The following is a 57,225-nucleotide window of genomic DNA, read 5'->3' as shown; positions in this document are numbered from 1 at the left end:
GAGGTCGAGATGTGGTGAGTTTGTCTATTTTTTATTATTATTACTTGAATAATGAAAATGCTCTAATAATGATTTAAGTGATGAATGCACAACTATGTGATTATATCAAATACCACTGACTATACACTTTGGATAGATTTATGCTTTATTATGTATCAATAAAATTGATTTGTTAAAAAAATACAAAAAAGTATCACCAACCTACACAATGGGAGGAAATATTTGGAAACTAAAAATCCAATAATGGTTTAATATCCAGAATATATAAAGAAGACCTTCAACTCAACAACAAAAAAGACAAACAACCCAATTTAAAAATGGGCAAAAGACTTGAACAGGTATTTTTCCAAAGATATGCAAATCACCAGAAAACACATGAAAAGATACTCAACGTCATCAGCCATTAGGGAAATGCAAATCAAAACCACAGTGAGATACAATTTCACACCAACTAGAATGGCTACTAGTAGAAAAAAGAAACAAAAGAAAAAATTACAACTATTGGAGAGGATGCAGAGAAATAAGAACACCTATTCATTGTTGGTGACCATAATGAACAGCAGACTCCAAGCAGTAATCAAAATTACTGACTCAAAGGGACCTTTGGTATTGGAAAGTAGCTGATGGGGTACCTCGAAGTAAAACAGAAGGGGAGTCTACTAAATTCTTACTAGTTCTGTATAGGTAGAAGAGTTCCAGGTCAAGTGAACAAAAGTCTAACCTGAGTTACAATAACAGAGAGTCATGGCCCCTTCATCAATCCTAAACTTCAGACTGTTTACAGACTCAGAGCCCCTTGAAAGAAGGGAAGGCTGGGTTCCCTTGAGGAAGGACCTCGTTACACTGTCAAAAACATTCTTCCCAGGCTTCCACAGAGACCCATGGCCTTTTACCAGTGTAACTGTTCATTGGGGAAAAGGAAATGATCAGATATTTCAGGGGTTATTAGAAACTGGCTCAGAAGTGACATTAATTCCAGGAGACACAAAACATCATCGTGGCCCACCAGAGTAGGGGCTTATGGAGGTCAATTGATCATTAAAAAAAAATTTATTTATTTATCTCCCCTTCCTTCCCCCCAGCCCCCAGTTGTCTGCTCTCTCTGTCCATTCACTGTGTGTTCTTCTGTGACCGCTTTTATCCTTACCAGCGGCACATGGAATGTGTGTTTCTTTTTTTTTATTGCATCATCTTGTTGTGTCAGCTCTGGGTGTGTGCGGCGCCATTCTTGGGCAGGCTGCACTTTCTTTTGCACTGGGCCGCTCTCCTTACGGGGCACACTCTTTGTGCATGGGGCTCCCCCACACGGGGATACCCGTGTGGCATGGCACTCCTTGTGCACATCAGCACTGCGCATGGGCCAGCTCCACATGGGTCAAGGAGGCCTGGGGTTTGAACCGTGGACCTCCCACGTGGTAGGCGGATGCCCTATCCATTTGGCCAAGTCCGCTTCCTCTAATTGATCATTGAAGTTTCGGCTCAGATCCACTTCACAGTAGGTCCAGTAGGTCCAGTAGGTCCCTGGACCCATTTTGTACTTATTTCCCCAGTTCTGGAATGCATAATTGGAATAGATATACTCACTCAGCTACTTGCAGAGTACCCACAATGGACCCCTGACTTGTGGAGTGAGGGTTATTACTGTAGGAATGGCTACGTGGAAGCCACCAGAATTGCCTCTACCTAGCAAAATAGTATATCAAAAGCAGTGCCACATTCCTGGAGGATGACAGAGATCAGGGACTTGAAGGATGCACAGGTGGTGATTTCTACCACATCCGCATTCAACTCTCCTATTTGTTTCTGCAGAAAACAGATGGATCTTGGAGGATAATAGAATAGCGTATTATCGTAAATTTAATCAGATGGTAACTGCAATTGCAGCTGGTGTCCCACATGTTGTATCTTTGCTTGAGAAAATCAACACATCCCCTGGTACCTGGTATGCAGCATACTCATCTGGCAAATGTTTTTTTTCTGTTCCTAGTTAGAAAAGACCTCCAGAAACAGTTTGCTTCCAGCTGGCAAGGTCAGCAATACACCTTCACTGTCCTACCTCTGGGCTTATCAACTCTCCAGCCCTATATCCACAGGGTGGCTGATTGTCCCTCCCTTGTACAAGTCATCACGCTGGTCCATTTTTCTGATGATGTCATACTGACTAGACCTAATAAGCAAAAAGTAGCAATTACTCTAGACTTACTGGCAAGGCACTTGCATGTCAGAGGATGCTAGATCAATCCCACATAATTTAGGGGTCTTCCATCAGTGAAATTTGCAGGAGTCTAGTGGTATGGGTCATGTCAAGATATCCCTTCTAACATGAAGAGATCTGGCCCCTCCTACAACCAATAAGGAGGCACCAATGCCTTGTTGGCCTCTTTGGATTTTGGAGACAACACACTTCTCATTTGTGTGTGCTACTCCAGCTCACTTACCAAGTGACCTCGAAAGATGCTAGCTTTGAGTGGGGACCAGAATAAGAGGGTCTGCAACAGGTACAGCCTGCTGTGCAAGCCGCTCAGCCACTTGGCCTTACGATCCTGCAAATCAAGTGGTGTTGAAGTTTCAGTGGCAAACAGAGATGCTGTCTGGAGCCTCTGGCAGGCCCCTATAGGAGAACCACAATGTAGAACTTAAGAATTTTGGTGCAAAACCCTCCCATCCTCTGCAGATAACCTACTCACCTTTTGAGAAGCGCTTTTGGCCTGCTCCTGGACCTCAGTAGAGACTCAACACTTAACCATGGGCCACCAAGTTACCATGAGACTGGAATTACTGGAACCTGGCCAACGAGACAGACTGCGACAGAATACTCAAAGTTTTTCCTCTCTTTGTCCCAACACATTTTCTCCCAGAGTTGTACCATGGGAAAAGGGAAGTAGGACATATAAAGACACTGGTCCTTAACTTTCATTCTTTTTCCCGCTGTTGCCTAGAGGAGTTGGAGAACTTTAAGGAAAATCAGAAATTTCTTCCCCATTTATGTGACATCAATTGCTAACCACATAAAACCAATTCTGGGTTGGTTTTGGTGAAATTATATTTCATGGTAAAGGAAGAAATAGACTAAGGTTCTAGGCTAGAGGCTAATGACTGTTCTTGTGTGTGTGCTCTTCTCTATCACATCGTAATTTAGGTCAGCCTTGCCTGTGGCACTTGAGCACAGACTTCAGTGAGGCCAAGCACTTACGGCAAGTCACAGCAGGAGGAACTTTTCTTGACAGCCTGTATCTACTATAACGTATTTATGAACATAACGTAGAATCAAGTATTCCTAGCATTTTATGGAATCCATCTACACGTGCTTACTACACCCTTTAATTGCTTCCACAACACCCTAATTCAACTCAAATGGCTCGCTCTCTGGGGACAACAGACTCAAAGATTCCTGGGGGCACCTGCACCATTATTGGTGCATCCTTAGTTATTAACAAAATTCTTTCTTGGAATGACTAAACGGCCTCCCTTAAGCATTTACTCCTGAATCTTATTTCCGTTCTCCAATGCCACAGAAAAGTAACCTCTTTTCGATGGATCAGCTCTCCAAATATTGTAGCCACGTATGTTCACATGAATCTCTGCTTTTCCAAGGCCATCATCACTACATACCGTCAACTGTCCCTCACTTCACATGGTTTAGCCATATTACTTCCGACCCCTATTTCATATAGGTTTCTCAATTTTACTCAACGAAAGGGGGCACCAGACAAGTACTCAGAACAGCCCTCGCTGAGGAAAAGAGATTCTAGTCCAAATTGTGGGCAGAGTCGCTTAAATTCACAGGAAGATGAAAGCTAAAACTTTAAAAAAAGCGGAAATGAGCTTTCAGAGAAGCAAAACGCTACAAGAATTTATCTTGTCAGGGCTCCTAGCCTCGCCTCCGTTCGCCGAGTAGAAACTGAAGTGTCGTCGTAAAAGTCACTAACGTACGCGACAGTCTAAGTTCCCCACGGCTCTTCACGTCCGGCTATCCCTCCGCTGTCCCACTCTCTACCGGCCATTGGAATCTCCCACTTTCCAGCCCGGACAGACTAAAACGTAAACCTGAGCCAATTGCAAGTGAGCGTGGCAGGTCACAACAAACACCACCTCCGCCTTGAGGAGCGGTAGCGACAACACCACCGCCTTCTTAGGGGCGGGGCTGCGTCTGACTTCCGCCCCAGGGTCCGAAGCAGATTCTGCGCATGCGCACATGAAGGGACGGCAAACGCCGCTTCCGGCGAGTTTCTGCACACGACGCTCTACGGCGTGGAGACGGAACTTAGCAGGGTCAAGGTGCGTATGGTTCAGGCGGTTAAGGGCCGCGGACACGGTCCATCGTCCCTGCCTGCTTTCCAGATAGAACGGTAATGGCTGTGGGAGCATTCATGCGTATTCTCCTTCTGCTGTTTCCTCCTGGTGCCCTGAAACCTTGAGTTCTGAGACTGAGCGGGCGCTGGAGAAACCTTGTTTCCATGGTAACTGACATACTTGGGTCTGCGAATTTGCCAAGGCAGAGTATTTTGTAACGAGTTCTTTAAAATACACAGTGGGCCGGATTCATCTTCAGGTGTTATTTCAAACCTGTATTTAACCTCAGAATTTGATGATTAAGAGTTTATTCTGGCTGTAATATGGAGTAGCAACTTTGGAGGTAGGATGACTAGTTAAAAAGTTGCAGTAATTTAGACAAAGTTTGAAGGTAGCCTGGGCCAGGGTGTTGATGTAGGATTGGAGAGAAGGAAGACTGCAGAAATATTTGGAGGTAGCATCAGACGACTGATTGAGTGGATATGAGCAATAAAGGAGCGGAGCCCAAAGCATCTTTAGGATCGAGTCCAAATTCAGATTGGCCTGTGGTTCTGTTCGTTTCCTACGTCAGTTCTGCCTGACGACCCCTCTCACACACCGTACAGCCCAAACTCATCGTGCCCAGTAGTGTGATGTTCTCTCTTTGTCCTGGAATATTGTTCTCACCTTTCTTGTGACTTTGGGCAGGTTGCGTAACTTCACTATGCCCCTCGGTTTTTCCAACATCAGAATGAAGGAAAATAATAGTATTTACCTCAGGATTGCTGTGAGGATTAAATTAGACAATTTATGTGCCCGGCATATATTAAGATCCCAATAAATATTAGCTACTACCGCTACTACTTATTGTGTTTGTCATATTGTGTTATTTTTCGTTTTTCTGTTTCTTCTTATAGATGGGAGTTTGTTTTTAATTAAAAGGACAGTTTCTTGGTTATCTTTGTATTGTTTGGCTAATAGTTGTTGAGTCTTTTTTCTTTTTTTAAATGCATTTGGCTGTTGGTGACATATCTAAATTTTACTTTAAAGGAACTATGAAGTACAACAAATTTCGCTGACCAAATTACACTTATTAGATCAGAAGATGACTGTTTTCTCTACAACTCAAAGCTTATGGATTGACATTTAAGATGTACAGAAAGTAACTGATATTCTCAGTTTGGAGTAGGTATGAGTGATTTCATAGAAGAATTAACAAGGCCTATGCCAGAGGATGATGGGGTGGAGATGTCTGTGCTCTCTGGTACAGGAATGTATTTTCCTTGGCTCCGAAAAGAAGCAGAAACTGCGGGTAAGTAAAAGAACATATAACCATATTAATTTTAATGCAAGGTGGTAAGATTCAATATGGGTACAAAACGAGTAACCTGGTTGGGAAGAACTTCGGTTTTCAATATCAGAAATATGTGATTTATGTTTTAGACAGTAAGGAGAAGACAAATCACTAAAAAAAAAGTAGATTTTTTTCTTTTAGAATTCTTTATTTTTTTCTTTTAGAATTCATTATTTGTTGATGTTGGCTAAATATTGGTGATGTGCAGATTAAGAAGATAGGGACTCCGGTATTGAGGCGCGCATACCCAAGTGTTATTCAAGAAGCTCCCCTTGAATTGCATTGGAATGATTTTGAATAAATTGGTTTTATAACGGGTTTCAAAAAAGAGTATTTTCCCCATTTTCATCTCATGTAAATATGAGCAAGTTTTTCTGTGGGATAACTTCCCTATTGACAGAACAAAAGAACGAACTAGTTATCTCTGCCTGCTGGCATGCTGGATGATTGTAGCCCCGGGAACACGTATGAAGCAGCACTTTTCTTATTGCCCTCAGTATGTCGTTCATAGCCTAGCCGTCTTTTCCCTTGATTGAGATTCCTTAGCTCCCATTTTTTTCTCTTAATCTAAATACCATCTCATTGAATTATCTCAGTAAATTAATCCTCACAGTAGATCTACATGCCAGGCCTTTTTTGAGGAAACTGAATTTCAGGGAAGTTAAACCATTGTGGTAACAGTAGTCAAACACAGGTCAGTATCAAAGCTTGTGCTTTTAACCGCTGAGCTATATAAAAACTGAGATAAAAACATATATGTGAAGTGCCTAGCACAGAGCTTATGCATAGTGTTGAAAAAATACTAGATTCTTTCTTCTCTTCTCATTTTATTTTTTCTAGGTTAATGCATATGACTTAAGCCAAATTTGAATGCATGGTACTTCAGAGGGAGTGCTCCCTTATCCCTTATGGGGAAGTAGGAATCTAAAGTTTGGGGTTAGGTGATGCAACTCGATTCCTGCTAGTTAAGGCATGCCTGGGTGTGTTTCTGTCACCAGGGTTCTATAGAGAGCTTGAATCAGTCTGTAAGCAAGAATTTCCATGCTTAGAAATTGGTGTTATATCTTATGGATAGACTGTGTAACCCAGAATATCTGCAGTGAGAAAATAGTAAATAATATTGACACTGTCCTGGTAATTAACCATAATAGGAAAACAAAATTGCCTAAGAATTACTTATTTTTTATGCTAGTTGATAGTTTTTGGCATTCTGAAGGATGTGCCCCCTAGAATGAAAACTTTTTAAGGGAGGGATGAGTCTGGAATAAAGGTACACAAAAAAGTATTTGTTGATAGACTAGCAACTTTCTTGATTTTTTCAGGACTTGTTTTTTTTTTCCCTTTCATATAATAAACTATTTTTAAAGAGGTTTTAGATTACAGAAAAGTTACATCGAAAGTATAAGGGATTCCCATATACCCCATCCCTCCCCCCCCCATCTTCCCCTATTAATAACATTTTACAATAGTATGGTACATTTGTTACAGTTAATGAATAAATATTGAAGCATTGCTCCTAACCAAGGTCTGTATTACATTGTGGTTTGCACTTAATTCCAGTGCACTAAAAATGCCCTATGTTCTGCCTATTATTCCCTCCCCTTCCCCTCAGAGTCTCTGGTAATCACTATCTTCATATCACTGCTACATGTTCTTCCACTATTACAATAATAACAATTTTACTTTGTCCATGGTTGCATTCCCACCTTATGTTTGGTTCATTCCTCAGCCTTGAGGATTTTATGATGGTGATGCCCACTCTGCTTCAGATTGACAAGGGGCTTTTATCTTTGGGGTAGATGGAAGGACCTGTCCTGCTTGCAGTTGTAGATACTCTTTTGAGATGGGGGTTTTGAGATGGGGTTGTCCATCATCATTTGGTCTTGGGTGAGTCCAGTGACCTGCAAGGAAGGCACTGGCTGTTACTCTGCTCAGGTTCAGGCCTCAACCCACATATGAACAGCCTGATGTTTTACGTCTGGGACATGTATTTAATGGGCATTGTGCTAATTACAGGCTCAGATAAAGGGAGGAAGAACCGTGTAGGGAAATGATAAATGAGCCTAACTCTCTTACATTGGGGAAATAGGTTGACTCATTGCAAGTAAGGGTTACCAATCGGGTGCTGATTCCAAGGGGTTGTGTGCCTTGCCTTTAGGGTCTGGATGTCTCTAGAGTCTTCAGGTGTGCCCCGAGAGCACCTCTGTTTGAGGCTTTGTTTGCTGTGGCTGTTAGTGAGACAAACAGGCAGAAGTGTAACCTCTGGAATGACCTCCCGACTCATTTTGAAATCTCTTAGCCTTAAAAACTGTTTTGTGTTTGATGATTCCCCCGTGTGGTCAGGGTTTTTTCCAAATGCATCACTGGTTGGTGCTTGGTATTAATCCCTTAGACCAGGGGCTCTTAACCTTTTTTGTTCCCACAGACCCCTTTGCCAGTCAGGTGAAACCCTTACTCAGTCCACACATGGACCCCTTCCTAAGTCCACACTCTACTGTGTATTATTAAGTAAATATATCCTACTCCCACAAGAATGTTTTTTTAAAATTTCAGTTCAAGCTCATGGACCCCTTGTTAAGAACCCCTGCCATAGAGCGCACATTTGAGTAATAAGGTGGTTTACAGGAGGTAACTCTTAGGCAGTAGTTATCATTAGGCCAAGTTTCTGTTTTACAAGAACAGGGTTAAAAAAAATTAAAAAAAAAAAGAAAAAAGTGTTCATAAGTACAAGCATTAATACTGAGGGCTTGGCATGTTAGTCTTTTATTTTGCACTGCCTGTGTACTCAAGATAGTTTTTTCAGTTCTTGAATGATTGGTTCTTTACTATAAGTCATTCCATGTCAAAATTTATTTTCCTTGATAAATATTCTTCTTAAAGTTATCAGCAACAAAATTATCATTTGGCTTACAAAAGAAATGAGAGGGGAGATTTTCCTGAGGTAACTAGGCTAAGCTGGGAGGACAGGGAGGAACTTTTCCAAGTATTTGGATATACTTGTCTAAAGTAGATTTTCGTTCTGAGCTGTGAAAGCTTAATGGGAAGATGGGAGCTCTTCCTGAGAACAGTTCTTTACCTGAGTAAAGGATGTTTTAGGGAAGAGCTGTTTTGTTGGTTTCCAGGGTTAGCTGCCTGGTGCTGCTGCTGTTCTTAGGTGGCTCAGGTGTAGTTCTTGTTAAATGCAGATTGAGTCAGTAGGTGTGGTGTGGGGCCCAGTGTTTTATAGTTCTAATAAGCTCCTGGGTGTGATACTAACGCCTTTGGTTTCTAGTACCACAGTGAAGAGTAAGGCGCAAGATCCCCAGGTGATTTGTATGCACATTACAGTTTGAGAAGCCCTCATCTGCAGTAGTTGTCAGACTTGTTTTGCATATATATAAGCATTCATCTGCAGTAGTTTTCAGACTCTTTGCATATATATATATGATTTTTTAAAAAATTAGGTACTCTCTTACAGAGGTTGACGGTATCATCTAAAAATCTTGTCTGTTAAAATAAAATTGTTTCTGTTTTAAGTGTATTCAGTGGAATCTAAATAGCATAGAATGTGATTCATTATCTATTTTTAAAAAATTTATGAAAAAACCCTTGATAGAAATTCTTTTTTAAAGATTAATTAATTTATTTATTTCTCTCCACTCCCCCCCACCCCTGTTGTCTGTTCTCTGTGTCTATTTGCTGCGTAGTTGTCTTTGTCCGCTTCTGTTGTTGTCAGCGGCACAGTAATCTCTGTTCCTTTTTGTTGCGTCATCTTGCTGCGTCATCTTGCTGTGTCAGCTCTCCGCGTGGCCGGCGCCATTCCTGGGCAGGCTGCACCTTCCCTCGCACTGGGCGGCTCTCCCCACGGAACGCACCCCCTGCATGTGGGGCTCCCCCTATGCGGGGGACACCCTGCGTGGCATGGCACTACCTGCGCGTATCAGCACTGCGCATGGGCCAGCCCCACACGGGTCAGGGAGGCCCGGGGTTTGAACCGCAGACCTCCCATGTGGTAGACGGACACCCCAACCATTGGGCCAAGTCTGCTTCCCTGATAGAAATTTTATATAGTTCCTTCTCCTTAAACTAGTACTTCCATTTACTTCAATTATTATTTATCATTCTATTATGTATCTTATACCAAAAATTTGTATCTATACTTATTTAATGATATAACCTATAATTATATAATTTATTAATATACGATTAGATAATAACCATTATTTATATTAATATTCTATGCTTATAAGGCTTTAAATCTTAAAAATTTCTTCTGGATTGAGACACCATTGTAATTAAAAGTTGTACACTGCTGACCAAAATAACATGTATTATAATTTTTGCTCCATTTTACGCTTGAAAATTAAATTTTATTGTTTTTTCCAATCTCAATAAGGTAAACAGCATTATCCCTTTTTTTCCAATTATTTTGTGACTCTTTGTGGGTATTATTTATTTCTAGAATGAGAAAGGATTTAGCATCAATTCTATTATGTTTTGTTTAAATTGGTGTAAATTCTAAGAAACCTTAGTTACGTAAATAAGATGGAAATGGATGGAGTTTAGTAATAACAGTATAGCAGTTCTTTGAACTCCTAAATTAGTCATGAAAAATTACATCGTCGTCTATTATAAAAAATTATTATGTCCTTTTACAATTTTGATAGGCAAAGAATTGGAAATCACCTTTTTCTGGAAAAGGATGCATTAGTGTCATTCCCTTTCTCAACATGTACACTTGCATTTTCACCCTAAGGTAATGCATAGTAATTTTGATTATGAAGACTGACACATTTTCTCGGAGATCTGTTTTAGCAAAGAGTTTGTAAGGAAGTTGAAGCTCTGCAGATGGATTACTTTAAAACTGTCTTTGCAAGGTACTCATGGGTCTCAGTTGGCTCTCAAGTGTGGGAGTTCTCCAGTTGGAAACTGCTGACCTAGAGGGGTCTCGTGATTAGGAGAGAAGGTAGCAGGATGCAACTGGCCACTCATTTGATGGCGCTGTAACCCTTGGGGTTTTTAAAACATTGGTAAGTGCTAAAGACCATGCTTGTCTGGCATGATCCTAATGTCCATTCTGAGTATCTGGAACTAAGCTTTTGGAGGCCTCTTGGTGAGATTCTCTCCATATTGTTTAGTGCAAGGAAAAAAGGGTGATTGAATCAGATTTGAAGGATCTGGTGACTGGTAATCCAAGAGCATCAAATTAGACCTCTCCAAAGTGGAAACTTTTGCCATTTGCTAGAAATAACTAATAATAGTATAGTCAGGTTTGTTTCAGATAACCCTGGCATTGATCCTGGGGCTGGGTTGGGTCCAGCTTGTTAAAACTTATTCCTGGTAAGTAGTAAGTGCTGCATTCAGCTCACAATAGGTTGGCTCGAAGGGAAGGCAATGCAGAACTTCATGAAATGAAGGGACAGAGAGAGAAAGACATGAGAGAGGAGAGAAAGCTGGGACCAGGGGCTCGCAGCTTCTGGAACTGAGAGCCTCAACCCTAGTTTCCACCTCATATTTATTGGAAACTACCAAGCAGCTGTTTGCTTTCTGAACTGTAACATCATGTACAACTGCAGCAGCCACAACCCTAGAACAGGTGCAACATTTACAATAAGGCACCATCTACAATAGAACAGGTGAAACTCTTTTTCCCACAAGTAAGTATTTGAATAGTCATTGGGGGACCACTGTGTGGAAAGAATCTCTTCTCTTTCATCTTTATAGTGACTGGAGGCAAAAAGGAGAAGGATTTTGCTCAGACAACAAATGCTTGTTTAGGATTCATCCAAGAAGCTCTGCTGAAACACCAGTGGGAGCAAGCTGCAGAATACATGCACAGTTATTTGCAGACCTTGGAAGATTCAGATACCAGCAAAAGGCAGGCGGCGCCTGAGGTAAGCGGAGCGTCTGTGCTGGAGGAGACTACAGATTCCTGGGGTTCTGCCTCTTGAGCTCCACCCAGAGTAGCTGGTTTCTACAGGCTGTCAAAAAGCTATTGAATTTTTCTAAAAGATATTGAAGTAGCTCTAGGAAAGTTTGTATCAGGATTTTTCTTTTGAACACTTCTTTTTACTTATTACCATTTATAAGGAGATTTAAAATAGTTTGAACTCTGAATTCTCCAGCATTCATTCATTGTAGTTCTTCCTGCTTTCCCCCATGGCATTATATTTCTCTCTGTAGAATGTTTTTCCTCACCATGTGTTATTTCTTCTTAAAATTATCCTTTCACCCCACTTGCCCTACCAAGTAGGCCACATTTTTCTGTTCCCCGTTTCAGCAAAGCTCCTTTGAATGAGTTCTGTATCCTTGTTCTCTCCAAGCCCTCTCATATCAGCGCTTTCCTGCCCATTGCTTTGTCAAGTCAACAGTGAATGCCATATTCTGAAGGCAGTAGCCAGTCCTCAGTGCTCCTCTCGCTTGGTCTGTGGGCACTATTTAACAGAGTAGATTCCACCCTCCTGTGAAGTAAACAGTGTTTCAGTTCCAGAACACTGCATTCTCTCCTAGTTTTCTCTCCTCCCTACCATTCCTCAGTCCTTTTCTGATTACTTCTCCTTTGTCTCTTGATTTAGGAGTGCCTGAGGGACAATACTTAGTGGTCTTCTTAATCTTTACGGGAGGATTTCTTTCCATTTCATAGCCTGAAATGTAGTCTGTGTGCTGATGACTCTCAAATGTTTATCTCCAGCCCTGACTCATTTCTTCAGTTTCAGATTCCTGTCTGTACACAACATGGCCATTTGGATATATAATAGCCATATTATGCTAATGTATCTAAAACGGAACTTCAAACCATGCCGTCAAACCTAACCTTCCTCATCTCAGATGATTTTTACTTTATTTAGGGTCTAGAGCCAAAAACTTTCAAGTCATTCGTCTGTCTCTGATACTCCATATCCAAATCATCAGGAAATTTTATTGGCTGCACCATTAAAATACACCTATGGTCTGACTCCTTCTCTCCTTTTCCACTGTTGCACCTTGGTCCAGGTCGCTGTCATCTCACCTAAATGGCTGTTGCCCTCCTTATCCCCCAGTCTATTTATAGTATAGCAGCTAGGGTAAGCATTTTTTAAAAACATTGAGATATAATTAAACTATAAATTTAATGCATTTAAAATGTATACTCAAGATTTTTTTGTTTTTAAAAAATTTTTTTTGTTTTTTTTTTTTAGTATATTGATAGAGTAGCGTGAACGCCGTTGTTCTCCAACAGTGGCTGATCACCACAATTTTAGAGCATTTTCATCCCCCCAATTCCACATAAATGGAATCATCAATATATGTTCTTTTGCGACTAGCTTCTTTAACTTAGCGTCATGTTTTCAAGGCTTTTGCATCTTATGGCATATATCAGTGCTGCATTCCTTTCATTGCTGAATAATATCCTATTTTATGCCTATACCACATTTTGGCTATCTATCAGTTGATAGACTTTGGATTGTTTCCACCTTTTCCCTTTTAGGAATAGTGTTGCTATGAACATTCACGTACAAGATTTTGTGTGGATGGATGTTTTCAGTTTTCTTAGGTATACAACTAGGAGCAGAAGTGCTGGATCAAACCATAGTAATTCTATGTTTAACATTTTAAGGAATTGCTGGACTGTTTTCCAGAGTGACTATATCTTTTTCCATTCCCACCAGCAATGTTTGAGGATTCCAGTTTCTCCTCATACAATCTCTCCACATTCTCTTGCCAACATTTGTTATTATCTTTTTTATTATAACTATCCTAGTATGTGTGGTTTTGATTTGCATTGTCGTAATGACTAATGTGATACATAAAATGTCAGTTCATTTCACTCCTTTTCTGAAAACACACTGTACTGCGTTCCCATTTCACTCAGAGTAAAGGCCAAAGACTTTTTGATTGCCTACAGGGTCCTACATGATCTGCTCACTTCCTTTCCTCATTTGCTCTCTCCCATGTCATATTACGTCCTTTGGTTTATTCTGCTCCAGCCTCCTTGCTGTTACTTGGACAGGCCAGGGCTACTCCTATCTGATTGTTTTTGTCCTAGGTATCTTCTTTACTTGGGAAGATCTTTCTTCAGATGTTGCTGTGGCTCCCCTCCTTCAAGTTACCTTTCCGATGAGGCCTACCATACTACTCTATTTAAAATTGCAACTGCACACATTCCCCCTCTGCTTTCCAACAGTGTTCCTGATTGCCTTATCCCAGATAACTGGGGTTCTCCCTCTTTTTTTCTTTCTTTTCTTTCTTTCACATGTATCACTTTCTAATACGTAATTTGCATATTATGTTTCTTTATTATTGTCTGTCTCTTCATTATTGTCTGGCATATATTGTTAAATGTGTTCAGTAAGATGGATTGTGTGCTGTATTAATATGTAGCAGTAAAATTGATTTGATTTAAAAAACGTTCAGTAAAATATAGTTCATCTTCAAACTTCACATGAGTATCTTTAACAACTTTTGTTAATACAGTAATCATCGCATTGATTAGATTCCTAATAGAGCCACACACACACGAAAAAAACCTGAAAGAAAATATTTAACCACTAATTGAAAATTTAGTTTATGGACTAAAGTTACTTACATCTGTGAAACACTGGATAGGTTACAGGCTCTTTTGGCCAGAAATTGTCTTGTAAAATGAAGGAATTGGATCAGTGGTGTTCAGACACTTGACTCTACTACAATCATGGAGGATTTTTGCTGAAAATGCAGTTTCCTCTCCTCTACCCCAGTCCTGTTGAATCAGAGTCTGAAGTCCTAGAGTATTTTTCAAAAGTGTTTCCATAATTATATACAGCTAGGTTTGAGAACAACTCTGGCAGGTAATCTCCAAGTTTTCCTGAACCTCCACAATACTACAGTTTCGTATTCTACAAGTGAAATCTTGATCTTTTTCTGAGTTTGGAATATAGTCATTTTGATTATACCCAATAACCAATATGTATGTTTATAGAAATAATTGGCTTATATTTTATTTACATTTGCTTTAAAGTTAATATTATTGAAATACTTTAAGTAAGGGTGAAAGAAAAATAGAGATTTGCTCCTATGAGAAAGAAGAACTCTGCGAATTTTGTCACCCCAAGTTTTGGTGATTTTGCGAGAAAACAATTTTTTAAAAAATCTCTCCATAGCTGATGAAAATTCTTAGATTGGAGTTTCAAATATGGATATACTTTATTGACAATAATTGTAGCTCTTAAAGGGATCTAAGGAAAAATCTAATACTTTGTCCTCATTTTACATATAATAAAGATGAGGCTGAGAGCTATAAAGAGCCAGTATTATCAGATTCCAGGTTTTCTCACTTTATCTTATACTGATTAAGTTACTATTTTCAGTGTTTCTTTTTTTAAATGTTTTTATTTAAAATTTTTTTTTTTGTCTCAATGTGTTTCTTAAATGCCTATCTTCTTTACCACTACTAACTTAGAAATGGTACTGTTATGGTTATCTAATATTCTAATGTTAAGAGAATGGAGTGAAAAGATTTTATTGTATAAGATTTAATATTAGTTTCCCTGGGTGAAAGTACAGTAAAGTGTTCATAGTACTGATTTCTAGGAAAAGGAATGTTTTTTCTTAATGTTGTAATTCAGAATGAAAATTTAAAAGTGGCTCTCTTGGGCAGAAACCAGTTAAGGCAAGGATTTTACATTTTGGTGGTAATTTCTGCTTTGACAGATTATTTGGAAGCTAGGAAGTGAAATTCTGTATTATCATCCCAAAAGCAATGTTGAGACTTTCAGTACCTTCGCTGACCGGATGAAAAATATTGGTGTCATGAATTATTTAAAGGTGAGAATGTAGGCTTTGTGAATTTACCTTTGCAATGTTAATGTTTTTTAATTGCTTTTTTCAGTGATAAGGTAGTAATAATGTACAAAAAATATAGTAAGAAAGGATAAGTTACCTGGATGAATTAAAAAAACTGAAAGAGAGTAGTGTTTGTGAGATTCATTTACTTCTCGGTTTGCAGTTACCTACCATATTGATCTGACTGAACATACCTTCTCTTTGTAGACTGGCTCCCAAAACCAGTCTTCCAAAGAGTGTAGCTGTGCTTCTTTATGATGTCGGGCCAAATTCTATCAAGTTTGCTTCAATCATTTGAGTTTTCTGGTAATTGGTGCTTTTTGGAAAAAAAGAGCTAAATATGCTGAGACTATGGATACATGAAAACACTTTAATGTTTCTAATGTTTCGGTGGAATCTTCTCTCCAAATTCATGTATTCTTTATTTAATCAAGGTCTTACCTAAAAGAACTGAGAAGTTTCCGAAGTGTTGTTATATCTCTCTCTCTCTGGCATATTTTTGACTAAAAGGGGAACTTTTTTTTTTTTCAATAAAATTGGGTAAATGCTTTGTTTTTAATTTTGAAAAATTTTACCCAACTTAGGATTCTTTTTAGATCTTATTAATTAATTCAGGAAAATTCTTTTGAGTGTTTGCAGTGTGCCAGGTGCTGATCTCTTTCTCTGGTACTGTGAGCAGAAATTAAATGGAGGCAGCGTATGGTTCAATTTACGGAGGAACTTTCTAACTGAAAAATTGGAAAAAATAACGGCCTTCCTTGGTGTGTTATGTTCCCCATCCCTTCATTCAGGAAGAACCAGAATAGCCATTTGTTTGGGAAGGGGGAGTGAAGTTTTAAGTAAATTATTGGTTAGGTCTCTGCAGGTTCATAAAATCTAGTCCCCTGAAGTAAAGAAAGAAATCAGAGGGCAATTAATCTCTTTTCTTGCTGTACAGTCCGAGGGCAGCAATTAAGATAGGCAATAAAATATTTTTTGTTGTTAATCATTTTAAAAACACTTATTCCTATTTTTCCATACAATATACTTCTATAGAGTATCAAAAGTTCAGTCGGCAGCTGCAACTTCTATCAACAAGATTGCCCTCTAGGGACCAGCTGCAAGTTTAGGGGCCCAGGCTCCTTACACTTGTGACCAACTGCTACAAATTTGAGTATTCCTGCCACTCCCTTGGGTTCGGTAATTCATTAGAAGGACTCAAGACTTCGCTGAAAGCACTGTGTTTTCAAGTATAGTATTGTTATAGTAAAAAAGGATAAAATGAGAAGTCAAAATAAAAGATGCATAGAGTGAGGTCCGGGAGGGTCTCAAACTCAGGCTTCCATGGAGTCAGATTGTGTTACCCTCCTGGCACAGATGTATTTTCTCAATCTTGGAAGGCCCTGATGGCTTCAAGTGTCCACATTTCTATGGGATCTCATTATGTAGGCATGACTTGCAGCCCGCCTTCCCCCTCAGAGGTTGAAGCCCCACCCCTCATCACCCGGCTGACCGTCCCCAACCCTAAGACTACCAGCGCCACTGCCCCTTCAGGTCATCTCCTTAGCATATGGACTATCAGCTGTGGTCCTGGGCCCACCGTGAATAACCGAAGATACTGCCGGGGAAATTCCAAAGATTAACAGTTTCCTCTCCTAGGAATTGAGGACAAAGACTGGCCACGTTTTTCATGATTAGTTTCATGATTAGATTTCATTATACCGAAGTACTAAACACGGTTCTTGTTATACAGGGAGATAGACCAGTAAATGCAATAAAGTGCTATGGATACCGTAGTAGAAATGTAAAGTATAGTGAGAAAACAAAGGAGAAAATGGTCAGCCCTCTGGAATTGGAGAGGGCTGGGATTGAATGGGTAGGGGAATCAGGAAAAGAAAGGAAGACCTGAAATGAGTGAAAAAGAAATTGTGTTCCCTAGACAGACTAGGAGGAAGGGTAGTCTGGCATGACAAGAGGTAATAGAGACTGATAGCTCTGTATGCAGCGTGTTAGTTATCCCCAGAATCACTTGGGTAAAAGCCAGGAGAAGGTAGGCTGGGCCTGTGGGCCTCACTGAGGAGCTTTGATTTATTCTGTAGGCAGTGGGACCCACTGCAGGATTGTACACGGTTAAGTAACATGGTGATTTCTTTGGCAGCCATGTAGAAGATGGATTGTAGAGGGGGAGGATTGGAGACACCAGTTGAGAAATTACTGCAAGAGGTCGAGACGGTGGCCTTGAGCTGAATGATCTAGCTCTAACCACGTGCTGCACTGTACATCTGATTATTCTCCTCCTCAGTGTTCTCCCCACTTGTATAATTGTTCTTACTGCATCTCCTGTGTCTGGGATATCCTTTCCTTTCCATAGGAACTGGTGGTGTTCTTGAACACCCCTTCTTAAGGCAATTTCTCTGAAATTATGTAACGTATAAAATAGTTAGGATAATCGATTTTCTGCTATTACCAAACTAGCTATTATCTCATTTAATTCTCATAGTACCCTTCTGAAGGATTAGTAATAAGTGTTCATGGAACAGGTGAGACTCAAAAAAGAGTAGCAGCTTGCCCAGATTCCCTAGATTTTAAATGGCATATGAGCCCGGACTCTGTCTCCACAGCCCCTGCTCTTTTCATTATGTCACACTGTCTTTTGTTTGTAAATTTATAGAATTTAACTCTCATTTAAATAGTTTGAATTGTTTTGTGTGTCTTTCCTTCCTGGCTAGATGAAAACTTGGATGACAGGGGCCATGTTGCTATCAGGTCTTAGCTATTAAGGTCTTAGCTCAGCATGTATTATCTATTCAGCATTCAGTAAATATTTAGAGCATTTTGAGTAATGGTTGTCTAATGAGCTTTATTTCAGAGGACTTTTTCTTAATATTATTGTGCAGGTCTCCCTACAACATGCATTATATCTTCTGCATCATGGAATGCTTGAGGATGCAAACAGAAATCTAAGCCAGGCAGAGACCTGGAGATATGGTGAAAAGTCCTCTTCCCAGGAAATACTAATCAACCTTATCCAGGCATATAAAGGCCTTTTGCAATATTATACTTGGTCTAAAAAGAAGATGGAATTGTCTAAGCTTGGTGAGTAAACTTTTTCTTATGGTGATAAAACTAAATCATAGACGCAGAAGGAATTTTATAAAGTAATTTAGCAATCTTCCTACTTCCAAACCTAATTTTATTCAGGTATTACAGAGTACAGACATTTCTATTCATGTATGATTCTAAAATTCTTGACATTTCTTTATAGTATTTCTGATATATCAAATCTTTCAGTTATAAATTAGATAATATGTTCATAATCATTTTGTATTCATTGGTTTTTTTAAAAAAAGATTTTATTTTATTCATTTATTTCTCCCCATCCCCTCTTTGTTTGCACTTGCTGTGTCTGTTTGTTTGTTTGTTGTGTGCTGTCTTCTTTTATTTTCTTTTAGGAGGCACTGAGAAATGAACTGGGACCTCTCATGTGGGAGGGAGGCATCTAATCGCTTGAGCCACTTCTGCTCCCTGCTTCGTTGTGTCTCATGTTTTCCTCCTTGTGTCTTTTGCTGGTGTGTCAGTTCACTGTGCCAGCCTGTCATGTCAGCTCGCTGTCTTTTTTTATCTTCTTTAGGAGGCACCAGAAACTGAACCCTGGACTTCCCATGTGGTAGGCGTGAGCTCAATCATTGGAACCACATCTGCTCCCCTCATTGCTTTTTTTTTTAGCTTGAATTCCCAAAAGGTTCAAATTTTCTTCATTAGACATTATTGCATATGATGTATATATTTTCTTGTGTCCTAAAACAAGAATAGGGCAAGTTAAAGTCACTTTCTTTTTTTTTTTAAAGGTTTATTTTTTATTTATTTCCCCTTCCCCGCTCCCCCCCCGCCCAGTTGTGTGCTCTCTGTGTCAATTCGCCATGTGTTCTTCTGTGTCTGCTTGTATTCTTGTCAGCCCTACCCAGATGTTGCATCATCCTGCTGTGTCAGCTCTCTGTGTATGTGGCACCATTACTGGGCAGGCTGCACTTTTTTGCGCTGGGTGGCTCTCCTTATGGGGTGCACTCTTTGTGCATGGGGCTCCCCTATGCGGGGACACCCCTGTGTGGCACAGCACTCCTTGCGTGCATCAACACTGGGCGTGGGCCAGCTCCACACAGGTCAGGAGGCCCTGGGTTTGAACCTTGGACCTGCCATGGGGTAGGCGGACGCCCTATCCTTTGCGCCAAATCTGCTTCCTACACTCTTACACTTTTAACCTAATGTATTAGCTGTATGCTCTGCTTGTATCACTTTTTTCTTCTTTTCTTGCCTTTTAATTATTATAAGTTGTTTCATGTGTATTTTAGTCAGTCTCTTGATTTAAATCCTGCTGTAATGCCTGGTATGGTATTTCTATAAAAAAGGATTACTGGGAAGCTGATGTGGCTCAAGTGATAGAGCTTCCCCCTGCTATATGGGAGGACCTGGGTTGGATCCCTGGGGCCTCCTGGTGAAAAAGAAGAGAAAGAGTGTCCGTGTGGCAAGCTAGTGCCTGCATGAGTTGCCCTCATGGTGAGCCAGTGCTCGCACGAGTGCCCGCAAGTGAGTCACACAGCAAGATGATGCATCAAAAAGAGACAAAGGGAGAGTCAAGGTGAAGTGCAGCAGAAACCAGGAACTGAGGTGGTGCAATTGACAGGGAACCTCTCTCCACCAGAGGTCTCCAGGATCGAATCCTGGTGAATCCTAGAGGAGAGAAAAAAAGAAGAGAAGACAACACAGACAGCAAAAACAGCAGGGCAGGAGGAGGGGAAGTGGGGAAATAAATAAATAAATCCAAAAAAAAATACTGATGATTAGGGTGAGTTGTAAGGTCAATGGTTACTTTTATTTTATAAATTGTGGGTAGAACTCAAATATATGATGATTAAAAGAAAAAAAATAATAAATTCAGTTCATCAAAATTAAAAGCTTTTGTGTATGAAAGGACACTATCAAGGAAGTGAAAAGACAACCTACAGAATGGGAGAAAATATTTGAAAATCATGTATCAGATAAGGGTTTAATATCTGATATAAGGGCTTTATAATGCAACAAAAATCGTAAACAGTCCAATTTAAAAATGGGCAGAGGACTTGCACAGACTTTTTTCTAAAGAGGATATACAAATGGCCCATAAGCAAGATGCTCACCCTTAGAAACCATTAGGGAAATGCAAATGAAAACAACAACAACCAGCAAAACCCCACAAAGGGATACCACTTCATACCTGCTTGGGTAGCTATTATTTAAAAAAAAAGAAAATAAGTATTGGAGAGGGTGTGGAGAAATTGGAACTCTATTACATTGTTGGTGGGGATGTAAAATGGTATAGCCTCTGAGGAAGACAATATGGCAATTCCTCAAAAAGTTGTAAAATTCAATTCCGGGAAGATGGTGGGGTAGGGAGCTCCAGGACTCAGTTTTCCCACAAAAACAACTATGAAACAGGCAGGAAGTGTCTGGAACCACTATTTTGAAACTCCAGAGGCCAGAAGAACTCTGTACAGCACCCAGGGAAGAGTGAAAGAAAGAAGCTGAAAAATTATGATAAAGAACAGTATATTGCTCTTTGAGTGGCAGCTATCCCCCCTCTCACAGCAGACAGCCATGGGGTCCAGCCCCTGCCTACCTCGCCGGTGACAGAAAGGGACATAGAAATCCTTTCCCCCAAGAAGATGAATAATATTCCATTGTATGGATGTACCACTTTTTACTTATCCATTCATCAGTTCGTGGACATTTGGGTTGTATCCACTTTTTAGCTGTAATGAATGATGCAGCTTTGAACATTTGTGAGCAAGCTTTTGTGGACATACATTTATATTTCTCTTGGGTGTATACCACTCTCGAGTAAAATTGCTGGGTCGTATGGTAACTTTGTGTCTAACCTTTTGAAATATTCCATATAGTTTTCCAAAGCAGCTGCATTTGAAACTATTTTACATTCCTAGCAGGGGGTGTAAGAGTTCTAGTTTGTCCACATCCTTGCCAACAGTAATTATCTGTCTTTTTGATAATAGCCATGCTAGTGGGTGTGAAGTAGTGTCTCCTTGTACTTTTTGATTTGTATTTTCCTAATGTCTAACGATGTTGAGCATCTTTGTGTGTGCTTATTGGCCATTGCATATTTTCTTTGGATTGGCTTTGTGACTCTTCTTTGGAGAAATGTCTCTAATATCTTTGCCTCTTTTTTAGTTGGGTTGTCTTTTTCTTTTGAGTTGTAAGAGTTCTTTGTATATTTTAGGTACAATTCCCTTATATATACAGTTTGCAGATATTTTCTTCCGTTATGTGGCTTGTTTTTTCACTTTTCCTGATGGTGTTATTTTAAGTTTTGATGAAGTCCAGTTTGTTTTTTCCTTTGGTTGCTTGTGCTACTGATGTTTTAGCTAAGAAATCATTGCCAAATCCAGGGTCATGAATATTCACCCCTGTTCCATTTAATTTTTTATGTGGTGTGAGTTCTGTGTGGGGAAGCGAGCTTGGAGTTTGGCAGTGGGTCATTGCTCAGGTGTTTAGACTCATTGTTCTTTAATGAGATTTATTTATTTATTTAACTTAATTTTTATTATTTATTTATTTTTCTTCCCCTCCCCCCTCCCCTCCCTACTGTTTTTGCTGTCTGTGTCCATTCGCTGTGTGATCTTCTGTATCTGTCTCTCTTTTGTTTTCTCTTCTTGTCTTCTCCAGGATTCACTGGGATTCAATCCTGGGGACTCTGATGAGGAAAGAGGTTCCCTGTTGGCTGCGCCACCTCAGTTCCTGGTCTCTGCTGCGCTTCACCTCGACTCTCCCCTTCTTCTCTATTGTTGCGTCATCATCTCGCTGCGTGACTCACTTGTGCCGGCACTTGGCTTGCTGCACGGGCACTTGGCTTGCTGTGTGGGCACTTGGCTCACTACACGGGCACTGACTCACCATGTGGGCACACGGCTCGCCATGTGGGCACTCATGCGGGCACTCGGTTCGCCACACTGGCAGTCGCGCGGGCACTCAGCTGGCCACTTGGCTCACCACGTGGGCACTTGGCTTGCTGTGTGGGCACACACATGGGCCCTCGGCTCTCCATGTGGCCACTGGCTCGCCACGCAGGCTCCCTTTCTCTTCTTTTTCATCAGGAGGCCCCAGAGATTGAACCTGGGTCCTTCCATATAGTAGGTGGAGGCCTTATCATTAGAGCCACATCCGCTTTCCCTTAATGAGTAGATTTTCTTGAATAGGTATTTCATTTGCTGTATGCTTTTAGGACATTTTCCATGACTTTAAGTTGTTCTGTTTTGTTTTTAATAATCTCCACCAATTTTTGTTGTTTCATTGTGGAGTGGCTACTTAAGAGCTCCTTATGCTACCTTATTAGAAGTAGAACTTCTCATTTTGGTTTTAATTAAAATTTTTCAGGTGACTAATGAAATTGAGCACATCTCTTATGTTTTTAGGCATTTGAATTTCCTTTTCATTGAAGTCCTCATTCTTTTCTTTTGCCTATTTATTAGTTGCCTGTCTGTTGATTTATAAGAGTTATTTGTAAATTCAGGATATTAGTCATTTTAGCTGTTTTATATATATATAAAACATATCTTTTCTGATCTGTGGCTTGTACTTACTGTATGTATCTGTGTTACCTGTTATGGTAGCCACTATCTACATATGGCTATTTAAAATAAAATTAACTAAAATAAAATAAGAAATGTAATTACTCTTGTAGTAGCTACATTTCACGTGCTCAGTAGTTATGCACCACAAATGATTGTAGTATTGGACAATTTATGTATAACACTGTTGGACTTCTTTATAATACCTTTTGATGAATAGAATTTCCTAACTTTAATGTAGTCCAGTGTATCTTACTTTATGTTCAGTTTCCTACACTAAGGTCACAAAGATGTCATCTCATTACCATTTGAAGACTTTCCCATTTAGATCCTTAATTCACCTGGAATTTTTAATAATGTGATATAGAGGCCTTGTTTTGAAAATTTTGAAAATCTATATTTCTTAGAATATATTCTGCATTTGTGGGATTAAGTGTTCTTTTATATGTTTTTAGAACAATTTTGTTAATCATGTAGAAATCTGATATTCTCTTCATTACTGATTTGTTTGACTGCTTCTTCTCTCTGTTCAGGAATAGGTAGTGCTAAGTTTTCCTTCCCTGGTCGTCATTGTCCATTTCGCTTGGGTCGTTCTGTTAATTTTTTTTCTTAATGTGGCTTCGTAAAGGTGTATCATTCAGTTTGTATAAATTTAAAATTTTTATTCTTCCTGATGAAGTAAATCTGATCAGTATGAAGTGATTCCTTTATTAATGCATTTTGCCTTGAAGGCTACTTTTTATCTATTTTTTTTGGTTATTTCATACATGATGCATCATTCTCATCCTTTTTTAGTTTCAGTCTTTTCTGAATCTTTGTGTTTTTGATGCATCTTCTGTAAATAGCATAAAATTGGAAGTTTGAAAAAAATCCAATCTGAAAATTTTGTCTAAGTATTTATTCTATTTACATTTGATACATGTGAACTTAATTTCTGCATTTTAGTTTGTGCTTTTTATACTTGTGCCTATTCTGGATTTCTTTCTCTCTCCTTTCTTGCCGCCTTTTATATATATATATATATATATATATATATATATATACAATCATTTCTTTCCTTCTACTAATTTAGAAGATATCACCTCTCTTTGTATTTTTATTTCTTTCCCCACCCCCACCCCCACCTGCATTGTCTGATTTTTCTGTGTCCATTTGCTGTGTGTTCTTCTGTGTCTGCTTGTATTCTCATTAGGCAACTCTGGAAACTGATCCTGGGACCTTCCAGAGTGGGAGAGAGCTGATCATTCTCTTCCTCTGCCTGAACTCCCTGCTCTGCTGCGTCTCTTACTCTCTCTCCTCTGTGTCTCTTTTTGTTGCATCATCTTGCTGCTCCAGCTGTCCGCGTGGGCCAGCACTCCTGCGCAGGGCATCCCTCCTGCGCGGGGCAGCACTCCTGTGCAGGGCAGCACTCCTGTGTGGGTCAGTACTCCACGCAGGCCAGCACTCTGTGTGGGTCAGCTCGCCACACGGGCCAGCTTGCCTTCAGCAGGAGAGGCTCTGGTCATCGAACCCCGGACCGCCTGTATGGTAGACGGGAACCCAATTGCTTGAGCCACATCTTCTTCCCTCTTGCTGTGTTTTCGTGGTTACTCAGGTGCTCAACCACTTGAGCTACATCTGCTCCCTTACTTCTCAAAGATGTTACATTACCCTTTCCTCCTCCTCTTGAACTGTTTATAAATACCCTCACTCTCTAACTTCTTCCCTGCTAACATTGTTGTGTATTTTAATTTTGTATTCTATTCTAAATTTATTTTATCCCAACTTTCTATTGTTAAAATTATACTGGAAAATTTAAGATCTCAGAAATTACTATTGTGTTTTTATGCTCAGTGCTCATGTAGATTTACCAGTTTGTTTATTTATTTATTTTTAAAGATTTATTTATTTCTCTCCCCTTTCCCCTGGTTATCTCTTCTCTGTGTCTATTTGCTGTGTCGTCTTTGTCCGCGGCATGGGAATCTGTGCTTCTTTTCATTGCATCATCTTGTTGTGTCAGCTCTCCATGTGTACAGCACCATTCCTGGGCAGGCTGCACTTTCTCTTGGGCTATGTGGCTCTCTTTACAGGGCGCACTTCTTGCGTGTGGGGCTCCCCTATGCGGGGGACACGCCTGCATGGCATGGCACTCCCTTCGCGCATCAGCACCGCACATGGGCCAGCCCCACATGGGTCAAGGAGGCCCGGGGTTTGAACCGCGGACCTCCCATGTGGTAGATGGATGCCCTAACCACTGGGCCAAGTCCGCCACCTACCAGTTTATTTTTCTCTTTAACTTTGACCTTTCATCTAGAGTGTCATTTCTTTGTTTGAAGTATATTGCTAAGAATTTCCTTAAGTGGAAAGTGGAAGTGCTTAAAAAATGGTGAGACTCTGGATAAAAAGAACCAATAAAATATATATATATAAAGAGAGAGCGAGAGCGCATTAAAATAAAGTGGGACGTTTTATACCTTCATGCTACCTCCACATCTCTAAGGTCAGTAGTAACATAAAGGACTGTTGCTTTGTCATAATGCCTTAGTATAATACATCCCATCAGTAGATCTCTCAGTGACTCCTCCAGACACCTGCTTATACAAGGGAAACATCTACTACTACTTTCCTTCCCACGTCCTTTCTGGGTTCATCGTTCTGCAAAATCACTCCTTGCTTTTGCTTGACCAACTGCCACAGCTCCACCCAATTCAGTTCCCAGATCCGCTGTAACTTTTTGTGCCCACCTACCTGTTTGGTTGAGCCTGTGCTTCTGTCATGTTTCCCCATGTGACCCTGGTGAGGCCTGCCACTCCTCTCTCTCGTAGGACCTGTATGTACTAATAAACTTTTTTTCCATACATCTCCAGTGTCACTTTATCATTGCTGCACCTATCTGTCTAAAGAGGCTTACAGAATATGTATATATAGGGGGAGATTTATCTTGAGAAATTGGGTCACGCAGTATGAGGACTGGTAAGTCTGAACTTTGTAGAGCAGGCAGGCAGGCTTGAAACTCTGAGGCAAGAGTTAATGGTGCAATCTTGAGGCAGAATTTCTTTATCAGGGAACCCTCAGTTTTGACTTTAAGGCCTCCCAAATGATTGAATGACAGCCACCCATGTTATCTGAAATAATTCCCTTTACTGAAAGTTGACGGAGATATTGAGCACATCTACAAAATACCTTCATAGCAACACCTAGATTAAGCAGTTGGTTGAATGATCGAGTACCATAGCCTAACCCAGTTGACACACAAAATTTAACCATCATAGAGGCCTATCAAAAGGACACAAGACCCAACATGAAGGGAGTCCTCAATGGACAAACATGGTACAATTTGAGCCACATAAACTAAAAATCACAGTTACGGATTATTTAGAGTAAAATAAATATCTGATTTCATACTGATACAAATTAATAATTGAATAAATAATGGAGGAAAACTTCCTTAAAGAAGCAGACCAATTGATAAATGTAGAAGGAATGACGAATGTAGAAAATTGACACCTGACAAATGCCACGGTAGTAATTGTTGTGTGTGAGAATCAATGGATGCTAAAACTGGTGGGCAAAAGTATTATGAGAAACAGGATATTTGCATAGTCTCAAAGTGTGGCCTCACAAGATACTTAAAATTTTAGTGGAAATATTAGTAACTTTACAATGGAGTAATCTGGCAGACATTATTTTAACCAAGTGATCAAAAACACACCCCCACGAATAAGACTTACCAACATCATGCACCTCTTGACGTTATTCACCAGAAAGGTATTCACTTCTGTGGTATACTTGTCAAAAATGCATAACCTGGAAGGAGTGCTCCACGCCATGAAGTCCGGTGCCCATCTGCCACGGGAGGCACAAGCCGCCTCGGGAGCTGTTCCGCAGCTGGAGTTGGAAGCTCCACTTCCCCAAAATGGGGGAGGAAGAGACAGTTGGGCACCAACTTCAGCTACTGATGAGTAAGCTAACTGGGCTAGAGTATAATCCTGAGAGCAGCTAAAGTTTGAGCCTGTCCAAGTCAGAAAGAGGCCAGGAATGCCATCTGAACTCTGCGTCTGGCACGAGGGGAAGCGGGGTGGACTGAGAATCCCAGTGCTGGTGGGGACCGGCTTCTTTCCATCCAGATCAGATTGCAGGTCTAACCTAGGCCCCGCCTCTGGGAGGGAGGAAGCTGGGGAACCTGTGCTAGCCTCTCTGGGAAATTACCAGACCTACTTTGGCAGCACAAGCTGCCTCAGAAGCTATTCTGTGGCTGGAAGTTCCATTTCCCAAAAACGGGAGGAGGAGACAGTTGTCCACTGATTTTGGCTACTGATTAGTAGACCCAGCTGACTGAGTTCTAGCCCTAGGAAGAGCTAGGGTGTGACTCTGTCCAAGTCAGAAAGAGGCTGGTAGCTGCCATTTTGACTCTGCCCCCAGCATGAGGGAAAGCTGGGTTGACTGAAAATCACAGTGACTGTAGGGACTGATTTCTTTCACCCAGATCAGCCTGCAGCCCTAGACTAGGCTTCAGCCCCACCTCTGGCAGGGAGGAGGCTGGTGGGCCCTACACCAGCCTATCCAGGTAACTGTAGGTACCTTGGGCTGGCATAGACTGAAAATCAGAAGTCTACCAGGGCAACTGTGGTCATCTTGGACCTAGACTGCATAGATTGCTGCCCACACCTGCAGCTCCATCCCTGTCCCACACGGGAGAAAGGTACGTGAAGCTTCATCAGTCACTCTGGGCTACTGTACTACAGTCTAGGCCTGCACGACTTGGATTATTCCACACAGCTGTGACTCTGACCCTACCCCTGGCAAAGGAGAAAGTTGGTAGAAGCTTCATTGGTCCCTGTGGCAATGAGGGCAGCTTGAGCCTCCAAGCTTATAGCACCAACTACATCCTTGGTTCCTGCTACACAACCAGCAAGAGAAAGGGCAGGAAGCCATAAACTAAAGAGAAAAACTGGACCCAGAATAAATACTCTAGTAAGCCAGATGCCAAGACACCACCATAAATTACCATCCACATCAAGAAGCAGGAAGATATGGCCCAGTTAAATGAACAAGAAAAACCTCCGGAGGACATGAAGGAGTTGAGACAACTAATCATAGATGTCCAAACAAATCTTAATAAATTCAATGAGATGGCTAAAGAGATTAAGGTTATTAAGAAGACCCAACGTCATCTTAGCACAAAGAAGAATTTGAAAGCATACATAGAAAAGTAGCAGATCTTATGGGAATGAAAGGCACACAATGCATGAAATAAACATTAGAATCATAATAGCAGATTTGAGAAGGCAGAGAAAGGATTGGTGAGCTTGAAGAAATGACCTCTGAAAATGAACATACAAAAGAACAGATGAAGAAAAGAATGGAAAAAATTGAACAAAGTCTCAGGGAACTTAAAGACCGCAAAAGATGTGCAAACATACGTGTTACGGTTGTCCCAGAAGGAGAAGAGATGGGAAAAGGGGCAGAAGGAATATTTAAAGAAATAATGGTAGAAAATTTCCCAATGCTATTGAGGGACATAGATATCAGTGTCCAAGAAGCATAACGTACTCCCATCCAAAAAAATCCAAATAGACCAACTCCGAGACACATACTCATCAGAATGTTAAATGCCAAAGACAGAATTCCAAGAGCAGCAAGAGAAAAGCAATGTGTAACATATAAGGGATACCCAATAAGATTAAGTGCTGATTTCTCACCAGAAATCATGGAGGCAAGAAGACAGTCGTATGATATATTTAAGATACTACAAGAGAAAAACTTCCAGCCAAGAATCTTATGTCTGGCAAGACTGTCTTTCAGAAATGAAGGGAAGATTAGAATATTCACAGATAAACAGAAACCAAGAGAATTTCTAACCAAGAGACCAGATTTTCAGGCAATGCTAAAGGGTGTGCTAGAGCCTGAAAAGAAAAGACGGGAGAGAAAGTCCTGGAAGAGAGTCTGGAAATGAAGATTACATTAATATAAGTAGCCAAAAGTATCAAAAGCATGGGGAAAATAAAATAGATAAAACTCAAATAGGAATAAACTTAACCAACAATGTAAAGCACTTGTATTTAGAAAACGGCAACTCAAAAGAGATTTTAAAAAGTCCTAAATAACTGGAAGAACATTCCATGCTCATGGATTAGAAGAGTAAATATCATAAAGCTGTCAGTTCTACTCAAATTGATATGCAGATTCAATGCAATCCTGATAAAAATTCCATCAACATTTTTTTTTGAAAATTGAAAACATGATTATCAAATTTATTTGATAGGATAAGGGGTCCTGAATAGCCAGGAACATCTTAAAAAGGAAAAGCAAACTCTCATCTCCAGACTTTAAATCATATGACCTAGCTATGGTGGTAAAATCAGCATGGTACTGGCATAAATACAGACACACCAATGGAACCAAACTGATGGTTCAGAAACAGACCCTCACATGTATTGTCAAGTGATTTTTAACTAGCCTCTCAAACCCACAAGTCAGCAGACTGGTTCATTCAACAAATGGTACTGAAAGAACTGGCTCTCATAGCCAAAAGAAGGAAAGAGGACCCCTATCTCATACCATCCAAAAATTAACTCAAAATGGATCAAAAACCTAAAGATAAAAGCAAGAACCATGAAGCTTCTGGAAGAAAGTATAGGAAAATACCTTCAAACCCTGGTGATAGGTGGTGGATTTTTAAAGGACATAAGAGGAGGACTGAGATGGACTACTGATGTTTAATGTATGTAGAAGTTTTAATTAGGCTTAATATAAAAGTGTGGAAATATATGAGTGGATGGTAAAAAATAGTAACAGCTAGTTTATAAATGGGGATGTGGCTGAAAATGGTCATCTAGGGATATAAATGCCAATGGCAGAATGCTAGAGAATAATCTAGGAACTGAATAGCGTAGTAAAGCAAGAGGTGCATGAGAATTGTGGTTGATAGTACAGATGCAAGAGTGTTCTTTCTGTGCTAGAGCAAATGTACATCACTCGGTGGGAATGTGGAGAAGCATGGGAAAAATACAACTGGAGTGACCTATGGACTGTGGTTAGCAGTAATAATGTAATATGCTTGCTTCTATGCCAAAGATGTACTGTGTTGATAATGCGGCAGTTTGGAGAATGTTTGCTAAATGTACACTATGGATGTGGTAACAATCAGATGATATTCTTTTGTGTGTAACAAATGTTCCACCAGAGTGTGGTGTGTTGATAGATGGATGTTGTTTGGGAATTCTGCACATGTGCATGATTGTTTTATGAGTTTATAACTTCTATCATAAAAAATATATTTAATAAATATTAATAGGGTGGGTTGGAGGAAAATACACCAAATATAAAATAAGGACTATAATTAGTAAAATTTTGACTGTGTTCTTTCATAAAATGTAACAAACATCTCACTAAAATGCAAGGTGTTGATGGAGGGTTGATTTATGGGACCCCTGTATGATGTTATGCATGTTTGTTTTGTAAGTCCACAACTTTTGCTATACATTTATTTACGTATGTTCTATATAAATGATATATAGATAATAATAATAATAGGGAGGGTTGGGGGAAATACTTTGGTTAGTAGTAATATTTTTACAATGCTCTTTAATCATTAGTTTAAAATGTTTAACAACAATGCAAGGTATTGGTGGTAGGGTGCATTATGAGAGTCCTGTATGATGGTATGTATGTTTTGTAAGTTCACAACTATTACTATACTTTTTTTGTTTATGTATGTTTATATGTCAGTGATATACTTCAATATATTAAAAAAGAAAGAGTAAAGAAAACAAAAAAAAATGCATAACCTGAATTAATCATGAGGCAACATCAGACAAACCCAAACTGAGAGACATTCTACATAATAACTATAATTAGTCGTCGTCAGAAGTGTCAAGGTCATAAAAGACAAATGACCTTGAAGCTGTTCCTGATTGGAGGAGACTTAAGGAGACATGTCAACTAAGTGCAGTATGGAATCCTGGACCAGAAAAAGGACTTTATTGAGAGAATTAATGAAATCTGACTAAGATCTATAGATTGATTAATAGCTTATCAGTTTAATTTGCTGGTTTTAACAGTTATACTGTGTTTCTGTAAGTTAACATTTGGGAATATTGGTGAAGGATATATGGGAACCCTGTGCAATTTTTGCTGTCTTTCTGAAGATCTGAATCTATTTAAAAAAAAAAAAATTAAAAGGTTCCTTAATGGTAGATATACTGGTTACAAACTCTTCTTCTTTGTCTAAAAATGTCTTTATTTTATCTCCATTTTTGAAGAATACTTTCCCTAGGTACAGAACTCAATGTTTTCCCTACCTATTTATCTCCCTGCCTAGTTTTCCGCCTTCTTACTTTCTATTCACCTACTCTCTTACCTACCTTTTGTCCTGTCTTTCTTGATTCTTTTCTTGACTCTCTGTGCTCCACCCCCTCCCCACCCCCGCACAGAAAAGGAATCCTAATGTCTTTGGCTCTCATTGCTGCTGTTGGGAAGCTATTTGTCTTTCCTGCTGTTGCTCCTTTCAAGTTAATCTTTTTTGTCTGGCTGTTTTTGATATTGTCTCTGTATTTAGTTTTCTGCAGTTTTATTTTGGCATATCTAAGGGGGGCTTTTAAAAATTTTCCTTAAACCTTGAGATTTATTGGATTTTTAAAAACTCTATAAGTTGGTATCTTGTATCCATTCAAAAATATTCTTAGCTCTTATGTTTTCAAATATCTTTCTGCTGGCTTTTCTTGCTCTCTAATTACATGTATATCAAACCCTCTTGAAGCCTCAGTGTCTTTTGACCTGCTTTTAGTATTTTCCATCTTTTTGCACCTCCTTCCTGCATTCCATAGAGTTAAAAAATTTTTTTCCATTCTAAGTCAAGTTTTATAGTTTCTATTTCTGCTGACATTTTTGTATTTGTTTCTTTTAATAGTTTATAAATAGTTAATAACTTCTGAAGTTTTGTGGTTCTATTTCTGTTTCATCTCTGCTAGGTCTCTCATACATGGCATCTTATTTTCTTATAAACATAGTCTACGTGTATACTAATCATTTATCTTAAGACTTATTTGTAGAAAGAATTGGAGGCCTAGAAAGACAATATCTTTCTCCAGATAGTATTTGCATTAGCTTATACTCAGCACTGGGGGGTGCTACTAGTCTGGGACCACAGTAATTCAATTTTGACACTCAGGGTTCTCTGGATCACCCAGATGCTATGACTTCTTAGGACTTTCTGGGTGCTTGTTTTTTCCTAGATTTTGGCCTGGTGAATTTTCATTATTTTCTTAGCTCTTCTGGCACTATTTTCCTGAATGGGGGTTTGGTTCAAATTTCTTAGACTGCTGTTATCTGAAGCAGAAGTTCTCAAGATTGAATGAGTTCCAAAAATCTTTTATCTTTGGGCAGATGTGGATGATTATGCTTACAGCACAGCAACCAAGAATATGGTCGAGCACAGTTGGAAGACATCTATACATTTTAATTCATTGATTCAAATTCCTGGTGTTTGGGACCCCTTTGTGAAGAGTTATGTAGAGGTGAGTAGACGTTGCATAAATTTTACTGGTTTCATTTTGTCTTACTCCTATTCCTAATCTTTTTTGAATAGAAGGAAGCAAATGGAGAAATTATAATAAAAAAGAATTTGGCATCTTCTTTTGGTCTGCATAATTTCTGTTTAAAATTCCCAGTATACTGCATTTATTTTCACCACTGGATAACCTGCTGTAGACAAATTTTATAAAGTAAACTCATATATATGGAGAGCAGGTATAGCTCAGTAGTTTGAGTGCCTGCTTCCCACACAAAAGGTCCCAGATGTGATCCCCAGTATCTCCTAAAAACAGAAATGAAAAAACCAACTCTCATATGGGGAACAGGGGTAGTTCAGTGGTTGAGCACCTGCCTCCCATATATGAGGTCCTGGGTTCATTCCCTGATACTGCCTAAAAAATAAATTACCAAATAGTTGTGAATATTAACTCTATTACTGTTGTAGGCTTGAAAGAAAAGCAGAAAGATTTTTAATAATTTAGTGGATTTATAGGAGGAAGAGGATAGAAGTTGGAAATTAGTATACACAATGATGGAATGAAGAGTAGTGGCTTTTAGAAAGTTCTTAAGAATGTCTTTTCATCCCAAAGTCCTTGTAAGGAGAGAGGGCCTTAGCACTGGGTACTAGAAATAAAAATGGAAAACAATTTGCTGGGTGAATATTTTCTGAGTGCTAAAGTGGTAAGTGAGCTGTGAGAAGATAGTTTCTGAAATCAAATGCCGGTGAATCTGGGAGTTCCTTTACAAGAATGGGAGTGAAATGACAGGAAATATAATTCCCAAGTACCCCTTCTGTGGCTGAAGTGAGGCTGGGCACTGACGGTAGTTGCACTGTGTGGCCTGTCTCCGTCATTAGCACACCCTGCCTTGAGGACTTTATTTCTTATAGGAACAGTTTTTAATGTTGAAGTTGCTGCATTTTTCAGTAACAAAATATCATCAAAAAAGGAATCATGGAGGCCTTTGTTGTAAAGATTTTCTGTTTTCTATAGAGGTTCTAGCACATATGCTGGTGAAAGCAAAAGCTTGTATCACTGTTTTCCCTATACAGGACTGTTTGTCAATTTTGTAAAGTTTCAAACCCATCAGTAAAGTTAAGGTTTATATTAATATTACCTTTTGAATTACCTACCATCTTACAGAATTTAGCTAAGTTGTTATGACTTATTTTATGTAGATGCTGGAATTTTATGGGGATCATGATGGAGCCAGAGAGATACTCACCAATTATGCATATGATGAAAAATTCCCATCAAATCCGAATGCCCATATCTACTTATACAACTTTCTAAAGAGAGAGAAGGCACCAGAAGAGAAACTGATCAGTGTGCTTAAGGTATAGAACTGATGATTTGAATAGGGTTGAGGGTCTGCTCTAATACATTCTTAGGTCAGTGCTTTCCAACTTGTATGTGATAGCAGCCGCAGATTTATACAATATGTGTAGGGCACACTGGAATAAACGGCGGAAACTGCTCCTAGCTGATGGCTCCTGGCAGACTCCCAACCCCATCCTCACAAGTACGCCTGCGGGGAGATGATCAGTATTCCAGCATCCCTTTGTCCCTTGGTTGGAAAGTTCTGTTGATTTTTTTAAAAAATCAATTTTATTGAAGTATGATTTAGATAAAATAAACTACACTTATTTTCCGTGTTCAGGTTGATGCATTGTGCCAAATATGCCAAATATATACAGCCATGTAATCACTACCATGATATGCAAGATATCCTTCACCCCCCAGATTTCCCTCATTGCCCTTTACAGCCACCTACACAGCTACACCTGGCCCAGACGGTCACTGATCTGCTTTCTGACCCTTCAATTTTGCCTCTTCTTCAATTTCATGTAAAAGAGAACAGTATGTACTTTTTTTGCGTCTGGCTTCTCTTGATCAGAATGTTTTTTTAGATTTGTCTGTGTTATTCCGTATATGAGTAAATTGTTCCTTATTGTTGAGTGGCATTCCATTGTATACATTCACTTGTTGATGGACATTTGGCTATTATGAATAGTGCTGCTATGAACAGTGTTTGTGTACACGTATGTTTTCATTTCTCTTGGTTAGTTACCTAGGAGTGGAAAGGTTAGGTAAGGTAAGTATATATGTTTAACTTTTTAAGAAACTGCCCAGTTTTTCTAAGTGACTACCATTCCTACCAGCTAAGTATGAAGGGTCACGTTCTCCACATCTTCCACAACACTTGCTTTTGTCAGCCTTAGCCTCCTTAGCTGCCTTCTGGTGCAGGTGTAGTGGTATGTCATTGTGGTTTTAATTTACATTTCTTTGACGACTATTGATGCTGATCAAACGTGCCTATTGGACCTTCCTGTATTTTCTTACATGAAGTGTTTGTTGCTCAAATATTTTGTCTTTTTTTTGGAAGTATGATTTAAAAGGTTCTTTTATATATATATAAAACTCAGATACAAGGCCTTTGTCAAATATATGAAAGTGTGAATATTTTATCCCTGTCTGTGACTTGCCTTTTTGTTAACAGTGGCCTTTCAAGGGGCAGAAATTTCTAGTTTTGATGAAATCCATTTTGTCTGTTTTTTCCTTTTGTAGTTACTGCTTTTTTTCCTAAGAAATCTTTGCCTGTTTCGAGATAATGAAGATTCTCTCCCATATTTTTTCTTAGAAGTATTATAATTTTTATGGTAGGTTTTTGATAGATTTCTAACTAATTTTTTTGTGTGGTATGAGGTAAGAGTCAAAGCTCATTGATTTCCATATGGTCGTTCTAGCATCATTTATTGAAAAGACTTTCCTTTCCTCATTCAGTTACATTGGTAACTCTGTTGAAAGTCAGTTGACTATATATATGGACTCTCTTGTGGTTAGTGACCAGTACTGCATGTCTTGATTGCTATAGCTTGATTACTGTAGTAAGCCTTGGAATAATCATACCATGGAAGCCATGGACATTTATCCTTTTTCAAAATTGTTTTTGGCTTTTCTAGGTCCTTTGAATTTTTATATATATATATATATATATATATATATGTATACACATATATGTATATACATCTTTTCTATCTGGTTGCATCATTGTCTTCTTGGTGTGTTGCACCGCGTGGGTCTGGGACGCCTTTTTTCCTGTTTTTACCAGGAGGTCCTGGGGATCGAACCCGGGTCCTCCATATGGTAAATGGGAGCACAATTGCTTGAGCCACAACCGCTTCCCTCCATAAATATTTTTAAATCAGCATTCTTATTGCAACAAAAAGAAGACTGCTGGGATTTTTAAAATATATGGGTTAATCTTAAGAGACTTCTTAATAATGAGATTTCCAAACGGAACATGGTTTATCTCCATTTATTTGGTTCTATTATTTTTAAAAAATTTTTTGTAGTTTTTAGTGTATTTATTTTGTTAAATTTATCCCTCAGTGTTTTACGTCTTTGGTTGTTATTGTATATATTTTTTTAAAATTCACTTTTTAATCATACAATTAATTTTTCTTGTGTCATGAGAAAAATTGACCTTGCATTCTATGAATTTGCTATTACTCATAAGGACTTTTTTGTAGATTCCTATGAATTTTTACAGTTGTGTAAGACGTGAACTGACAGTTTTGCTTCTTTTCCAATCAGTCTCCCTTTTATTTATTTTTCTTTACCTACTATATTGATTAGGACCTGCAAGACAATGTTGAACAAAAATGGTGAGAGTGGGCGTCCTTGCCTTTGTTCCTAGTCTTAGGGAAAAGCCTTCATTCTTTCATTATTAAGAAAGATGTGAGCTGTAGGGTCTTCAGAAATGCCTTTTCTTGGATTGAAGAAATTCTATTTTATTCCTTGATTACTGAGATACTTTTATCATCTATAAAATGATCCATGAGTTTTGTCAGATGCATTTTCTGCTTATATTGATTGATTTTCAATTGTTCAATGTTATGATTTAGACTTTCTGTATCCTTACTTATTTTAATGTATTTAATCAATTTTATCAATTATCGAGGAAGGGGTGTTAAAATCTCAAAGGATAATTGTGGGTTTGTCCTTTCAGTTTAGTCAGTTTTTACATCATGTGTTCCGAAGTTCTATTATTAAGTATATATTCACACTTATTTTATCTTTGTAATGACAGAGTTTTTTTTTTTTAATCCTTGCGAAATATTTCCCTTTATCCCTGGTAATACATCTTTTCTTGAAAGTCTCTTTTTTTCGGATATTAATATGGCCACTCCAGCATTTTATGCTTACTTTTTGCATAGTATGTATTTTTCCATTCTTTTACATTCAGCCTGTTTGAATATTATATTATATTTAAAGTGGGTTTCTTATACAAAACATATTGTTGGGTCTAGCTTTTTAATCCAGTCTGACAATCTCTGCCTTTTAATTGGGTGTTTTTAGTCCATTTTCATTAAATACAGTCTGCTAAATACGGTTGGTTTAGGCCTGCCCTCTTGCTACTTGTTTGCTATTTATCCCTTCTATTTTTTGTTCTTCTTGTCCTCATTTTCTACACTTTTGAGTTAATTGAATGTATTTTGGGATTACATTTTAATCTCTCTTGGCTTTTTAGCTATACCTCTTTGCATTATTTTCTAGTGGTTGTTTGACTATTATAAAATGCACCTTTAAATGATCACAATCTACTTAATGTTGTACATCCTTACATAAAATAAAGCAACAGTAAGCTTTATATACCACCCTTTCCTTTATTTTACAATAATCATATATTTTATGTGTATATCATAAACCCAATAGTAGTGTGATATTTCCTATTTATAGAAATGTCTTTTAAATAATTTTTTAAAAGAATAAATATAGGTGTACTCATTTATTTTTACTTGCATCTTTGCAATTTTGATGCCTTCATTCTTTCTTCTAAGTTGGTGTTTCTACCTGATTTCATTTTCTTCCAGTCTGCAGAACATCCTATAGTATTTCTTGTACTGCAGGTTTGCTTGCAATGATTTTATGGAAATCTTTATTTTGCCTTCAATATTTGAAAGATTATTTTCGCTAGATATAGAATTCTGTGTTGACTTTTTTCTGTAAGCACTATGATATGCCATTGTCTTTGCCATGATTCATGTCTTAATTCCTGCTATTCAAGATGTTCTCTTATGTTTAGATTTTAGGTTGATTCTGTTGAGCCTAGGTTTTCCTTGTATTTATCATACTTAGGATTTGCTGAGCTTTTTGGATTTTTAAATTGATGGTTTTCAGCAAATCTGGGAAATTTTTGGCCATTCTTAACATACTTATAGGTTTGTCTCTCCCCGTTCTCCTTTAGAAGCTCAAAGTACAAATATTTTAGACTTGATATCTCAAGTCACTTACCCTCAATTTTATTCCTGTTTATCAGATTGGGTAATTTTTATTGATGTATCTTCAAGTTAACTGATCCTTCTGCTCTTTCCAATCTGTTGTTATACCTAGCCATTCACTTTTCATTTTAGTTTTTGAATTTCTCTTTGCTTATTGTGATAGTTTGTTTTTTTGCAGAGATTCTCCAAGTCTTAATTTCACTATAAATATATTTCCTTTTAAAATCTTGAACATTTTTATAGTAGCTACTATAAAGTTTTTTTTTTAAGATTTATTTATTTTTTATTTAATTCTCTCCCCTTTCTCCCCCAACCCCCCCTTTTGTCTGCTCTCTGTGTCCATTTGCTGTGGGTTCTTCTGTAACCACTTCTGTCCTTATCAGCAGCACCGGGAATCTGTGTTTCTTTTTTTGTTGCATCATCTTGTTGTGTCAGCTCTCCGTGTGTGCGGTGCCATTCTTGGGCAGGCTGCACTTTCTTTTGCGCTGGGCGGCTCTCCTTACGGGGTGCACTCCTTGTGCGTGGGGCTCCCCTACACGGGGGACACGCCTGTGCGGCTTGGCACTCCTTGCGCGCAACAGCTCCACACAGGTCAAGGAGGCCGGGTGTTTGAACTGCAGATCTCCCATGTGGTAGGCGGACGCCCTACCTATTGGGCCAAGTCTGCTTCCCGTACTGTAAAGTTCTTGTTTGCTAATTTCAACATCTGGGTCATCTCAGGCTTGGATTCTATTGACACTGCTTTCCATAGACTCACATTTTATCATTTCTTAATATGCTTACTAATTTTTTATTCCATTCTGGACATTGTCAATATTTTGTTGCAGGGACTCTGGATCTAGTTGTGCTTCTCTAGATCCAGTTGTGCTTCTCTTTTAATTCTGATTGGCAGTTAATTTGACTTTAGTCAGACTCTAAACTCTTGACTCTCTCATAGACGTGTGCAGATGTTGAAATACCCACTTGTTTCTTTCAACTGGGTTTTCGCTGGGTTGCCTGAATTGTCCTCTCTCCATGCATAGTTCAGTACCAGCTACGGATTTGGGTAGTGTTTTAAATACAGATTTTTAGAGTTCATGTACCCTCAGTTACTCTTTCTGGGATGTATGCCCTTACTTTACTGCTGCTCTGCCAGCTCCAGTCTCTGTCCTCTGATATTTTAGGCAAAGAGCCAGAAGAAGCAAATCTAATCAGATATCTTTTCTTCTTTTCATGGTTAACTTTTCTCCAGCTTCTCTTTTACTCTCTTGGGCCTTCAAAAAGTTTTTGTTGTTGTTTTTTGCTTGTTACATTTTAATACTTTTATCTGAAGGTTTAGTCCAGCCACCCTACTCAGGAATTACCAGATACTGGAAGCCCCATTTATATTTAAAGTAGTTACACTGGGTCACTGTTATGCTGTTAGTTTTCTACTTGTCCTATTTATTGTTTTTTTCTTTCCTACTTTCTTTTGGGGTTAATTGAATGTTTTTAGTATTTCATTTTTAATACTCAATATTGACTTTATTAGAGAAGTTATAGGTTTACAGAAAATCATGCACAATATAGAGTTCCCATATACCATCCTAGTATTGACACCGTGTGTTAGTGTGGTACCTTTTTTACAGTAGATGAAAGAACATTTTTATAATTATATTGTTAACTGTACCACATGATTACAGTTCATTGTTTGTGTTTATATAGTCCTATGGATTTTTTATTTTCCATTTTTATTCTAGTGACATACAACCTAAAATTTCCCCTTTTAAACACTTTGAAGTCTGCTTTTTCAGTGCTGTTCATTCTATTCGTAATGTTGTGCTGTCATCACCACCATCCATTACCAAAACTTTTTTATCATCCTAAGTAGAAACTCTGTACAATTCAAGCATCAGCTTCCCTTTCCATACCCCATACCCCCTGGTAACCTAATTCTAGTTTCTGACTCTGTGAATTTGCTTATTCTAATCATTTCTTATCAGCGAGATCACACAATTGTGGTCTTTCTGTGTCTGACTTATTTCAATATGTTGTCTTCAAGGTTCATGTTGTAATGTCTATCAGAACTACATTTGTCTTGATAGCTGTATAATATTACATTGTATTTGTATACCACATTTTGTTTATCTATTCATAGATGATTGACACAAGGGTTGCTTCCATCTTTTGGCAGTTGTGAACAATGCTGCCATGAACAATGGTGTGCAAATAATAGTTGAGTCCTACTTTAAATTCTTTTGGGTTTATACCTAGGAGTGAAATTGCTGGGCCCTGTGGTAATTCTATTTTTAATTTTATGAGGAATGGCCAAACTGTATTCTCTGCAGTGACTGCACGATACCATATTCTCAGTAGCATTGAGTAATTATTCCTATTTCTCTCCATCCTTTCCAACATTTGTAATTTTTCATTTTTTATTAATAGCCATTTGTGATGGTTAGGCTCTTGTGTCAACTCAGCCAGGTGATTGTGCCCAGTTGTTTGGTCAAGCCAGCACTGGTCTAACTGTAATACAAGGGCATTTATGACCTTAGTCACCATTGACTTTACCGCAGTGGTAAATCATAGATAGCTGGTTATGATGACATCAGTCAGGGAGATTTCCATCAGCAATGAGTGACGCTTAACCCAATCACTTGAATTCCTTAAAAGGGGAAGTGATTCCAGTATTGAGAGAATTTCCTAGCTTGTCTTTGGACAGCCAGCATCTCCCAGAACTTGCCCAGAATCTTCTTTGGACTTTCACCAGGGCTCCTGGTTGCAGCCTGCCTGTGGAACCTGGACTTGTGCATCCCCATGACTGTGTGAGACTCTTACTATTGACAGATATCCTCTGTAGATTCTGTTTCCCTAGAGAACCCTGACTAATACACCATTGGTGGGTATGAAATGGTAATTACTTGTGGTTTTGAGTTGCATTTCCCTAATGGCTGCTCTGTTGATCATCTTCAATGGACTGCCATGCTGCTGCCTCCCTCCAGCTGCCATCATGATCATCTCCTGGGACCTCATCAGCAAAGGACATGTTCTCCAACATTTACAATGTCTGGGAGGCCACAGAGGGCTGTGCCTGCAGGTGGAGGGGAAGATGGTCAGTGGGACAGATGATCTCATTGATGCTGTGCTCATTGGTCGAAATGCCTCTGCTAAAGACCCAGAGGATGAGAGTCCCAAAAGCACAGTCGTCCCTGGTGTTGAAAGTCTTTTTTTGAGTTTAAATGCTTTTTTATTTTTAGACAGCCTACATGCAATGTTTTTTCTTAAACAATGCCTTCACACCAGATAAAACAAGATAAAAATAAATAATGAGTTCGAGATGGCATCAGTTCATCTGTCTAAATTACTTGGTATGGTGTGGGTGAAAAGCAGTGGCCAGTTATGATGACAGGTGATAGATCCAAAGCAATTTCCAAATTTGTTAACATTTCTCTATTTCTAAACCATCCTTGAAATCATATATGGGATCACAACATCCTCATGGTAGTCTAGGAGAGCAACCATATCATCTGGATTCATGTTTTAACCAATAAAGAGCTAGTAGTTGTTAAAATTAGCAAGGATGTGCTTGATTTGTTCTGCAGTCGCTGTGAAAAAATTTTACTTTTTGGTCTCTGTTCTTCAAGTTTGCCTTTAATGGATGTCATTAATCTTTGATGTACTTCTTATGGGCTTCTTTTGTGAAGCTGGTTTCCTGCAAGTGATAGTTCATAACAATTTGTGTATCTTCTTTGGAGAAATTTCTATTCAAGTCTTTTGCCCTTTTGTTTAAAAGATTTATTTTATTTATTTCTCCCCTCCCTTCATTGTTTGTGCTTGCTGACTACTGTCTGTGTCTTTTCATTGTGTGCTCAGCTTCTATTTTTTTTAGGAGGCACCAGGAACTGAACCTGGGACCTCCTATGTGGGAGGGAGGCACCCAATTGCTTGAGCCACCTCTGCTCCTTGCTTGTTACGTCGCTCATTGTGTTTCCTTGTTGAATCATCTTGTTGCATCATCTTGTTGCTCCACCTTGCTGTGCCAGCTCATGCCAGATTGTTGTCTTGCTCATCTTCTTTAGGAGGCACTGGAAAATGAAACCAGGACCTCCCATGTGGTAGGTGGGTGCCCAGCTGCTTGAGCCACATCTGCTTCCCTTGCCCATTTGGTAATTGGGCTGTTTGTCTTTTTGTTGTTGAGTTGCAGATTTCTTTATATATTCTGGATATTAAATCCTTATCGGATATGTGGTTTTCAAATATTTTTTCCCATTCAGTAAGTTGTTTTACTTTCATGATAAAGTCCTTTGGTGCCCAAAAGTTTTTAATTTTGATGAGATCCCATTTATCTATTTTATTTTTTGTTGCTTGTGGTTTGGGTATAAAATCTAAGAAGCCATTGCCTAATACAAGATCCTGAAGCTGCTTCCCTATGTTTTCTTCTAAAAGTTTTATAATTCTGATTCTTGTATTTAGATCGTTGATCCATTTTGAATTAATTTTGTGTATGGTATGAGGAAGGGGTTCATTTTCACTCTTTTACATATGGATATCCTGTTTCTCCAGCACCATTTGTTGAAGAGACTATTTTTCCTAGTTTAATGACTTTGCCCTCTTGTCAAAAATCAATTGGCCCTAAATATGAGAGTTACTTTCTGAATTCTCAGTTTGATTTCATTCATTTATATGTCTGTCCTGGTGCCAGTACCATACTGTTTTGTTTACTGTGGCTTTGTAATATGCTTCAAGATCAGGAAGTGAGAGTCCTCCAACTTTGTTCTTTTTTTTCAAGATAGATTTGACTATTTAGAGTCCCTTTCACTTCCACATAACTTTGATGATTGACTTTTCCATTTAGGAAAGAAGGCTGTTAGAATTTTGACTGGGATTGTGTTAAATCTGTACATCGCTTTGGGTAGAGTTGTCATCTTAGCAATATTTAGTTTTCGAATCCTTGAACACAGCATGTCTTTCCATTTATTTAGGTCTTTGATTTCTTTTAGCATGCTTTGTAGTTTTCTATGTACAGATCCTTTAAATCAGTGGTTGGGTTTATTCCTAGATATTTGATTCTTTTAATTGCTAATATAAATGGATTTTTTTTCATTTCTTTTTCAGATTGTTTATTACTAGTATATAGAAACACTACTGAATTTTGGGTGTTAATCTTGTACTTTCCCACTTTGCTAAATTCACTTATTAGCTCTGGTAGCTTGGTTGTGGAATTTTCAAAATTTTATGCATATAGGATCACGTATAAACAGGGAACGTTTTATTTCTTCCATTCCAATTTGATTCTGTTTTATTTCTTTCTCTTGCCTAGTTGTTCTGACTAGAACTTCCCGGATAATGTTGAATAACAGTGGTGACTGTGGCATTCTTGTCTTGTTTTGATCTTAGAGGGAAAGCTTTCAGTCTTTTACCATTGGGTATGATGTTAGCTGTGGTTTTTTTGTATATGCTCTTTATCTTACTGAGGAAGTTTCCTTCTCTTTCTGGTGTTCTAAGAAAGAGTGCTGGATTTTGTCAAATGCCTTTTCTGCATCAATAGAAATGATCATGTTTTTTTTCCCCTTTTATTATATTAATGTGATATATTAATTAATTTTCTTACATTGACCCACCCTTGCATACGTGTGATAAATCCAACTTGATTAGAGTGTTCTTTTAATGTGCTGTTGGATTTAGCTTGCTAGTATATTTTTATCTGTATTTATATATAGATAAAATTGTAGCTATACAATAGGGTTACAATTGGGTTCACCGTGAACACTAATGTATTTGAAAGAACTTTTAAAACAGGTTGTATTAGTGAGCCAAGGGGTGCTGATGCAAAGTACCAGAACTCTGTTGGCTTTTATAAAGGGTATTTATTTGAGGTAAAAGCTTACAGTTACCAGGCCGTAAAGAGTCCAACTCAAGGTACCGTAAGAGGTCCTTTCTCATCCAAAGTCTGCTGCCATGTGTTGGAGCAAGGTGGCAGGTGACGTCTGCGAGGGCTGAGCCTTCCTCTTCCTCGTAAAGCCCCATGGGTCCAGCTTCTTGGGATCTTAGCTGTAGGCTGGAGGGCTCATTCCTTTCCGGGCTCAGGGGCTCTGTTCTCTTCACAGGGTCAGTTGTAAGCTGTCCGGTGAATGGTACCACCTGTGTTCCCTCGTGTCCTCTGCCGTGTCTGTGGAGCTGTCTCTCTTCCTCTCTGTTCTGTGTATCTCCTGTGTTCTTGATTAAGTGTCTGTTTATATTAGCCCCCCAAGTAGGCAGGGACTCAACCCTGCACCCCCCCATATACTAATGACTTGGTGGAATCAAAGCCCTAATCTTGATTGAATCAAGTAAACATAAGGCCTTTGAATTTAACACAGTCCATAGGTATCACGCCCAGAGAAAGACCAGTTTACAAACCTAATTGATATCTCTTTTTGGAATTTATAAACACTATCAAACTGCCACAAAGTTATAGAAAATAACTGTGTTAATATACTCATTTATGTTTAAGAGAACATGGATTTAGAGAATTTTGCTTTTACTTTTGAAAACTGTACTTTTGAAATTTAGAACTCAGTAGATGGGATAAATAGCAGACTAGATATAGCAGAAGAGAGGACTAATGAATTTTATAGAAAATATCAGGCTAAGGTATCAGAGAACAAAAGGAAGTAGTGTGCAGAAAAGATTATATAAGGGACTTGGTGATAAAGTCTGACATATTTGTAATTGTAGTGCTAAAGGGAGAGGACAGAGAGAGGATGTTATATTTCAGTAAAAAAGTTTTTAAAAATTGAAGTGAATTGAGCCTTATACAGAATTCCATAAACCATGGGACAAATGTGACTTTCATAGGAAATGAGTGTTAATACTACTGTTTTCTATCGACATACTGATAATTGATTGAGCTTTTAGAAACGTTAAGTGGAGAAATTAACAAAATTTACATTTTTCTTTGTGGGAAATTATGTTCTTGTAAGATCAAAGTACTCCAGCAAGCAATTCATTTCTAATAGTAAATGTGTTGAAATGAGAAATAGAAATTTACTTTAAATCCTGCATTTGTGTATTTCCTTAAAAAATAGTTCTGTTTTTTTTAAAAAAAAACTTTTGCCTTTTTTCTTTTTAAAGATTTATTTTTTATTTCTCTACCCCACCCCCCTGCCAGTTGTCCGCCGCTCTCTGTGTCCATTTGCTGTGTGCTCTTCTGTGACCGCTTCTATCCTTATCAGCGGCACCGGGAATCTGTGTTTCTTTTTGTTGAGTCATCTTGTTGAGTCAGCTCTCCATGTGTGCGGCACCTTTCCTGGGCAGGCTGCACTTTCCTTCGCACTGGGCGGCTCTCCTTATGGGGTGCACTCCTTGCGCATGGGGCTCCCCTATGTGGGGGACACACCCCTGCGTGGCAGAGCACTCCTTGCGCACATCAGCACTGTGCGTGGGCCAGCTCCACACATGTCAGGGAGGCCGGGGGTTTGAACTGCGGATCTCCCATGTGGTAGGCAGATGCCCTAACCACTGGGCCAAGTCTGCTTCCCCCTTTCTTCTTATTGTGTAAAAATATTTACTCACATAGCCATAATGTACTGTGTTCCTAAACAGTCTTCCAAAATAGTTACCCTTGTCTTCTCTTGGTTTTCTTGTTTTACATAAATATTCTCTAGCCTCTTCTGATCTGTAAATATTAAATATTTTCTGTGATGTTTTTTATTTTTCTCCTCGGTCCTGACTTCTGAAAATAAATGATTTGAGTTTTTAAGTGTGGTACTCAGTAGAAAAATAAGTGGAGATGAAAATTAAAAGTCATCATTGGAGCGGATGTGGCTCAAGCAGTTGAGCACCTGCCTTCCACATGGGAGGTCCCGGGTTTGGTTTCTGGTGTCTCCTAAAAAAACAAGAACAACCAACTTGCAAAACATAAAAAACCAACTCAGAGGAGCCAATGTGGCTCAGTGGTTGAGCGCTGCTTCCCACATGTGAGGTCCCTGGTTCAATCCCTGGTCCCCAGTACCTCAAAAAAAAAAAGTCACCATATACTTCTCCTAATTCTTTTGATTATCTTGATATTAGCAGAGGTTTTAATTCCTTTCACTATATCCAAATTGATATTGTATGAAAGCAAAATGTCTTTGAAAATCTTGGTTTATTTATTGAGGCATAATAGGCAATAAGAGCTTTCTTTGAAAGTAAGCTGAAATTTGAGAAATGCCTTTATTAGGGTGTGTAAAAATGACATTTTTCCTTCTAGATTTTGTATCAGATTGTACCGTCTCATAAACTGATGTTGGAATTTCATAGATTACTTAGAAAATCAGGTAAATAAGTTTGTTTTCTCTCTCTTTGTGCAGACAAGCTAAAGAGCTGGGAGTATAAATTATGACCTTGGGCCAAATCTGCTGTCTCCTACTTTTATAAATAAAGTTGTTTTCATTTCATCTAAGGCTGTTCTTGCACTCTGATGTGAGCACTGAGTAGTGTGGCACACTGTGTGGCACACAAAGCCTGAAATATTTACTAGCTGGCCCTTTGCAGGGAAGGTTTGCCAGGCCGTGTTATAAAATGTTAGACAGCAAAGGAGGCATGGCATCACCTGGTAGAATTCACCTCATGTTCCTTCCCCCTGGGCTTTAGCTCAGTACAGAGAAGGACGTATTTCTTCATAGAAGAAACTCAGCTTAATAAGCCTGATTGGTACTGGGCTGCCTCGGTCCCTCTCCTGATAGAAGAGAGTCTTATAGACAGAGCACAAATGGGCAGATATTTTAAATAATGTTCTCAGTCGTATGTAAGTAGAGGAGCATAACCCACGCTGGGCCTAACCTCCCCATCCTGGCCTCTTTGCGTGGCCTAAATTATTGAATTCCTCATAGGGGAGAGTGTGAGCAAATGCATTGCTTTACACTGTTCACTAGACCAGAAGGCTTAGGAATCGGTAATGCTTTATCACCTGTATGTATATATATATTTTTTGCTCTGTGTACCTCAGTGTCTTTTATAAACCTGAACTATTATGATCAATGCAGAAAAAGAAGAACACCATAAATTGGGGTTGGAAGTATTATTTGCAGTTTTAGATTTTGCTCGATGCAATAAGAATATAACTGCTTGGAAATATTTGGGAAAATATCTGAGACAGACCTTAATGGGGTAAGTAAAAATAATAATAATAGCTAACATTTATTGAACATTTTCTCTGTACTACACCCTAAGCAAAGACCTTCACATGAGACCTGTATTATGGGAGCAGTTTCACCCTAGTAGCATTGCTGTGGGACAGGCACCAGTCGTGTCTGAAACGTTAAGCAGCTTGCCCAGGTCACACAGATGGTAAACAGAAGTTCTGAGAATCCAGGAGTAAGACTTCAGAGTCTATATTCTTAATCATTGTTTTGTACTACACTGGTTATTTAATTAAATGGAAAATGGGGCATGGACATAAAAGAGAACAACAGAAAAGCATTTTTTAAAAAAATAAGTAAAAGTAGTAGTAGATATGTATATATTTAAAGATTGATTTCTTTCTCCCCCCCTCCCTCCATTGCTCTCTGTCTATTCACTGTGTGTTCTTCTGTGTCTGTTGTATTCTCATTAGGCAGCCCTGGGAACTGATCCTGGACCTTCCGGAGTGGGGGAGAGGCAATCATTCTCTTGTGCCACCTGAGCTCCCTGGTGCTGCATCTCTTATTGTCTCTCTTCTGTGTCTCTTTCTGTTGCATCATCTTCCTGTGCCAGGTCTCCGTGTCGGCCAGCACTCCTGTGCGGGGCAGCACTCCATGTGCGCCAGCTCTCCACCTGGGCCAGCTTGCCTTCACCAGGATGCCCTGCTTATCGAACCCTGGGCCTCCTGTATGGTAGACGGGAGCCCAATTGCTTGAGCCACACCCGCTTCCTACAGAAAAGGATTTGCTTCATGCTGTGTCATGTCATGACCAATACTCAGACTAAAGTGTTTGGAAACCTTTTCCTTGCCTTTCCACAGACTCTACTTAAGTTCAGATTGTTAAATATAGATCTGTCCCTGTCATGGATCTTCCCTTTGATATTTTTCTTTTTCAGAAATCATCTTGCCTGGGTTCAAGAAGAGTGGAACTCCAGGAAAAACTGGTGGCCAAGCTTTCACTTCAGCTATTTTTGGGCAAAAAGCGATTGGAAAGAATATGAAGCTTTGGCTTGTGAGAAAGCTTTGGTAGCTGGACTACTGTTAGGAAAAGGTACATGTTTTTGTTTCCTTTTAATCTATACGTAACTTTTGGATGAGTTTGAAATTACAAGTATGCCTGATCATTCATATTAAATCTTACCCAGAGATAGGAGGTGCTTGAGAAATAACAGCTGAATGAAAGAATCAGTCTTGAGTTAGGACCAGGTGGTGAGCCTGTAGGAATCCCCAGTGATCAGAAGCGGTGATTTCCTCTTGTTGATTGTCATTGGTTTTCATGCTCTAACTTGAGTGTTTTTAGGGGGCATAAAGGTATAGGAGACAGACTGTTTCCACAACAAATGACTGTTTGGTGTTCATGTATAGGAAGTTTACTGAGATCGTTTACTTTATTGGAAATAGAAAAAATATTCTTTATTGGACTTACTATTCTATCCTAGTTGTATATTTACTTATTTGTTCCTATAAGAAAATAGTATTTTCTCCCCTTAAAAAGGTTACATCCTATTAACTTATTGAAACTCCTCTTAAAGGAAGAGTTGATGTTTTCTTCGAAAATATTTTGGCTGATTAAACTCTTACCTGCTTTGTACCACTGAAATATGAAAAGTTAGTCAGTGCTGAAATGAAACTATCACAAAATACATCCAAAATGGAGAAAGTAAACCTCACAATGACCACTAGTAAGCAGTTGGTTGCTAGGAGACCTAAGGTGTGTGAAAAAGATTCTTCTTCAATTCAGTTTTAGATATGATTTGTATAATTCTGGAATTAGTATTTTCAATGAATGTTTCAGATTGTTACTAAGATTAATAAAATGTTTTTTTTTGTTAGAAAAGAGATGAATAAAGAAGAGTGTAATAATTTTATTTCTAAATACACTGATGAAAAGGAACAGAAATGCAATTAGGAATGTGATTTTTCTACTACTTAATGCAGTATGTTTGAGCCAAATTTGTAGACCGGGGCTCATTTTCCATTTCTGTCACTTAGTTTCCATGTAACTTTAGATCCAAGTAATTAATCTTCGTGAACCTTCTCTGTGAAATGTCCATTGTAATGCCTGTGTGGATTTACTTACAGGATTGTTGTAAACATCAAGTGGACGTCATGTCAAAGTGCTTTATAAGTTGTAAAGTACCATAGGAGTATCAGGCATCATTATGCTGAGAGTGGGTACACTTCTCTTTTGTCGAGGTGTTAGTGTGGGGGTTAAGCCAGTCTCTTGTGCTGAGCTGTGTTCTTCTTTTGATTCTTGCCGCTACACCATAGAATTCAGGTTCTTCTAGCTGAGGTGTGCTGTTGCTCCGAGCTTCCAGATGCGCTGCTTGTATAGTGGCGGCCCTGTCCTCCCTCGCGTACTGGTCTCCCTTTTCTCTGGAAGGCCTTTCCTTCCTTGACCTTAGGCTGCTTGGTTGATCTGGGACTCCAGCTCTCTGATAGGCTGAAGAAGAGAGAAGAGTTTGTAGTTCATTTGACATTTTCTCATTGTTAGAGTGGGAGTGAACTTTTTTCTAGCTTTCTACATTCTAGGTGGAAGTAGAAATCTCTGTGATCTGTGAGTTTTGCAGCACAAGTTATTGAAGTACAACCACAGAAGCCCTTTTTTCCCAGCTAATAAAATATTGGCAATTCTGGTTCCCAATTTTCAGGGATAATAAAATGGTTCCTCTAAGTACAGTATACATCCTGGAGTTTTCCAGACAGGGTGGATATATATATATATATATATGGTGAGACTATGATGAAATTAATTTTCATATGTGAGTCTCCTTATTAAATTTCCAAATTAAAAATAAACTCTTAAAATCCAGTTTATATTTTTCTTACTGAGATTTTTTTCATTTCTTTGAAATAGCTGATAAATGGTCCTCTTACTTAGTATTATAAGACTGGGCAGCAAAGGTAGCACTTTAACCATTTTCAGAGCTGCTTTCTAGACAACTCGATTGAACAGATAATATTTATCTCTTCCGAGCTTTTCTTCATGAGTTCTAATTATCTCACCAGTATTTTCTATGGCAAACTATCATCTTTTGTATATACCTTTTTAACTGATTTACAAGCTAATATTAAGAGGGAAGCTAAGATAATTTGCTCTTTAAGAAAGGTCATTGTATATATCATATAATATGTGTATCATCCTAACTGGGGCTTGGTGAGCAGGGCAGAAAACAAGCTAAAGTATATGCTTTAATTATGATGGATCAGGAACATCTTTGTATGTAGGAAGCAATACGTTTCATTGGTGACAGCTCTTATAATATGCTTGGGATATATTTGTATAGATAATACAAAGCAATCATTTTCATAAAATAATTTTACAAGTAGAAATATATTTGAAGAATTTGATAAGTATTAAAACTCTGTTTTGCTTTGTTTTTTAGGTTGTAGATATTTTCGGTATGTTTCGAAACAAGGTCATCAAGGCTTAAAGAAGAAAATTAAGCAGATGAAGAAATCAGTGAAAAAATATAATATTGTAAATTCAGTGCTCTGATAGTGAATTTTAGTTATTTTTTGTTAATAGTGCCTTAAACATAGTTGTAGCTCAGTAGGTATTTATTCAATATATTCATTTATTTGGCATTTCAGAACGGTGGTTCATATGGCTACACAAAAGCTACTTATTTTTTAATATTTTCTTTTATTATCAGTTACAGATAGAGAAACAGTCTCTACTGCCTTTGATTTTTTGTAAATATATATATTTTTATACTGTTAAATTATTAAGGAATAACTCTTCTAGTAAATAATTATATTTGTTTGTTTCATCAGAGAATATAGCTCCACAGCAGTTATTGTTCTTGTAGATATTTTCCCCTGACTATTGTGTAATAAAATATAACTTCTGGTACTGTGAAATGAATCTATATTCTTTTAATCTCGAATTGATCCATGTTAGGTTTAAAATTGTGAAGAAATGTATTCGTGATGAGTTCTCGAGAAATTTTGGAAAGAAGAGGGTTTAGAAAAGGACTCCTCTTTCTCTTTTCGTGTTAAGACATGGCAGTTTGGAACCAAGTGACTTTCTGATAGAGAGTCACCTTTTACTGTAGAGGACTAATTTGGGTCAGAATCGGTAGAGGGGGCTAGCTACTTTCATCTGGCACTGGCCTAATTTTGAAGGCTCTAGATTCTTTTTGTTTCCTGCTATGGCAATCCAAGACATGCTTTAGCACATACATGGACCCTCTCCTTTTTCTCTTGGAAAGGAGGATGCAGCACTAGGTAGCTGGACAGTGGAGGAAACTGCCAGTGAAGTAGGGTGGGTCCCAGCGTCACACGTAAACCAGTGGGAAAGGTTGGCTGAGAAGCCAAGAGCAGGTTTCCCTGAACATGAACTAAGGCTTACAACATGCTTGGGTAACTGCTACGTGCTCCCTCAGAATGTCTTGCCTCTTAGACATTTATTGTTCAGATAACTAGTAATTAAGTTCCATGAAAGCTCACTAATTTTCAAGCCCAGTATTTAGATGACAGACTACACATTTTTCCCCACTGGCTTACACTCCTTCCAATTTTAAGCCATCTGCAAGAAAAATGGGTGACAAGTTATGCTTTGTCATTAATTTTACATTTCATGTTTTTTTATACTTTTTAAGAAAGAGACTGTTAACAAAGTATCCAACCTTATAATGTTCATCTGAAACCGAGTAGGTTCCCTGCAGAACCAAAATAAACTAAGTTAAAATTACCTCACGAATCGGGCTAACTTGCTTATGGGAGTGGGTGATGGGCTATATAAAATTGTCTAAGATCAGGATAGGAATGAAATTCCTAGGCATCACCTAGGACAAAAATCTCAAAGCATAGGCCAAGACCAGCAGTGCTGCTATCCCCAGCTATTTTGGCAAAAGCTGTAAAATAGGATTCATGAATTCTCATTATCTCTATGAGAATGGAGGTGAGAGTAAAAGACAAATGAGTAGATGTGTGTTTTGCTTCCACACAAAGCTTAGTTCCTTAGAATTTTTATATCGTAAATGTTCATATCTAATAGTACAATAGGAGCAGTAAGACTCAATGCCTATGAAATTTTTTTAGGTCCATTGAAATTAAAGCCTGTTTCGTGAATAGTAATAATCGCTAGAATTTATCAAGTACCATGGGCTTTTCATTTCATCATATCACCACTACAATCCTAGGAATTAACCCTATTTTAGAGAGAAGGAAAGTGGAGTCCTCCAAAGATTAAGTAACTTGTCCAAGGTCACGTGTGGTAATGGTGGCACTTAGGACCCTCACCCAATCAGTGTGGTTCCGAGACACTTTCTCAGCTACTATCTGTGATGCCTCCAGTGCAGTCAGTGTACATGCAGAGCACTGGGTTAAGGAGCAGAGAGAGGGATTGTAACCCAGAGGCCATCATCTACACCCAAACCTGCCCTTGCCCTCCCACGCTTGGTAGCCCCCCCCCCCGTGTCCTCCCTAGTCCTCATACAACCTTTTTTTTTTTTAATTAATGACCATATTGTTTAATTATCTTTGCACATCTGTCTCCCTCACTAGTGTGTTATCCAGGCTTAATCATCTCCATATCGCCAGCACCTGGTGGAATTTCTAGCGCATACTTTGTTTAATGAGCTGAACTGCATGACTGTTATGGAAGTTGTGACTGAGTGTGCCTCCCCCACAGGAAGTAACATCTTGGCAAGTTAATGCCTGGAGCGGGACCTTGTGCGGCTGTTTGGGTGTGAGTCCTGGGTCCATCACTGCATAGTTCTGTGACTTCTTGGGCAAGTTCTTAGACTCTCTTAGTCTCAGTTTCTGACTGTGTAGAATGGAGACAATAGGGTTTATCTTGTTGGATTGCTGTGAAGAATAAAAAATATGTAATTAATGCCTAGCTCATAATGCTTAATAAATATTAAGTAGCTGTACATCATGACTACACTGACACTTTTAATAAGAGGAACTAAATAAAGAGAATTTAAAGTACTGATTTTCTTTTGAAAACCTCTGACATATCAAAATAGTATAATAAATGAATTGCTTCCCACTGCTAAATATACCCACCTCTCAATTTATGTCCACCCAGATATCAGCAATGGACTTGAAGACAACCCTCACGCACACTTTGGGATGCTCTTTCCGCACAGTTCCCTCCTGGTGCAATAGCCTTGAAGATTCCTGCTGCCTGCGCCGCCCTGAACTCTGATCTCTGCCTCTTCAGCTCAGGGCGACTGCCTTGCTCAGCTTGGACTTGAGCTTCATGAACTGCTCTCAGGAAACTGTCCCCAGGCAGAGAAGCAGGACCGTTGTGGGACTTACTTCCCAGTTCCCTTCCCCAGTGATCTAGCTCATGTCGCGTGTTGTCCACTACCTGAAAAGAGTTGCCTCGTGTATTTTGTGATGGTTAGAGGAGCTGCAAGCTGGTTTGGCTCTATAAAAAGTAAGACCCTTTGTTTATCACATAGCACCTTACAGGAAATTAAATACATTCTACTAATAGAGACGTGCCTGTTTGCAACATGTATGAACTGTCAAAAGATTCAATAAAATGTAAAGAATTTAAAATCATTATATAGTCCCATCTGAAATGTTTCATATTTTAACAATCAGAAACTCATGCTGTCACCATGTCTGAAGAGATCCTGCTAACTGATCTTTTCTTGCTAATCTTTGCAGTGACTCAAAAACCATAAGATCTGATTTGAACATGTCCTGGGTAGACAGGAAGATTTGTGTTCTATTATGTCCACGTCGTTTTTTTTTTTTTCAGTGTGCTATAATTCTTTAAATAGGGTAATTTAGAATCATTTTCCAACAGGAGCTAGTTTTCTTGGACTCAGTTTTTTCATAACCAAAATGTCAATGAAATGATCAAAAAATACTCACAGGTCCTAGATGGAATGGGAAATGCATTCGTTCTCCCTTCACAGGGTCAGATGGTCTCCTCCCATTTCCGAGAAGGCAGTGGGAGCTGTGAGTTCACTGGTTGGAGATAGTCCAAGTGTTACTTCTCCAGCCCGAGGCAGTGAGTTCTATAATGTTTGCACAAACATTCCAACTTAAAAATAAGCAACAGTCTTGAGTAGACATTTGTCCAAAGAAGAAATACAAATGGCAAAAAAAACAAAAAACAAAACTTGTGGAAAAAATGCTCAAGATCTCTTCTGATTAGGGCAATGCAAATCAAAAGGCACAAGGACTTATCATTTCACACCTATCAGAATGACCACTATTCCAAAAGACAGAGAACTCCAAGTGCTGGACAGGCTGTGGAGAGATAGGCACACTTCTTCCCAGTTGACTGGTGGCAACGCAGGACGGTCCAGCCACTGTGGAGGACTGTTTGGCAGTCCCTCGAGAAGTTGAAAAGAGACTTGCCATGTGACCCTGCAGTACCACCACTGGGTCTCTAGCCAGAAGAACCAAGAGCAGTGACACGAACAGACATCTGCACGTCGATTTTGGCAGAGGCATTCTTCACGATTGCCAGAAGTTGGAAACAACACAGGAGTCATTGATGGATGAGTGGATAAACAAGCTGGTGAATTCACCCAAGGAAAAGTTAGGCAACAGTAAGAAGAAATGAATTGTCAAGAAGAAGACAGTGAGAATGACCCTGGAGGAGATTCTTTGAAGTGAAGCCAGCCAGACACAAAAGGGCCAATACCACAGGATTGTGTTATGATGAACCAATAGACTGTGTGACATACTGTACGATAAACAACAATTTCTACGTAGCCAGTCCATTTAATTGAGAGTTGTACAGTTTTATTCAATTGTGCTTGCTTTTTCTTTTTAAATGATGGCTTTTCTCTCCAATGCTTAAGTGGACAAGAGAGAGTTAGAAATAATCAAGGCAATGGGAAGCCTCTGGCAGGATTGGTGGCACAGCCTCCGTGTCTGACTTTGGTCTCCTTTCCACCTCGTCACGGGCCAGACGGAGACAGCAGCCCAGGAGCGCAAGTGGGTCTGCGCAGACCACACGGCCCTCCCCAGCCCTGTGTGGAGTGGACTCGGGGTTCCGTCCGTCCCTTCCTGCTTCTCCCATGTCTGAGTGTGTGCATTCGCTCCATGTGAAACCAGACTCCAGGGCTCACGGTGTCCACCCCCCATGGACGTGCCGCTGTCCCGGGAAGCCGATGCTAGGATGGATCCCGCTGTGTGGTGAGGAGACGGGTGGGCCCCAGTGACTAGCCTGGGCTCCCCAAAACAGAAAGGACGGAGCAGCGGGCTCTGAACCCTGCTGGGTCTCCCCCGAGCTGGGGCCCGAGCCGCCCGCAGCCTTCCCAGGGAGCTGTGGGGGGACTTGTTGGCAGAACGGTGTCCAGGGAACAAGGCGATCCAGGAGAGGGGATGGACAGACAGCTGTGCAGAGGGACTTTGGCGGGCTTCTGACAGTTGAAGGGCCCAGGGGAAATGACCTCAGGAGGTGACCTCACTTCCTCGGTGACAGAACTTGGAACCCTGGTAACCAGGCACCCAGATTCCACAGGCAGCCCCTTCCCAGCTCACTTGACAGTTGACGCTCGAGAGAGCAACATGTTCCCTTGCTGCGTGGCACGACCCCGAGGCTCCAGCCTCCACCAAAGCGGGAACGAATCCCCTTGTCAGCGCTTCCAACATTGGCTCAGGCCTCAGCCACGGAGCCGCTGGCCATCGGCACCCAGGAGGCACCCAGAGGTGACACGGGGTGGCCAAGGGGAGCCGGTCAGCACAGGCCACCGCTGTGCTCCTCCTGGGCAGCCCCACGTCCATCCTATCCCAGGGTGTGGGGGCGTGGACAGGGGGACCACCGTGGGCAGGAGCGGCTGTCAGGGTTGGGGACCCGGAGGGCCTTTCCTGTCCCCTGCCAGGTGACGGGTGGGGGTGGGAAGAGGCAGCTTGGGGACATCCATGTGGGCCGTGTCTTTCCTGAGCCTCGAGCTCCCCTGTTCGCTCCACGGGCTCGGGGGAAGGCAGAGCCCACCTGGGCCTGCGCTGGGTCCCGGCCCGATGGAGGGCAGCGTCCCCTGCGGGGGAGGACAGGCCCCTCGCTGACGCCCCTCGGCCCGGCCGCCGGGCACTGTGTTCGCAGAGCTCCACGCAGGTGGTGGGCGAGGAGCTGGAGGAGGGGCTGGTCCACAGCGTCTCTCTGAGGAAGGTGCCGGTCCATCGGGGCCCCGGCCAGGGCCGGCGCTGGTTCCAGGTGAGAGCAGGTGCCAAGTGGGGGGCCCGAGGCAGCCGGGGAGCACCCGGGGCCGTGGTCCACCCTGATCGCCACCCGCGCGCTCTTCAGGGCTTTCCCACCCGAGTGGCCCCATAGCCTGCTCCCCGAGGAACCTGGGACCCCCCCAGTCCCCTAGCACACTGCCACTCCACAGACGGGGGAAGGTCACCGCACACGTGGAGGGGGCGGGAGAGGGTCTTTAGCGCAGGATGCCCGTCAGGGCCGGCTGGAGGGTGGGCGCGCCGCAGACACGTGCGCCTCGTGCTGCTGTGTTGCGAGTCCCCTCCTCGGCCCCACGTCCCCGGCAGCATCTCCGTGGCTGTCCTTGCCCATCTGCTCTGAGCCGTCCAGCTCTCCTGCAGAAGGGGGTTCTCGCCGTCTTCATAAGCGCCCCCTTGGCCCTCCCGGGTAGGAGCTGGGGCTGCCTCGGCTGCCCAGGATCGCAGGAGGGCGGCTCAGAGCAGCCTTTCGGCCTTCGGGGCTGCTGGAGCCGAAGATGCCACACCCGGAGCCCACGGAGGCAGAGCCGGAGGGTGAGGGGCCTCGGGGTGGGGCACGTGAGCCTGTGGGCCGGGGCCGGGATTGCACCACAGAGGCAGGAGCCAGCAGAGGCTGCCCTCGGGCGAGCAAGGGGAGCCCCAGGCATGTCCCCTGGGAGCCTGCGAGGGGAGCACTTTCCTGGGCAGGACCTTCCCCTCGAGGGAGTGGGATCTTCTCTGTATTGGAATGACCTTGGAGCCATTCATGGTGGGAAACTGCCTCTCGTCCAGCTCCTGCATCAGCGCCGGAGCCGCCGATGCCTCCAGTGGGACCGCTAGCGCCAGTTCCACCCCCTGCGGCCGACACAGGTCCAGAGCCAGAGGCGGCTCCATCACCACCCGGACTGCCAGTTAGCGAGGTGGCACCAGCGCCCGCCGTGCAGATAGAGCCTGATGCATTCCGTGCCCTGGCGCCAGCTCCTGAGCTGCAGGTGGCTCCAGCACCACCACCGCTGCCCCCCACAGGGATGGGGCCCGTGCCCCCCCTGGAGCTCGAGCATGCGACCCGGGCAGCCGGAGCAGCTGCTCAGGAGCCGCAGGCAGCCGCAGCGCCGTCAGGAGCACGAGCTGCAGAGCCGGGGGCACGTCCAGCCGCACCTGCCTCGCCACCGCTCCACGCATCGGCACT

General features: G+C 40.2%; 1 protein-coding gene across 3 annotated transcripts; it reads left to right on the top strand.

Moving 5' to 3' along the window:
- The first annotated feature begins 4,195 nt into the window (after window positions 1-4,195).
- On the top strand, window positions 4,196-53,420 carry LOC131272947 (TATA box-binding protein-associated factor RNA polymerase I subunit A-like). Of its 3 annotated transcripts, none has more exons than XM_058275252.1 (11): window positions 4,196-4,349; window positions 5,323-5,584; window positions 11,330-11,499; window positions 15,275-15,388; window positions 18,283-18,481; window positions 32,368-32,498; window positions 33,692-33,850; window positions 45,987-46,053; window positions 46,762-46,885; window positions 47,795-47,949; window positions 50,285-53,420. In XM_058275252.1, the coding sequence occupies exons 2-11, from the start codon at window positions 5,464-5,466 to the stop codon at window positions 50,395-50,397; spliced, it is 1,353 nt and encodes a 450-aa protein (XP_058131235.1). In that variant the 5' UTR covers window positions 4,196-4,349; window positions 5,323-5,463; the 3' UTR covers window positions 50,398-53,420. The 3 variants fall into 3 exon arrangements, with proteins under 3 accessions (XP_058131235.1, XP_058131234.1, XP_058131237.1); XM_058275251.1 differs by having other exon boundaries at window positions 4,238-4,460; XM_058275254.2 differs by lacking the exon at window positions 4,196-4,349 and adding an exon at window positions 10,273-10,361 and having other exon boundaries at window positions 5,479-5,584.
- Window positions 53,421-57,225: the final 3,805 nt, after the last annotated feature.

The sequence above is a fragment of the Dasypus novemcinctus genome, chromosome 13 (assembly GCF_030445035.2).
Source record: "Dasypus novemcinctus isolate mDasNov1 chromosome 13, mDasNov1.1.hap2, whole genome shotgun sequence".
Taxonomy (NCBI): Eukaryota; Metazoa; Chordata; class Mammalia; order Cingulata; family Dasypodidae; genus Dasypus; species Dasypus novemcinctus.
The sequence above is the reverse complement of the archived record's forward strand: the minus strand, read 5'-3'. Positions and strand labels throughout refer to the sequence as shown.

Excerpts from the sequence above, each read along its gene's own strand:
- LOC131272947 (XM_058275252.1), top strand. The coding sequence starts at position 5,464 with ATGAGTGATTTCATAGAAGAATTAACAAGGCCTATGCCAGAGGATGAT. Across the intron at positions 18,482-32,367 it reads GATGGAATTGTCTAAGCTTG|ATGTGGATGATTATGCTTAC; the intron begins GTGAGTAAACTT and ends ATCTTTGGGCAG. Across the intron at positions 32,499-33,691 it reads TTGTGAAGAGTTATGTAGAG|ATGCTGGAATTTTATGGGGA; the intron begins GTGAGTAGACGT and ends TATTTTATGTAG.